Here is a 72,089-nt window from a genome sequence, read left to right on the forward strand (position 1 = left end):
CTGAGAGGACACTGTGCCTTCACCCGGGTCACCGATAGATAAGTTGCACAGGACTGGGCCCAGCACAGACCCCTGGGGAACACTGCTGGCCACAGACCTCCAGCTGGACCCTGTGCCGCTGATCATAAATGTGGCCTTTTCACATTTCTAGTAAATAAAACAAGACACTAAAGCTTCATCCCTGCTGAAGCCTCAAAGGACTTCTGCAATCCTGTCGTTTAATAACAGCATTGCTATTGAAGATCATTGCAGTCAGTGGGTGTATAAGAGGAGGTAATATCTGCTCCCAGAGCCAGCAGGAAAGAGCAGAACAGGCTAAAGTAAAAAAAAAAAAAAATTGAAAAAAAAAGGAAGTCTTCTAAACATCTATTATTGTTCTTAATCCAACAGGCACATATGCTTGCTAGAGGCCAGGACCAATTTCCTGGCTGGGAAGTCTGTGACTTCCCGAGAATGATACATGCTCCGGTCACGGCTATTGAGGCTGACATTCAGTGTATGAGGAAGTTGGAAAGCAGATGCCACAGTGACAATGATCACAGCTTTTCACCTGCATCTGCACTTTAGTTTCCCTACCAGCATCAGTTTTGCATGATACCGTGGTCCAGTAACAATAGCATGGCTGAAGGTGAATTAGCTCCGCTTGGCTCTAATTGAAGCGTAAGGGTTGGAAGGGTGAAAGGAGCCTGACAACCATGGTGCCACCACCAAACCAAATCTAATCCAAATCCCTCTGATTGCTAACCTCCACTCTGTCCCCCAAATCATCACATGCAACAAAGCACTTCAGCCTTCCAGATCCCCCAGAAGCACCATTAATGTTGTAAACATCAGTACGCTGAGCCATCAGACTGACAGCAGTTTCCCAGTAGAAAAGGAAACCTAATGTATGTTGACATATGACGGGCACAGGAGCTGTGGTGCAGCCCTTTGAGGATCACACGTGCCATTTTCTCCCTTTCAGAACCGTTGAAACAACGGATTGTCCTTGCCCAAAATGGACAAGCTTAAGCCAAATGCTGTCAGGCCCTCTTATTATTGATAACACTTGACAGGACTGAGCTTTGCTTGATCTTTTTTTAGCCTTTTTGTCAAAATGGAAATGGCTTTTTTTATTTCTCCAGTTGTCTTTTCCACTCCACATTGCACACAGCTAGTCTAAATGTGCAAGAGGTATCAGTCCCTGCACGAAATACTGGGAACAGGGACATATAGCAAAGACCTTGCAGAATTTCTGGGTGTTTAGTAGCAAACTCCAGAACAAAATAAAATTCTGTGTGGGCATCCTCAGACCAGACATGAAATATTCATGCTAATGTAGCAATCTGCTGCTGGGTTTTAGAGGGTTAGTTTATTTATTTATTTATTTGTTTGTTCTGATTTTTTGTACTCCAGTTAATTGGGTCTACCAAAGACAAAAGCTAATTTGTTTACCTGTAGAAGCCTTATCCTTTATTCTACAGGCATTTTCATTTTGTCCCTATTACTCTTTGTTAGAATTCAACCCGTTCCTCTGAGATGGTGAAACCAAGTTAGCCTGACAGGCAGTACAATGTTTGCAGACACCTAGCCAGTCATGTCCTGGAATAGTTGTCACCAAGAGCAATTTTAGAGGCAAGTGGATGCCTAAAAATAAACTTTTATATATATATTTAAAAAATACTCTTTTTTTTTTTTTTTACAGGAGTCAAAATTATCACAGTTGGAAACTATAAAATGCCTGAACTACAGCTCAAGTTTGAAGTTGAGCCAAAATGAAAGCCTGAATGCCAAAACGTTATTAAATACTAGGGTGGCATGGGACATACTTTACAAAATTTCTCATGGCAAATACTGTACTTCTCATGACATAGATTGCTACTTTTTCTTTGCTAAAAATACCAAAATAAAAACTATCAGAGGTGAAGAACCGGAAATAATTTCTTTCCACTAAACAAATTTGTTGCTGCTGTTATTTACCATAAAAACAAAGAAAGCACCAGGCAAAGACTTGGGAAACATGATTATTTTCTGTTGATAGTTCTCTGTATAGTCCTTAGACAACTTTGGTTTAGCTTTTAAGACAGTTGTGATTTCATGGGCTCCACTTAAGGCACATATATAACCATCATGAGAGGAGCCTTTGAAGAATCTACCTGCTCAGTTTTAGGTTTTTGGACCTAAACTCTTTGGATGATTTGGTAAAGCACTGAACATCTTTAAATACTGATTTTACTTTATGGTTCCTCTGTCAAATTAGAATTTATCTTCTACCTCTAGCATGTCTCATCTATGTAGATTGTAAGTGCTTTAGGATAGCAGTTGTCGTTCAGTGTGTGATCAGAGTCCAAGACAGCAGATCTGTGACGAAGCAGTGGGATCTTTCAACTGATACCACAGGAAAGTACTAATAGTAGCAGGGCCATGATAACAGCTGCAATTTCTGACAGCTACGGGAGAGAGCCAAGAAGGATGAGGATGAAGGCCACTCTTTTCAGGGTGACTCTTACAAGATTGGAAAACTCCTTGGCAGGGCAGCTGTTGGGGTAAGTTTGTCCAGGTGGATTTTGTAATGGAGGAAATAAAGAAGGAGAAAGAAATGTGGGTTTGGCATCTGAGGTTATAAAAGTGCAATGAAAACTAGAACTGTGCTTGGTGATATTGTCCTGTTGAAGGAGTCCAGCACAGGTGTCATCTCACTTTCTGGATTTAGATGGTAGCTCATACAGTCTTCAGGCTGCAGCCCCCCGGCTTTGTGCCATGCCTGGCCATGTACACAGGCTGCGGACAATCTGTAAGTCATTAGAGGTTGGAGAAAGATTAAAAAAAAAAAACCAAAAAACAACAGCCGGGAACAAGAAAATAAGCTAGCAAGTTTCACACTGTTATTTCTCCTACTTTAACCGGCACTAACTAAATGCAGCAAGTGCTCCTAGACACACCAAATCGACAGCCAGGTATTTCAGGTCTGGTTATGCTTCTCTCACATGGCACCTTACACAAGCATTGGCATTTCTGTCTCAGCTGTTTGGACACAGAGCAATAAGCGTCAGGGCTGAATGATTGGAGATGCCCTTTCCAGAGCCCTACTTGATGAATAGCGTACAAAAGCACATGATGGACCTTTTTGCTCTCCCACCTAGAGGGATAGCCAGCCCTGACCCAGGCAGTGTGCATTACAGTCAGCTGATACATCAAATTGTTTGGTTTGTGGTTGGTTTGTTTGTGGTATGGGGTTTTTTTAATTGAGGAGTGGAGTCTGGGGAGAAGTGACTTCAGGCTGAAGACATTTTGTCTGACAGCCTATTAATAGAACTGATGTCCAAGATGGGCTAAGTATCACTTGTGGAGAAGCTGACAATCTTTTTGAAAGAAGCACTCTGGAAGTGTCTTCAATATGAACTTCTATAAAAAAGATTCCAGAAAGAAAGTGTGATCTCAGCAAAGTCCTTCACACTTTTAACTCCCTTGCAAAAAAATAACAGAACAAAGAAGCAAGTTCCGGGTACAGAAAACCTACCTGGAGTTGGCATAAGGACTTTGCAGGACTGGAGCCAAAACCCTTGGATATTAACATCCTGCTGATTTAATGTTCAGTCAATTACTCTAATAAGCAGTGACCTTCAAATGGTTGCTTAGTTTCTCTCCATAGGTAAAGCATGTAGATCCCTGCTTCCCTTGCCTCTCTGTGAGGTGTTTCACTTGCAACACTGTTTAAGCTGGAAAAAAATGTTCAGGATTGGGACTGCCAGGTTTATTCTGACCTTGCATGACCCTAGTCCCTCCAGAAATAGCTACGTTCCTAAGGCCACTCTTATTTAAAGCCCATCTCTCCTCATTTATGGGAGGAAATACTACTCTTGCAAATTCAATGAATGTGTGCACTTTTTTTGTATTCCTCAATCTTACAATCACTCTAAGGATGCAATCCTGGAGGGAAGGACTCAAGTGATTTAAAAAAGCCTCCGAGGCATGGAGAAGAGACATATCTCTTTTGTCACATAACAACTTACAATCTTTCAAAATTACTAAATTGGGATCCTTAGAAGTGCAAAACACCTCACTGTGCTATTTACAAAATACCTGCATACTTTGGGGCATTTAGGTTTTAAACCCCTCAAGCTGTTTTTCACCTATAAAATGAAATAATAATATCTTCCCACTTCAGCAGAGTGATGTGGGCTTATATCGTCACACCAGTAGCCAGCAGCAGTTCATTACTGCCCTCAGGTGTGAAAACAGCTGCTGGCACAAAGCCACTGCCATAAAAGACTGCAGCTGGAGCAATGTGTGTGGTGTTAAATACAGACTGGGAGGCTGTGGGAGCTGTTAGGTGGGCTAGAATGGCAGCATGGGAAGGCTGGAGGAGCTGAAGCAGTTGGAAAGACTACTGAAGGTTCCTCTGCTTTCTATGAGTACCAGATTTCTAGATTAGGATTTAGAGCAAGGTCTACAAAAAGAGAAAAGGAGCAAGAAGTAGTAGGATTTTGAGTGGATGGAGAATCTGTGCTAAGCATGCAATTCTGGGATTTAGATTAAAACCTAAATGATTTTGCCATCTCTATGCTTTTTTTTTATTATTTGTCATGGTAGGTGTGTATATATGTACCTATATAAAAATACATGCTAGGCTGTGTTATGCTTTACCCATAAACAAGTGTCCTAGGTACAGGTGGAGCTCTTTGACAGACAGTTTGGGTTTCAAAACTATTTTCTTCTTATGCAGGGAAACTATTTCCTGGTCCTTCATAGAATTAACTCTGCCTTGATTTTTTTTTTTTTCCTATAGTAATATTGGAAAGATTTTTTTCTCTTTACATTTAAAAATCAAAATGAATGGTTAAGGCTCTTTTAAAGAGCCTTTATGGGACTTTAAGTGCTCACAGCCAGTGTGGAACATCTCTTGCCTTAAAAGCTGCTGTAAGTAACTTTATATTCACCCTGTTATGCTCCTAGACTGAGCTACTCGTCACTGCGTAGCTTGGAGTTGATGAAAACCAAAGGAATATCATGAAGTTAGTGAGCATGGAACTGTTCTGCAATAAAAGGAAATTCTTCTTATTTCTCTGAAGAATAAGGCACATGGATATCCTGGCTACCAGCAATCCCTGAAGCAAATGGTCTCCTTCCTTTGCCAACCATTGCCACAGCTCCCTTGTCTCAGTTACAGCCAATTGAAATGTTATCTGAAAGCCTCAGCTTTACTCTTATCCTCTGGAAAGAAGTGAAATGATATGATAACAACCAGAATGCTGTCACTGGAGCACCCAGTTTATAACTTCAGCATGGTAAGAACTGCAATTCAGCATGAAACTCTTGGTGGGGCAGTGGGGGAATGATCTCTGTTTCTTTAACAGTAAAATTGCCTGTTAATCAGTGTGTTCCTCTCTTAAAAAGCAAACTTGGCATTTTGCTGGTTAGTCAGTGGTGTTCACTGGAAAGGGCACAGCACCTGTTCAAAAGTATCATTTTAATGGAACTTTACCAATATAAAAAGCATTTCCATGTTGGGAATGTTTCCTTGGCTCAATAAGAGCACTAAGAATGAAAATTTGGGAACTGATCCCAGAATAAGTAGGAGGCTGCAGCCTTTTCCCTTCTACCCCCAAGCTGAATATGGAAGAGAAATGTTCTGCCTGATCAAGCTCAGGAACGCAAACCTGAGACCCCCATGTCTAACAGGAAGGGTTTTGGTTTGTGGGATTTCTGGTTTTTATTCAAATACTCTCTTCCTCCCTCTTCTGTCAAAACAACTGTGATGTGAAGCAGTTTTTCCTCTAGCATGCAACAAGAGAAACACAAATTGGTATGCTTTCATGTGAAGCATTTTTCCCCAGCAAGTCCCTAAAAAAAAAAAAAAAAAAAAAAAAAAAAAAAAAAAAAAAAAAAAAACCCAAAAAAAAACAGTATGTCTGCAGCTGTGCCATCTCCTATGGCAATGTAGTCTGCAGGTAAATGAGTGACCTCTCATGCCCATTACAATCTTAAGGGAAGTATGTGTGGATAGATGTTCCATCTTGTCTGTCTGATTCCAATTCAGCATTTATATTGCCTTAAAAGTATGCTGAGCTACAGGTCAAAATTCCCTTTTGATGAACTAGAAATAAATTATTAGGGTGATGATATACATGCAAAATGTAAAAAATCAGCCCTGGATATCTGTAGAAATTCCATATTATATTAAGGATCTGAGATATTATTCCAAATTTCAAAGTCATTTCTATTCAGATAACTACATTTTGTCTAGTTTGGTCAGCTTACAACCTGGTGCCCTTAGGTAAATCTCAATAATGACTTGTCAGAACTAGATCCTGCACCACAGTGTGCAGACACCCACTCTCTTCTTCTTGTTTTTCTGAAATCACTACAAACTATTTCAGATGTGCAATATGCCTTTGACTTCTGATATCATAAAAATCAAATGATCTATGAATTTTGTGCTTTTTTTAGTATGCTAGCTTCGGTTCCAGTAATCATGGGGCTGCTGCAGATACAAGACAGTTTCCACTCCTGTGAGTCTGCAAACCAGGATCTAGTTTTTTTTTTTAAAGTGCATTCAGTGGTTCAAAGTCATTACAGACATTAAAGCTCATCAGGCGGTATTGCACCTCTGGCAAAAAAAAAAAAAGACAATAGTGATATTCTCTTCTAACATTAATGTCTGTCTGGTTAGGTTTCTTTGAGGCAGGAGGGGTCTTGGTAATTTGAGAGCCTGAAGGTGTAAAAGTTGCTTTATCTGTGACCTTGAGTAACTTCCGTCTTTTTTCCAATTTTTGAATTAAGTGCAGTTCTAGACAGTTATCAATATATAGCTCTTGATACATAGCTTCAATAATGAATTGCTACCTAATTTTACTAAGCTTTAATAATTTTTATCAGTGGTGTCTCATTTGCAAAGCAAGAATACAACAAATATTTGATTTAGGTTAGGTGTAGTCATCAACTCCCAGAAGCAAGCAGAAAAAACAAGTATGTAAACGCAGAGATACTGAATGCTTTGCATAGAAAACATGTCAGTTACTTTGCAGTTTGCTTTGGCCTGGATAATCTGAGTTATTTTGCTATTAATCCATCCCCTTAGTTTTGTATCACGCCTTGCGACTGTGATACAACACCCACTGATCTTCATAGGATCATAGAATCATTCAGACTGGAAAAAAAACTTTAAGAACATGGAGTCCAACTGTTAACCTAGCTCTGCCAAGTCCACCACTGTGCCATGTCCCTAAGCACCACATCTACATGCCTTTTGAATACTGGTGACTCAACCATCTCCCTGGGTAGCCTGTTCCAATGCTTGACCACCCTTTCAGGCAAGACATTTTTCCTAATCTTCAATCTAAACCTCCCCAGCACAGCTTGAGGCCGTTGCCTCTTGTCCTGTTGATTGTTGCTTGGGAGAAGAGACCGACCCCCACCTGCCTACAACCCCCTTTCAGGCAGCTGTAGAGAGCAATAAGGTCCCCCCTGAGCCTCCTCTTCTCCAGGCTAAACCGCCCCAGTTCCCTCAGATGCTCCTCACAAGACTTGTGCTCCAGACCCTTCCCCAGCTCCGTTGCCCATCTCTGGACGCGCTCCAGCACCTCCATGTCTCTGTTGTAGCCAGGGGCCCAAAACTGAACCTGGGATTTAAGGCGCAGCCTCACCAGTGCTGAGCACAGGGGGACGATCACTGCCCTAATACAAGAATTTCATTTTTTCCTGTTACAAAAGGCTGCTCTAGTCAGTATTGGGATAAAACCAGGCTAATAATAATTTTTCAATTGTAAATATACAAATAAATTATTTGTATTGTTCAGAGACTTACAGTTTCTCAGCATAATGTAATGCAAGTCCAACGCTGGATGCAGCAGTCTTCTGCAGTAAGGCCTAGCAGAAAAACCTGAATGATTTCTCATCAACATGTGTAACACAAGGAAGGTGAATCAGTGAAAAATACTAGGCAAGATCAATTACTATTAATTCATTTAAGGAATAAATTTTAAAATTATGGTTAATTTATTCTTTTCACAGATAAAATCCGAGGCCCACTGGTAGTGCAGAGGATTTTGTCATTGACTTGAGAAGGTATGGAAGGCCAAGTGTTTTAAATATACATTCAAGCTAGTTTAAGCAAATAAAGCAATTATTTATCATTCATATTCACAGAATAAACTTGCCAGTTAGCTCCCTGAAATATTTGTTGCTATTACACTTATGCATAATTTATTGCTAAATTTGTTTACATGTGCTGTGTTTGAAAATGAAGCAGCATGAGAGCAAAGAACATTATAGTTTGCCCGTTATAGAAAAGAACAGAGTGTGAGGAGGCTTTTTTATTCCTGCTGTATTAAAAGTGGTAAGTTGAATACAGGGACTGAAGTGCCTTTACGGACTTACATAATAAATATAATGTTCATCAGTTCTCCTAGCTAAATATTGATCATTATTTCCCACATTAAGGATCAGTCTGTGCCCATTTACTCCACAGAAAGGAGTCTGTGGGTGGAAGGAGTAGTTTCTAAAAAGTTTGTGCCCTTTCTCTCCCACAACTGTCACCTTGTGCTGATGAACTGAAATACCAGAGGGACTGAAGCTGTCCTCAAATGTTTTCATCTTAAGGACTGCTGGGTTATAGATGTTCCCAAGCAGCTGGAGTAATACATAAGTATGTCCATGCTGTGAAGGCTTCAGGTGTCCCTGGGGCCAGCAGAGAGGATGGTTGCTGAACATGATGCTGGAGGGGCCCGGGGCAGTTGTGGGAGTCCCTGTGCTCTCCATCCCAGCCTAGCTCCATGCAGCTCCACCCTAGCACATGCCAAGTCCTCAGCTACAGTGCCATCAGCACAGCTCTAGCAGCATCAGCAAACAAAATTTGTGACAGCAGAGGCTCCCTTGCTGCAGCTCCCAGTTTTGCAGCATGATGTGGTTCTGTTAGCGCAGCCAGCCATCTCAGTGAGAGGGCCCAACAGGGAAACTGTACATTTGGCTCCAGAATTCCCCACTGAAAAGGAAATGTTTCCATTAAAAAATGTTTTCGTGTCTATCTGTAGGTACTGTAACTAAATAATATAAAACTCTACTGAGTTGTTTGGCACTGCAGTGGCAAAGAGGGATAAATGCTTAGAGAAGCATCTTAATTTTTTCTTTAAACTAAGCATGGATGAAAATCAGTGCCTCTCTTATGTGGTGATCACACACAAACCTGTGTATCGCAGAAGGCATGGACTGGGAGTATGGTCAGAGAATTCAGGGAAAGTTTTGTCTTTTACTGAGGTCAATAAATGTTTCTTGCAGGCAATGGAAATCAACTTGCAAAGAAATAAGTCCCTAGAAACAGAATTTCCCCTAGGCAATTACAGACTAGCACACATTGCCTTTTGCATAGATGAGCTTAAAGAAATAAGCAACAGGCAGGGAGCTGGGAGATCCTGGCAGAATCCTGATTCTGCTGCTGATGGCCAAAATAGACAATTTTTCCCATCTCTTTTTCCCATCAGTGAAGTGAAGGCTGTACTTTTCTCTGAAGAGTGCTGTACCATTTCAATATGTAATGTCAGGACAGTGCTTTGACCATATAAGCACCATATAAATGCTAAGTGCTTAATTCACCATGCCCTGTGCTGCAGTGGTGAGGCAATAGGGTATCCCTTCGATCTCATGCACAGGCATCCAACCCAACCTGCTGTAGTGACATTCCTGGATGAGTATTCAGGGCCAGTTACTCAATCCCTGAAATATATTCTCTTTCTCTGGTGTGCTGATACTCCTGCCCATCTGTCTGCATAGCCCTGTGCCCTCTTGAAGGGTCTTATTTCCATGTTAGGAGCTCACCGGGCCAGCAGGTGGGAGAGGTGTGTGCGCACAGCACACAGATCAAGGAGATCGCTGCCTAAGGTGACAAAGCCTTTCCGTGATATGTTGGCCATGGTAGGCAGCCTTTCTGTAGCATGTGAGTGGCAGTTTCCAGCAGAAATACGTTCACATGTTTGTGTCTTCTCTATGAATCAGCAGCAGTAATGGCTTGTATGCAAAGACTATTTTATTAGTCACAAAATCTGCACTGTTAGGGCCCACTTTACAATTTAGCTGGTCTAACTTCTATTTTAGCACAGAGCCAGGACAGCCTTTTCAGTTGTGTTATTGCAGTACTGCCCATGAACAGCAACTGCTGCCTAAGTAGGAGAAATTAGGATATCAGCTGAACTGCCTCAGAGCTCCTTTAGATGAATGAACCTCAAGGATTGTCAGACAAAAATCAAATGCACCAAGATTCAGATTAATTGTGCAATGTTTCAGCATAAGAAAACAATCCATGCAGGCACAATGTGAATTTCCATCTTCTTTCATCAGCTGAACATCACCGTGGTCTTAAGGTTGCTGCTGCCCTTGAGTTTTACAGGCAATCTGTGCCTCAAACACCAAATACTGTCCCTGGATCAATGCCCAGAGTGAAGGCAGCCAGGGGCTGTTGTTGTGGTAATGGTAGACTTGAAGAAAAACGTAGATGAAATAAACCCAGACATGGAGCCAAATAGCTGGTTTCTCTGCAGTCCTTAATCCAGAGCTGCCTCCAGCACACAGAGGTGCCAGCGTGCACATCAGTTGGGTGTTTCTGGCCTGGCTGTTGTTTGTTTTTATGTTCCTCCTTCCCCTGGCTCCAAGAAAGGCCAAACGAAGGATGCCCAGAAGTTGGGAGGGGAGCTGGCCAACCAGACCATCCAGGCTGGATGTAGGAAGCACTGGGGATCAGCAGATGCTTTGTGGGATTTGTTTCCCTGATCAAAACACTGGAATATTCAACCTGGGAAAATGTTCATTTCATCTACTGCTAACAAGAACAACCAGCACCACGAAAGCATGGCTGTCAGCATGATATGTCACTGCCAGCTTAGATAATTCCCTCATGCCACCCCCCACCTTCAGCAATTGTTTTATAAGTTTGGAGAACCCAGAATAGTGTGACTCATGCAAATATTATTTTTTTTTCCCAAAAAAGAGAGTGCTTCTACACTAGTATCTTTGCCAAGAAAAGCTGGAAAATGTGAAACAAAATATTTTAACAAGTTGTAGGAAACAAACAAGACAACTGTGATTTTAGGAACAGCTTCCAGGTGTTTGAGAGATGTGTACGGCTCCCGCAGTCAGAGTACTGAGCACCACAAGCCTGTGTCGGTGCAAAAGGGAAACACTGCAAAGATCTCGACCATTGCTGAGCCCTCATGAACATGCTGTTTTCCTGTGTCTGGGTCTAAACAAGAGCAAAATGAGGCCTAATAATCTTTCGGGAGACTAAAACTGTTTTACTCTAATCCTCTATTGAGAGAAACAATAAAATGTAGCACAGTGGTTTAAAATATATAAACCTACATTTCACTGGTACAAAATCATTAGAGTGTCTGTCCATAAATTCTTGCACCAGTCTAAGCTATTTAATTGGCAAAATACATACTATATAGCATGAACTTGAGCACTTAAATTTAATATCAGCTCAGCTTAATCTCAGGTGATATTAATCACTAATTAATACTTTTCAGGGGTTTTGTTCATGCAGAAAGAATCACTACTCTAATTACCACTTGTTTGATAATGTGCCTTTATCTTGATTTTAATGGGACTGCCGGTTTATTTAGATGCAAACATCTAAGGATTTTTACATCCCCAAGAGCAATTGCTCTCTTAAATACTTTCAGTGATACGGTTACTTTAAAGCAATAAGCAGTGCAAGAAGAGCCAGCATGAAATTACATTGTATCTCCAGAGCTTTGTAGTTATATAAGAACTCTTGGCATATTCTGTTAATTAATGGAATATGTTGACTGTGGGGTTTTGAAGTTATTACTTTTATTAGTTTAAAAATCTTTAACTGGGATGTCTGTGTACTATTTCTATTATTAATTCAATCCAGAGGTGTATGATATTTTCTGCATTCCTATCTTAGCCAAGGGATGAGCAAAATATAAGAGGACAGAGATTCAGTCAGTCATATGTCACCCCACATTCCAACACTGTGAGCGTATATACATATTTTATGTATATATTAGCAGTCCCCAAAAAGCATGAGAACAAATTAACATTTTATGCCACAGATTTGCTACACTAAATCTAGCAATTTTCCAGTGTAGGCTGATTTTTAAAGTACTAATATTTCTCACATTAATTTTTGTATCCCGTAATGTATAACACAGTACTAATTAGAAATTTTCAAATGTAAAAGAAAAACAAAAATCCTCTACTTTTACTTTCTGAAACTGGACTGAAAAAACTGTAATGCACAGTTAGATAAGGTTTCTTCTTGTGTTTAAAGGACTAGAAGCCAGTAATCTCTTTTACTTTCTCTTATTTCAATTTCCATGATTTCTGACGAAGACTTAATTGCTGAATCTTTTTACCTGCCTGCAAAATGAATAATAGATATATATATAAATGATTAATGTAAAAGACCTGTAGAATTTAGTCATTTTACCCCTCCTTTTCTCGGTGAGGGCAGGTCAGGTGCAAAAATACTTTGCTTCAGAAAGGTGTCTGAAAAATTAATTCATTAACATTCATTAGGCACTTGTAATGAAAAGTGAGACTGGAGTACAAAGAATTACTATTTTCTTTCTTTACATTCCTCAAACTAAATTGGATTAATCAGATTAGAAGCGGTAATAAAATATTAGAGCCTGTTCTTATCTCTTTGCTTCCTCCCATCAGTTATAAATGAGTACACTGAATGCTGCTTGCTGTTGCAAGGCAGCAACAATATTTGAGGCACTCTGAGATACCTTCTCATTTTGAGGCAGAAAATGGTTACGGAAAGATCTTATTTTCTCACTGAGCTCCACTGCTGGGGTAAAGGAGGGAGTGACTGCGAATCAGAGGCATTTCCTTTTTTCTTCTTTTTTCTTTTTTTTTTCTGTGAAAAACACAATAGCTGTGGAATTTCTTAATTCCCTCATAATTACCGAACTTTTTCTGCCCTTAGCCACATACCTGACAAGTAAAACTTAGATCCCAACTTGCCTTGCCTTTTGCTGCACAGAGGAGTGGGCAGCATCGTTTTCCCTGCTTTGGTGTGGCTGCTGGGCAGTGCTGCTCTGACACTGCCTGTGACCTGTTGACTTTCCTCTCATCTCAAGGGGTGACATCACCTTGTCTAATGTGCTGTGAAACTGTGGTGCAATCTTGCTTCTCATCTCTGCCTTCAGGTGCAGAGGAGAAGGATGCTGCAGCCAGAAATGAGCTTGATCTTTAATAGCAGCTGGAGAGGGCTGGGTCTTATGTGAGATCTGAATCTAATTTTTGTGATTTGACCCATCTCTTCTCAAAAGCCCACTCACAGCAGTGAGACCTTTCTCACTACTTTGGCATTTTGTCCTGTGTGTTTCTCTTTGTACAAACCCTATCTTTATCAGCTGTCTAAAGCAATTACCATCCAGCTTCTCAGTTTTGTGAAGAACCTTTTCTATAGATCTTTTTTTCATTAAAATACGATGAAACAGGTGAAACACTTTAGATGGGTTTTAATCATAGTTTTCTTCATTTCTGTCAAAGATGAGCACAGAAGAGCAGCTTTTTTTTCCTACCAGATGTTTTCAGCAAGCCCTGTGACTGTCAAAAGGACAGCTGCATGTGAAGGCACACAAAGGACACTTGAAGAGCTAAATGCACCTCTGGGATCTCAGAAGCTCGGTGGAGACAGACATGTAACAAGGGGGGGATAGATCTCTACTCCCAAGTAATAAGTGACAGAACAAGAGGAAATGGCTTCAAGTTGTGCCAGGGGAGGTTTAGATTGGATATTAGGAGAAAATCCTTCACTGAAAGGGTTGTCAAGCACTGGAACAGGCTGCCCAGGGAGGCGGTTGAGTCACCATCCCTGGAGGTATTTAAAAGGCATGTAGCTGTGGCACTCAGGGATATGGCTTAGTAGTGGACTTGGCAGTGCTGGGTTAATGGTTAGACTCAATGATCTTAAAGGTCTTTTCGAACCTCAACGACTCTATGATTCTAAGTGTCTTCAACATGGACCCACAGTACCACAGCCTATGGTGCAGTATCCAGAGGCAGCAAATAGGCTGTATTAATCCAGAGAACAAAAGAGTTGCACAACCAAGTGTATCTTAGATCACAGTACATTTAGAGCTAGGATTTTTTCCTCCAGGATCATATAAAAAAAATTTAAGTGTAGTTCTTCCTTGAGGCCTACATCTTTGTCAGCACTTCCCTAACAGCTTTTTCTGTCCATCTTATATACATAGGGAGGAAAAATCACTAAAATCTCCATCCTTGCATTCTCCCTCAATGAATATTTCCTCGATAGATTTTTCCTGAGTGTTCTTATCTCCAGTTAGGTAATTCAGGAGACAGCTGCCCACGCTGACCTTCAGGGCTCTCCAGATCTATGGTACTGCCTCCTCTTTGTCTTTCCATCACATCCCTCTCATGAAGAAGCTGTCAATCACAGGCCTTCACAGAGAGCTGGCTGGCTCCTTCCTCAGCACTGCTGACTTTCGCTAACTCCATGGCTCTTGCACTTGGAGCTACAAACCAACTCCCACAGCAGTCTATAATTTCTGTATTTTTAATATGCGTGGTCTCCCCCCACCTCTTCTTTTAACATCTCACAGCAGGCAAGAAGCTCTGTGAGACGGTCAGCAGGAGGACTGAGTTCATGTAAGTAAAAAGAAAAGAGTAACAACTCAAGTCTTCCTCTATCTGGGACTGAATCACTTTGAAGACGCACAAAAGCAATACTCAGTTTTACTGTGGGGTTTTTTTTCATCTTCACATACTCTTCATGCTTCCCAGGGCCCTGGTTTGTTCTAAGAATTATTGAAGTCAGATTTCTGCTTTCGTCTGTGCATAAATTGGGATCCAAAAGTCTTGAAGTAAGCATTCTGAGTAAGAGCTGTAACTTCAGTCAGCCAGGCTGAAGTGAGATGAACTGAGCAGATCTATTTCTTGGAAGGTAAATAAAATTTCTACCCACAACAAGCCATGAATTTCATTTATTTCCACAGCACCTTCCAAATACATTTGTGAAGTCAGAAGAGAAGGAATCATATTCCCTTAAAACACACACACAAGGGGAAAAAAAAAAAAAGGAAAAAAAAAAAGCAGGTTAATTAGGTTTTAACCTTAATTTGTATTCATCTTTTAGGAAGTGAGAATTTAATTTTTAAGAAACATTTTTCCTACACCTTTGAAACATAATCTTCAAAACTATTAGGAAAATATTTTATTTCAAAGATCTTTCAGTTAAGAACTCATTTGAATATTTAAAATTCTGGTGATAAAGATTCTTGCTGCTAAAACACCTCACTCTCGCTCACTTGGAACAAAGCAGATCAGCTATAGAAGACATCAGAGTCAATAGTTTGACCAATACATTTTCAAGGCCAATGTCACAGTCATTAGAATTCACAGTTCACAGTGAAAGTTGGAGAAATTCATGCCATGATTATTTTGTATTAAGCCCATATGTTCTGGCTGACATAGGACCATATTTTAAAACAAAACTCCCCAAGTGGATTTGAAGTTCTACCAAAGAATACAAGCTTTTTTAATCTAAAGAATTCCAGTAACAGAGTTCAAAATGCAAATTGTACTGTTGTCATACTTATGGTCCAAGAAACTCACAAGTTTCTAGCAAAGTCATCAAGCCTCAGTTTGTAGTTCCTACCTCTTGCTGCTAAATTGTAGCCAGCTGCTCTCAAAACTTCCTTCTCCCCCAGAAGTGAGAAAAGTTGTGGTCTAACAGGATCTCCCCCCCAGCATAACCCACATTCCCTCTGTGACGTGGTTCCTTGCAGTGAGTCTTACATGCTGAGAGAGCAGAAACTGAAGATGTTATTGATGCCATACACAGTAGCAATGCTGTTTCCCTACTCTGAGTCACATCCCTGTTCCAGCTAGCCAGCAGTCCCGGTTCCCTGGGGACTGTTGCACCAAGAGCTCACACTGTTATCTGCCTTGTCCCTTGAGCAAAAAAACATAATCTCACATGTTTTGAAACACTATCTATTCTTCTTCCTGATGTAGAAAAAGTCTGTTACTGAGTTCAAGTCATCCTTCCTTCAAGGAATGAGGTCTTTAGGAAAAAATGTCAGTATGAATGATAAAGTGGAATGAAATCAGTATTAATCCTTCCAAGTCTCCTATGTTTTCATCTATCTCCTCGTTTTTGTGTATGGGCTCTTCTGTATCATTGTTTTTTGAAACAGCATTTTCGAATTCTAAAGAAAACAGACTTGGGGTTAAGTGTTGGATCATTGTCCCCAATGAATTTTTTCATTTGTACCTTGTGCCCACTAGAAACTGAGCCTTGGAAGTCCCAGACATTGATTATTTTTGTGTGTGTGGGTCTGTGTAATGCATGTTGCATCCTCTTATAGAAACAAAGGACACATATTTGCTTTTATCTGCACTATGGAGTCAAAACACCACTGTTCATTGTGATGAGCATTGTCAGCAGCAGTCTCCTGCCAACTCTCCTCCTCCAGATTCATATTCATTTGTTAGGTCTAATTAAAGACCCATGGTACAAAGAAGCTTAGGGCTACTTTACATTCAAGCTCCTCTGCTTTTGACTGATAGTACACCTTCTGTGTGCAACATTTTCAGATTGTGTAGAAATGACTTACAGTGACAGATTGCTTTTGTACGTGCTGGCTACTGTCCATTTCATTTTCATTATACATTTCATTGTGTACTTCAGAGAGAGTCTGCTAAAGATTTGCAATATTCCAAATTTATAGTGGGATCTGAGTGCTCTAGGGATAGATGAGAAAAGCCTGGTACCTTCCATCAGATTATCCTACAGCAGCTTTAAAGGAGCTGTGAAGCCTGTATCAGATGAGAACACTGTGAAAGAGAATACAACACTTGCTTTTGTTGCAGTTCTCTCCTTTTCCTCTCTACTATTCCACAAGAGTATTCCTAAGAGGACTATATATCATGCAGGAACTTGGAAACCGGGCTTGGCAATCAATCCTGAAAATCAGCCTGGGTCCTTTCCAGGTCAGTAGTGTTCTTCAGATTCAGTTCACAGCCTTCTGGGGATACCTTTCTCCCCGTGACATTGAGAACCTGGCCCTGCCCAAGGCAGCCCAGAGACTGCCCGTCAGGCCGCGTGGGTGGCGCGCAGGGGGGGTGGCACAGACCAAGGGGCGGAAGTGTGATGGCTAGGACCTCTCCACAGAGGGGTTTGGTTTTCTTGGAACTATGTCTAAAAAAGTCAGGGCAGTGGAGAGGGGAATCCAAACCTATTGCCTAAGATTTTCCTTTTATTTAATCACTTACTAGGTGAGCCCCACCTTGATCAGATGGAATCTAACTCTGAGATATCAGGGGAGAAGGGAGTTTTGTCAAGTCTTCGAAAGAAAAATAATGCCTCTTTGCAAAATTGTGGTGCAGTTATCAAGTACTGCATTCGACTCCACTTCCTCAATAGCAGGAAGCCATTAAGAAATTGTGGTAATTGGCAAGGACTGATTAAATGTTTTGGCAGGTCTGAGAGTAGGAAGAAAGTGGATTTTCCAGAAGAGAGCATGTGTTTGCATTCAGCTCCTCCAGTTTTCAGCCTGGTATCTCGGTTTAACCTGCTGATGAATGTGTGAGTTTGTGTTAAGACACTAGACTGCAAACGGAACAGCTGAAGCACAGCTGTAAATTTCCTTCTGCTGGATCTGTTGCAATAGTAGCAACCTCCTACATGGAGTAGGGTAGGGCAATAAATTCTTACACCCTGATTTCAAGATTCACAAGAATGTTTGTTTTCATGTCAAACCCCTTGCAGAATACCCACATTATCTGCTCAGCTACAAGCTAAAGCCAAAGATTAGGTCCATAGACCTTTTGCTCACCACATTTGCAGTCTTGGAGAAAATTAAGAAAAAAATAATTTCTTTTTTCCTTCAAAAATACTGTGTTGCTTTATTGTGGTCATCATATTGATAAAGACAGACCTTTGCATATAAGGCAAATCAGAGATGAGATCTGATCACAAAACCATAGACATTACACCTCTTTCTAGGGACAGCCATTTACTATAGCTGCATGGCAACAGTGTCCCATCTTCCCAGTAAAACATTAATATAGTGGTAGGAATAGTATTAGTCCATGTGTTATATCAAGATACTGGCTGAGATCAAGAGCATGCAATACCATATCTATGTCAATAATACTTGTCTGGAAATTTGTACTCGGTATTTAAATAAAGGACATTGTCTTGGCATTGGAAAGCAGAGCAGATGTATGCACTACTAGGCACTGTGTGTTGCCTCCGCTTATTAAACAGTGTAAGTGCAGTTACTTCATATTGTACCTGGGGAACACACTCATCCTTCTTCTCTTTTTTTTTTTTTTTTTTCCCCTCAGCTAACGAAGGAATTGAAAGGAAATGTGTCTGTTCATGAAAATATGGACTTATTCCCCCTTCTGGTTTTGCACCAGACTAAGCCCAGTTTCTATTCTTCAGTTTTGATCGACCCTGACATTTCTCATTCAGAGAAGTGTATTTCATCCAAGCAGTCTTGTCTGTATGGGCCCAGACATCAATATGAAGGATTTTAAGGTTTTAAACGTTAAAGCTGAAACTATTTCAGTTTTCAAGGTTTCAGATCCTACTCTTATTTCAGTGAGGAAGGCATTAGCTATTGTTTTATGGGAATTCTTCCCTGAAAGAACTGCCACCAGTACTACCTGGTCCCTCAGAGGCCACCAGTGTCTGCTCGTTACTTTTGTTGATAAGTGTTAAGTGCATGGTTGACTTTGAAGCAAGAATCTTAAACTAACCAAGACAATCCATTCTTGCTCATGATAATGTCAGCTTGACTATAAAACCACTTGATTTATAAAGATCTCTCTTGTGCAGCTAAATGCCTGCTGTCCATACTGTAAATAAAACAGAGTATAATCAGTATGATAAGAAAACACTTTTCCTGCCCAAATGCCATGTTCTCCACTAATTTATTTTCTGTACCTCTTGTGACTTCTCTTACTAATCGTAAGTTACAGGGCAGACAAGTTATTCCACAAGGGTCAGAAAAATTTAATGAATTTTTCTTACAGGGCTAAATGTCTTCACAAAGACCCTTAATTGCTGACAGAAACCCACACTAATATGAGTCTATCTACAAGGTGACTACAAGATAAAGTTGACTGAACTTTGATGTGGCTACTAGTTTGTGGCCTCAGAAGGCCAGGCTCAGCTCCTGATTCTGCCATAGGTTTCCCAGTAGGGCAGGATTTAAAATTAAACTTGCTGCCTTGCAGGAGAGTGTTCAGCATTGGTATATTGATTCATTTTCTCCCTTTTTTGATCTGAGAGTTATTTAAGTATCTTACATCAAGTGGAATTTCTGATGATTTAATATCCACTAAGGGAAAGAGACACTACAGGCTAATAGCTGGCTTGCTCTGCAGGCTGGAAGGAAGACTTCACTAGAAAATCTCTACTATGTAAACCTTTAATTATTTTAGATAAAGCAGAAGAATTTTGACTAGATGAGACTAGGTGCTCATCCAGGATAATTCTCCCACCCAAGTATTACACTAGGAAATGCCTGCCTGGCCTTCATACAAACTGGCAAAGTGAGTATCTTTCTCCCTTAGCACTGTGAATGAGAAAAGAAGAGGCACAGTTCTTGCCAGATTTGTGAATGCAGTATTTGCCCAGAAGAAAATTGTTCAGTCAAGAATAGCAGAAGTGTCTTTATGGCTGAATGAAAAGTTTGTTCTTATCTATTTTGCAAATCCCTAGAGCTAAAAACTGTAAACAGACATATGGAGATGGTGGGAGATGACACCATAGCCTTGGATCCTGCTGTGCAGGAAGCTGACTTTGGAAAACTTAAGACAGTGGCAGAGATGTTCAGAATGCACCACACTCCTTCAGCTGGCCAGTGATCTTCTTGAAGGTTTCCAGTGTACTGTAATCAAACTAAATGTATTCCCAGCCTGACTGAATATTAAATGAAGACAAGTTACAAAAGCAAAGCTTGCTGTTGAAAGCAAGAAAATGCAACCCAGGAAATGCAGTACAGTTTAAACTTGCTTTTATCAATGAAGTGGGAAAAGCTTCTGGGTTCATTTAGCTCATGGTGATGCTGGTAGCAGCACCTCATCTACAGTAATAGAGATATATGTGAATAAGGTGTTGTTAGAGAGAAGAATCAGTCCCTACAATTTAGGCACAGAAGTAACAAAAAAGTATGAGGAGACGAACCCCAGAAATAAAAGCTCTCTACCCTCAAAAGACACATCTTTCAAACAATTGGCCAATTGTTCTATAACCCCTTGTGAAGGAATGAGTGTTGTCTGCTAAGATTTCAGGAAATAAATACAACACAAACCACATTTTCTTTGTCAAGATGAAAATTACAGGCATCAAGGGTCCTGCCTCTGAGCTGTGTTTGTGCAAAGCTTGACAATTTTTAAGGTTCAAACAAGCATTGACAGACGGACAACTGAAGTGGAAGCCATGAAATCTCGGGTGAATGTGAATGGCCAACTAGCTAGATTTCAATCAGCTCTATCAACCATCTCTTCAGCTCCCCAGTAAACAAGGAATCTGAGAAGATAAGCATTTCACTAGCAGTGTTTTTGTTCTCAGAATGATGACTCAGTTTTATCAGTGCTAAGGTGGTAAGGAAGTCTTAGGAATGCATATGTGTAAGGCTGTCCACAAACTGGTTTTTTCCTGTGATTTTCACTCTCATCAAAACAAAACCAAAGTATTCCTTTGAGCTTGAAATATATACACTTAAAATAAAAAGAATTTGATTTAGAAATGTCATATTAATATGCTGTAGTGTGAAGCTTTTACTGTCTCTTAAGTCTTCTTCCATAATGCATCATGCCTGAGCTGTATCAATAGCGGACGATTTCTGAGCAAAAAAAATGCCAGTAGAAAGCAGACAATTTAATATTAGAATCTTCTTCAGATGCTTTATCTTAAAACATTGGGAAAAAAAGTCATATCCCAAAATGTTTTCTACAGAAAATTCTAAAACTCTGTCTCCATGCTCCTGGAAGACAAAGCTCAGAGTTCATACTCTTGTTTTGCTTTATCAACTAGATTCTGATTCTTCATTCAAGTATTTGAAAGTAAGGCCTTTCTATTCATTTGGAAAAGATTTTCTTGGTACGTGATTTTTTTGTTTTTACAGTATTTCTTCTGCCACAGTACCTTATAAAAGCTTTGCAATGTTCTCCATACAGTAAGCCCAACCAAAATAGCATGATAAGTAGGATACTATATTGGGTTGCAGAGGATCTCAGTTCAAATTCCTTCTCTGCATGATCTAGACATGGGGCTTGAACCTTGGATTTTTATCTCTTAAACAGGTTAGCTTGCAGGCCAACAGGTTAGTTTGCAGGCTACTTCAAATGTCATGCTTTTTCTGTGTGGAACAAAAGTACCATTTATTGAGGAAAATCTCAGGTAACTGTACTGACATGATTGTGGTTACGGTTCCTTTCAGTTTGACTCTGCAAGTCTGTTGTTGCACTGAATGACAGACAAATAATATTCCCAGACTGGACTGGATCCTGTCTTCACATAGTTATCAGACAAGATCAATGTAGAAACTTTAATGCCTGTTCTCCTTCAGCTCTCCCTTTACTGCAGCACAGAGTAACTTCCAATCCAGATAATGAAAATTAATGTCAAAGGGGATAAGTATCTAAATCATTTTCTTGGTCTAGTTTTTAACACCAGCCTGTATCACCTTCAAGTTTTGGCATGTCTGTGTTCCCCTTATTTTCCCGTGATTTCAGCCAGTAGCAGAGAAGACAAAGTCTTTTGTCCCTCTTCCTCCTGCCTGATCACTTGCTTTCTGCAAGTGGGCAGGAAAAAAAGTCACAGGTGTGTTTCTTTCCAAAGTCAGGCTGTCTGTATAGACTCTATGAGAGCAGAAAGCCCTAGGGCAGAGTCCACATCATTCCTACAGTTTAATTGCTTTTGCATTCTTCAGCTGATGCTTGTTTTCCTGAATCATTCACCCTTTCCTTACAGGAGAAGGAGTTGAAAGAAAGAAAGTTTTTTTTTAATCTGCTTGCAGTAAACCCCTTCAGTGAATTACAGCATTTGCAACAACCTGTGGGGCACATCAAAAAAACATAGAATCATAGAATCATTTACATTGGCAAAGACCTGTAAGATCAAGTCAAACCTTTAACCCAGCACTTCCAAGTCAACCACTAAACCATATCCCTAAGCATAACAACAACATGTATTTTAAACACTTCCAGGGATGGTGATTCCACCATGCCCTTGGGCAGCCTGTTCCAACACTTGATCATCCCTTCAGTGAAGAAATTTTTCCTAATATCCAATCTAAACTTTCTCTGGAGTAACAGAGAAGAACATGCAACCAAGATAAAAAAGGGACCAGGAGATGACCTTGTCTTCAGTTTTGTCACTCATGTGCTTTGATTTGCCATTCTTCTCAGGCATGTTTTCTAGGAAGCTGTGCTCACATATTCTGACAGTCCTGTTAATTCTACCAGCTCAGTGACATTTGAAAATTTGGTTACTAAGTTGAGCATATCTGAGCTCCCACAACTTCTTTTAAAAAGATCCAGGGTTAGTTGTTAGTTTTAACGTGTAAAAGATTTACACATGCAATCATATTTATTTATTAATGTAGCCCATATACTTAAACATGCACAAATCCATTAATGTGTGTGCACACACACACACAGAAATAGATATGTTTAATCTCCTCAAAGACAATGAATCTACAAATGCAAGGATGGTCCTTGCATAGAGTACAGAGAAAAAGACACACTTTATCTTAGGAAAAAGGAAGATTCTCATGACGTTGAAATAGAAAATTCAGCCATTTGTTTGTAAGTCTGTACCTCGTACCATGAGCACAATGCTTATTTACTCTGATATTCTCCTGGATAAATGCTTCTAGATGAAAGAGAATTGAAATCTATTTGGCAAGAGGGGAGGAAAGATTATTTGTGGTTTTGCTGGCTGGAATGCAGTGATCTCTTCCTCTGCTGCAGAGAAAGAAAAATTAAATATGGCTTGTCCTGTAAATTTTGTTTCAGACTTGTACTAGAATTCAAATCCTTCTTGCAAAAAATGTGAACCAAACCAATGGAATGAGAGGTTTAATAAATACAGTGGTCTAAAGGAAATAGTATAGCAATGTTTAATTAATATCTGTTGTGCTTCAGAGTCAACACAATTCCTTTTTTTTCACTTTGCTGTGAGAAGATAGCACTTTTTTACCATAACTTACTCCAGACTCTTATATCAGTAAATAACAGCAAAGAAATGTATCTCCTGAAAGAAAGCTCAGCATTATGCAAAGAGTGATAAACTTCTCAGAAGGTGTTTACAAATGCATTCAGTGAAACAGAATTTTAATGAATTGTGCCACATAATCTTGCAGTTAATGAGCTGTAAATGCCTTTGTCAATTACAGTGACTGGAAACTAACTCTTTTGGATTCCAGATCAATAATGGGATTCTTCTGCACATTTTTATTTTTTAAGGGAAAATTAGGATCTAAGAAAAAAAAAAGGTATCTTTGTCATATTAGGCATCTCAGAAAAGTCCCTCATTGCTATAACAGAGCTATCTATATTCTTATTATTTGTAAAATCATCTCTCAGCTGCATTAAAAGAAACAAACCTTCTGAGACCAAATGGCAGCAGTGTTGTAAAATGCCAGTGGCAAAACCAGAAGAGACTGACAACTTCAGTAATAACTAGGAACATTTTCCAGGAGTTATATTAGATTCAACTACTATACACAACCTCCTAGAAAACAAAAATTATCCTGCTCTACCTTTGCTATCCACCCTAATTACTCTGCTGTTAGAAACTGGGCACTTTAAAGCTCTCTGAAAGACTGGTTCATCTGTTTGTATCTTATTTTAAGGAAAAGGTGTGCACACATTGCTTTTTTTCCAGGTGAGGTCACTATTCTTGCCTAGGAACATAACATTATAACACATCAGAACTGCCATAGTTCCCAGGAAAATTAAATATTGTGACCAAGCAGTTCTGTGATTCTATCCAGCAAGTAAAATATTCTTTTAAAAAACAAAGATTGGGCTCGATATTTTAATGTCTTCAAAATCTAAAGGAGATGGGACCAGCATTTATCAAAGAAAAATATGGAAGACAGGTTTATTGCTTGTAATCTCCAATTTATTATGTGACTTTTTCACAGTATGATTCTTCTTTTTCCTTCTCTAAAGATTTTTTTCCTCTTACTCATGCCTCAGTGTGGAGGATCCATTAACAGAGGAACCACATAAAAAGTAATTTCAAGGAAAAGCCTTATAAAATGTGAAAAATTAAAGCTGTGCTCAGATCCCATTAAGAAAAGAAATTGCCTTGGGGCACCCACTAAATATGTGAAATCCATTTCTGCTGAAGGGCTTCAGAGTTTATTCCTCTCTTACAAATGCAATTTCACAGCACAAGTTGAACGTTTAAACAAAGCGAAGCAGGATCTTTTCCCAGTTAGCGTTTTGATTGTTGCCAGGTCACCAAGTGCAAATTTACGTAAGAATCTGAGATTATATAAATCTCAACCAAGAGGCTTTGAGGGCATTTCTGCTTGGGAAGACTAAACCAGGAAATGCTCTCAGTATGGAGGGTTTACTGTTATTATTAGTATTTGTTTTGCTCCGGTTTATACAGGAAGATGGAGAAAGCTGTAGCGTTAACATCTCCTTTCCTTAAGTGGTTCATTTAAGCTCCCCTGATGACCTAGCTCCCTCTGGCCTTCTGTTCCTGCTGCTGGCATGCTGACACCTCACACATTTCTGGTGCAGTGCCCTCACTCATCTTCAGTTCCGCAACCCCACATACAAGACTAAGGGAGCAAAAGAAAATGAGCCACCAAAGAGGATGTCTTGTCCCTGCTAAAACCCACCACTGCCACCTGCTTATTCCCCCATGTCCCATGGGGAGGTGTGCCTGCCGTGCACTTCTGGGGACCCTAGCCCAGCTCAGAGGGGCTGTGAGAAGGCAGCCGTCTTTCAGCCTTGCTGCTGGAGAGAAGCTCTTCATCCAGATGGCAATGAACTATCTGTTTAGGCTGCTTGATTGAAATACCCTCAGGACGAGCCCTGCTTTCTCCAGTAGCTATGGAACCACATGCTGCTGGTGGTGTCTGAATGTAAATCTTTCCTGACAAAAGCCAATGAACCAGGCTTTTTTAAGCAGACACACAACAATATGGTAACAACCCCATGTTGGCTTTAGGTCATCTGTATTTACTCTTTTTTACCATTACTCCATAAAACTCAGTGTATCTTGGGACAGGAGATCAGATTGGAAATCACAGTTTTGTCCTCTTCCTGAAATCACATCCTGCTGTGTCTTGAGAAAATGGGCTTTGTCCCCTCTCAGTTGCAGACAGCTTACTATCTGATAGCTGAGGCTTCATCTCCTTGCCCAAAGCCATCTTGCATGCCCATCCATCCCTGCTCCCTTGAGACAACAGACCCAGTCTAGTGGCAACTGTCAGAGTTGTTTTCATCATTTTGCTCCACTCTACAGAATGAAAGATACCTCCAGTGCTGCAAGACTTCTGTGGTGAGAACTAACAACTTGCCTGCAAGTGCTCCAGAAGTCGTAAGTGAGAATTTGACTGTACAAAATATCCAGAGAGGAAGAAGTGTTTCTTCCCCATGTAGTTTTCTTAGTCACGATTTCAAGGTAATGCCTGGAAAGGAGAAGGTTATTGGGTCGACTCTTCTAAAGAATGTAACAAGCAAAAATGACTGTAAGCCTAATGAAAAGTCAAAATGTTTCTAATCCAGCTAAGATGTATGAAAGAGGTCCCTATGGCATATATATTACTGGTTGCAATTTCTCAGATGGAAATATATGGTAATAATTAAGCCTATTGGCACAAAGCCTGTCCTTCAAGAACTGTATGCCAGCCCCCATGAGCTTATGGTAAACTGCTGAATTGTTCCAGGGTCTAGATCACAGGTGTTGTCTCTTACCATCCTATTCCCAATGCAAACATGCAAAAGGGATGTTTCATTTCACACTTAAAAATTAGAAATTAGAGGGGGGGGGGGAAGCTTTTCTTGAGGTAATTGTGCTGTTTTTAAAAAATGAATAGGTCAGTTCTGAAAATAGGTCAGAGTGAAAACTGCTAATGCAGTACCACCAAAGCAAAGCGCTGAGCATCAACAAATTATCTGTTCTCCTGCTAACTCCTTTGCAATATATTGCTTGGCTAATATTGTCCCTGTTTGCAGACTCTGAATGGGTAATTATAATGTTGTTCTTCCTATATAATTTTTCAATTTCTTTCTTACTGAAACTACTGGACCTTGTCTGACAGTTCCTTAGTTTCTGAATTTTGCATGTGTTTCTTGGGCCTGGGTATTTTTTAGTGTACATGAAAATGAACAAATACCTATATGCTTTAACTGCCTGCTGAGCATTTACTTTTCTCTCAAGCTGTTTCTCAGTTCATTCACTCTTCTATTTAACAGAAAATGCCAGTAATTTTTATGTATATTTTTTACCATAAGAAAAATTTTGACGTCTCAATAACACATCTCAAAATAGGGCATAGCTCTGTAAAATTACTACAGATTTATATCACCATTACTGACAGCTTGATCCATTTTTTGGTAAGGTAAGTAAATATACTCATTGGGTTTTATGTATAAAATTACTTCTGTGCCATTAATGGAAGGTACATTTTAATTAAGCCGAAGTAAAATATATCTGAGACAGACACACTTTTTGACATCAGTTACAGATGAGCAATCCTATCAAAGGATATTGAATTCCACTGATGCTACAAAGCAGAGGTTCATCCCCTGTAATTACACTTTAGAAATTATGTTTGTTAAAAAAAGTAAAACAAGAGCAGGCACAGCACTTGAAACTTTAGTTCAGCTTCAGTAGAAGAGTTGAATGCTCTGTGTTTAAGGTAACCTAGAACTGGTAATTTCCAGCTTCAAGCCTTTATTTCCTCATGTTTTCTGCTGTGTGATCCTCAGTTAATCATTTAACACCAATCTCTTTGAGGTGTTGCAGAATTTAACACCTGATATTTTCAGGGGAAGTTAAGATCTGCAAGACGTAAGACACTGTCTCTCTGTGCCTTGGTTGCCCTGCTGTGAAAGAGAAGAGTTGCAGGGGTAAAAGCTTTACCTTCCTGGGTATTACAGTCGTAAAAGCTGATAGACATTGCACTGAAGTGCATACAAAACTCATTTTACTGAAGTGCATACAAACATGAGGTATTTAACACTTGGCAGAATTTCTTAGGACTTTGATGATTTAATGAAATATGATTTCTTTATTGTTTTCTATCCTGCCTTTCAATGAAGAATTAACAATGAATCAGCAAAATACCTTACTTTTTGACCAAATGGATTAATTTCTCTTTTCTGCTGCAAAATTTAATATGGTTGAGATGGACTGTTACTTGTAGCCCTTTACCTGGAAAGATTACCTGTCAACGTTCAGTGGTAATGGTCACTCTTCTTCATGGCCTTAAGTATTCTTTTTCCAACATGCTTCTCCCTTCACTCACTTACCATCCTTTTCTCTCTCATGCTTTTTATATCTCTAGCATCATCTCTCTTTTGCATCTTTGCCTCTCCTCCTTCTCCCGCTGCCCAACTCTGCCAGGTCCTGCGTTAGATACGGTAACAAGGAATTTGGACTCGAAACTGCTGCAAACATGAAGCTGGCTAAGACTTTTGCTGGTAGCCTGAAGAAAATCCCACATAAGGAGGTTTCAGTAATTTTTAACACAGAATAGAATAAAAAAAGTGCTGGAGTAGTCTCTCTTGCATACTCAGAACAGTCTCTTTCAGAACTACCCTTGCTGTGCTGCCATTCCCACCCTCATCCCTACTCCCTGCCCTTCACCTCCTTGTTGATCTCCTCTCTATTTCCACTGCAAATCCTGTCTGCTAGGGGAGCATCTCTCTCTCACGGCCTTTCTCAGCCAACATTATGCACAGTCAACTCCCTCTGTTATCCCCACCTACTCAATAAAATCACACCACTCTCCTCTTGACAGCCTTCACTGTCAGGTTTAGTTGCCTTGCCAATAAAGCAAGCCATCTCCAAAGTGAATCCTTCCTGGCAACATTCCCTTTAAGGATAACAATTAGGAACCTGCATTTCAGAGGCAAAATCAGGGAAATTAAAGGAACAAATCTTTGGCCAGTCTGCTGTATAAGCAAATGTTAGTGGGTTTTTATCACATGGAAAACAGACTTGGAATAGCTGCTCTTCTCTCAGTAACCGTATCTTTAATAATAACAATGGTAGTGGTAGTCATAGTAATAAAGTAACTGTGTATATTAGATTGAATCAACGACATAAAACTACTGTTGTAACTATAGGCTGGGTAACTTTCCCTGGCCCACAACACAGACAAAAGGCCAGAAAAAATATGAGTTGTGAAGTAACTACCCCTCAATTCATTACTTCAGTTCTTCCCTGTTCTCTTGGGACATGTAGTTCTTAACCCTGATGAGAAAGTGCCTTGGACACTTTTTCCACTCTTTTCTTTTTGTGGAAAATATCCCCTAAATATGTCTTTTGGATGCTACCATGCAACAAGTATGTGGCTGCACAGGGTCAGTATTGTTAGTGGCACCTGATAGAAAATGTGTTTAGTTTCATTTGTAGGATATTAGGAACCCGCTACTTTAGAAGTCAACTTACACCAAAAAAAAAAAAAAATAGACTAACATGAGCAGCATATTATATGGAGAGTCATCTTCTGGACAGAATTTGAGCATTTAAAAGGAAACAAAACCAGAATGGTAATCCTTCAAAACTGGTGCAGCACAAAATGAAAGATCATTTGAATCCCTCTGGGCTAGAAAGCCCATGTACCCATGGGGACCTATTACAGCTAGAGCATTAATTGGGGAAAGTCTGCGAGAAACATTTGCAATTGCAGAAGCTGTTTGCTGAGAAGATGGCTGATTTGCATAGGCACATTGCTTAAGCACTTTGTAAATGACAGTAATTAGTTATTTTACTATTTAAATTACCTTGAATTATTCTTACATGTAACAACTTCGCACAGGGTGCATCATCATGTTTGTTTATACCAGTAAGCATCCATCAGTTGGACAGGGACAAAGCAGAAGAAAGAAAGGCAGGACATTTCTCTTCCACTTCCATCTTGTCTTTTTTAGCCTGTTAGCTGAAAAAAACTTTTCCCCATTTTCTTTCATAACTCCTAATATTACTTTTCTCAATGTTACCAAGTTGATTATGATTATTACTCTTTATGAGATGGAAATTCTCTCAGCCTGGGTGTTCATTCTGCTGTCTTTAAATATACCCTCTAATTTTCAGTTTTACTGTTTTATAGATATCTCAGCAGTTGTCAAAATTCAGTTGTGTAGCATTGCACCCACAACTACTAAGGCACTACAGAGTATATCAGCAAAACTGGGAAAAGGGAAAGATGGAATGAACATTATTCCCCAGTTCAGAGATGAAAAAATAAAAGACAGCATCATCCAGTAATTTCACTGCAACATTCACCCAAAAAATAATGCCAGGTCTCTGAAATCCCAAGACTAACTAAATATACTGTGCCTATTGCAGTGAGGCTGGGTACACTAAGGATATCTAGATGCTGCTGTGCTTCAGTAACAATAGAATTCCAAATACATAACACAAATACAAAATTCAGTCAGATTTTTATTGTGCTTTGGTATCAAAGATTTAAATGTAGCCAGAAACTAAGAGCAAAGAAATTACTCTCTGGCTATGTTGCTGCCATATTAAGGGCAGTGTAAGCTGTCTACAACTAATTTTTTTTTTTTTTTATCATCATCATTCTTTACTTAAAACTCATCTTTGACACTGTGTCACTTTGAAACTCACGGTCATGCACACAACTTAATCAACCGTATTCCTTCCTTCTCTTGTACGCCTAACTCATGCTTTAAAAGTTCTTTGTCTTCCAGTTCTCCCTTCCTTGGGAGGAGATTATGATCTCCGTACCTTCTTTCTGTAAATCCTGTGCCTCACTGTCTTCTTGCCCTGCACCATATTTCAGGATGATCATATTTTCTAAAACAAATTAAACTACCTTTGTCGCCCAAAATTATCAGACATTACAAAAATCTAGATCTCATTCATGTAGGTCTTTATCCAATGTCTCCATCTACATGTGACCTGAATGCAAAATATCTAGAGACTGATCAACACAGACAGCAGCAAACAAAAATTGCCCTTATGCCCCCAAATCCCAGAGGGCTCCCAGTATCCCCTTCTCACAAGAAGAACTTGTGCGTGTCCTCATGGATCTTTGACCTGTGAGAATCAAGGCTGGATATCCAGAAACACTTCAAGAAAGGGTGGCAACTTTACTTCACACAGCTGTTTTGTTTTTCCCTCTCCTCTGTCACAGGAAGCTGCTTCTCTCTATGTTCAAAGTCTTTCCTCACTTAGCCCTTTCCTATCGAGTCTCTCATTCCCTCCTCAAATGTCATTTCCAGCTTCCAACGCCCTTAATGCTAGTGCTCAATAGTTACTTGTTCAATGATTAGACCAGCATTTTCATGCTTTCTCTCACACGGTATCTCAAGCTTTGAGGGAGTACAGTGAAAATATCCCCAAATTTGTGCATTAGTTCTCCTTCAGTTCTTGCCTTTTGCACAAAGCACAAAAATGTTTTGCAAGTAAATGCATGTATACAGCTTCCTGTAGTCCTGGCCCATCGTTCCTTGCTGCTGTAATGATATCTATAGCACACAATAATTAAACTTCATAAACAGTCTTTCAATTAAAAAGAGAGGGGTGGGGCCTGACTTAGCTCCCATGAAAGTCATTAGGTAGACATTTGCCTCGTTCTTTAGATGAGTAACTGTAATTCTTCATGGGATTTTCAGAGAGAAAATTCCTCCTTCTTTAACTTTCAGGAACAGATTGCTTCTACAAATTATATGTATTATACTAGCATTCTCATACATGCAAGAACTCTGTTGTACCATGGGGCATATATTGCCATATGCTAAAAGACAATTTCAGTGCCAAATGGTTTCAGTTCATAATAAGCAAAAACAGAACCAGCAACAGAAACAAGCGCCAAGAATGAAAGTGAATTTTGCTCAAGGCCCTGCAGTATACTCCTGACCACTCTCCACCAACTTTTCTCAAGCCATGACACAACTTGTCAGCAGCATGTTGACATTTTGAAGAAATCACACTTTCACTGTCCACCTTGCTCTCCTGCCAGCACCAAAGTCCTCCCTGGGTCCTGTCTCCCATATCTCCTTCACCCAGTACTACACAAATGTCTCTGGGGTTTGTAAAAAGTTCATAAGGGGTTGCTTTGAAAACTGCACACATTTATAAATCAAAATCTCACTTTCTCTGTCCCACAATGGGTTTGCCTGAAGGTCCTCAGCAGCTCCAGCTGTGAGCCTCCACACAATCCTCTAAACTCTCACTGGGGCTACCTGAAGGAGCAGGGTTTGTTAGGACCCTGGTTTTACAGCCTCAGACCTATAGTTTGTTGTGTTTTCCTCACTGCTGAATGGAAATAGTACAGCATTTGAGAAGTGCCAGGGGTTTTAAAACTAATTGAAGGCCCTTAATTGAAATGCAGAGAGACAACGTATTCATTCATCCATATTTTACCAGAAAAATTAACTGCACATGGAATTAATTTATGGCACTTTGTTTACATCTAAGTATAAATGAATGTGAAAAATGAGTGACATGTTGGAGAAACATGGAGAAATAAAGATCTGTATGGGAAAATATAACCCTGCCAAGAATCGATTAGTGTAATTTCAGCATCAGGTAATAATCTGATTATTTTCAGATCACAGGAAGAGTGATACATTACCCATTTCATTCTGTTTTGTGTAAAGCAATTGTAAATGTTTTCCAATTTGTGTGTGTGTGTGTCTGTGTGCATGTGTTCTTCAACATGCTTGTGTTTTCCACTAAGTTTAAAAGTGGCCTAATTTGGAACTGTCTTCTAACGGCTACAGTTGTGGTCCAGTTTCCACCACCTCCACATAGTTGGAGGGTTAATAACGTGCAACGTGCTGAAGGACTGGCTATAAACTAGTAAGAAAGGCAATGGCTGCTCCTTCAAATCCCAATTTTACAGCTGCAGAAGGGAGAAACAGAGACACTGAAAGCTTCTGGATCAGAGGGGAAGTCAATGGAAAAAGTAATCCCCCTCTGTCTAGACACTCTGAATCCCAATTCATTGCCTCATAATTCTTGTTATTTAGTATGAGGTTGAAGAGAACTGCTTTCATGCTGGAAATGCCTCCGAGCACCATCATGAGCTGTACTGATTCCCGCCCTCTCTTTGCCCTGTCCTGCGTTTTGCTGTCGGTAGCTAAGGGATACATTTTGCCCATGGCTCAAAGGCAACATCTCACATGTTTCCTCATTTTGCCTAATTCCACTTTTTGTCAAGGTGGATTTCCTTAAGATTCTGGTGGGTATTAGCTGGTATTAGTTACACTGCTGACTGGGGGATAAAAAACATAAGAAAAAGAAAGAAAGAGAGAAAGAAACCATGCATGCATCTAGCAAAACTGAATTGATTTCAGAGGAAAATCTCCTGATGCCATAATCTCTTGTTACGTTACCTTATAAATCAGCACCTCTTACAATTACAGAAGTGGGGTTTTTTGGGGTTGTTTTATTTTGTTTTGTTTTGTTTTTTTGTCCACACTCTGGTATTACAGAAACTGCTAAGTTTTACAGAACTCTTACAATTACTGAATTTTGTTCTTGGTTAGCAGTACAGACTCTAAAAAAAGGAGCTGGAGTCCTGTTCTTCCTCACCATCCCCGAGACCATTCACACTTTGAGGGCATTTATAGGATGTGTTTGCCAGAGTCAGCCACCTGCAAATGTTCTTAGCAGATTTTAACAGAGAATACTGAATACCAAATGCAAGCTTGATCCTTCATGTATTGAAAAACAGATGAGCAAATTAAAATCTTCTGGAAAAGAATTTGGGTTAAACACAATCAGCATCTGGGGAGGTGGTATGGTTTGTTGATTGGTTTGGTTTGGTCAGGGAAAATGGCTTAACTGAGGTGAGTTTTATTGGCTTTTCAAACATAAAGTCTATGGTACTTGAATATATTTATCATCATCTAATTTATGGTGGATTATTCTAATAGTTACACATTCGCAATGTGGCACTTTCAGGAGTATGAAGCTTAAAAATTGGAGCAGAGGATTATGAACTTGTTCTGAAAATGGATAAAAGCCTGAATAGTGATGTACTTCATAAATAGATGCAAGTTCGGAAAGCCAAAGGTGGCAAAAAGCAAATCAATGTGAAATGTGTTCACCAAAGTCCTAATCCCAAATACCATAGGGAAAGGTTTCAGGGCACTCAGTGTGCTTGGCAGTAGGCACAAATGCTGAAGACATCCACCTGTAATGAGGAGAAGCCACCCTGCTGCACCCCCAGAGCTACCTACCCTAACACCAGTGGAGTTTCAGCTCTTTCCTTATCACCTTGCAGCTTTCTTGATCAAGAAGAGGGACTGACTTTCTGCCGGGGATGTGCTCATCAACACAAAACTTATAGATGTCTTCATTCCAGTTTTGCTGCTAAACAGCTGCTGATTTTAGAAGTTGATGCTTTGCCTCCTGCCTCAGTTTCTCTGATTCCAATATGGCAGTAATAAAGTTAATTTTCCTAATTGTTAATTTCCTGCTTATTTGGCTTGAAATCTTCAGGCAGTAAGCACCGTTAGAGTTCAGTGTTATTATTTCTGCACTGAGTACATGAGGGCAGCCCTTTGCTATACATCATGTTACTGTTTCACCATCTATAACAGGTATACAGCCAACCAACATAATTTTCATGTTTGTAATATAAAGAACCCAGAGTTAACCCTGAGTATTTATTATTTGATGTTGTTAACAACAATAACATCTCAATTTGGGAGAGGTGAAAAATACATTTTTTTGCAATAAATTTCAAACATATTTGAAGTTTGGCTGCTTGAATAGCATTTATTTTCATCTTCATTTTATTTGTTTTGTTTAACTTCTGAAAGATAAAAAGCTATATAATCTAAATTATCTACTTAAGCACTTTGCCCAATAAAAGCCTAAGCATGTATTTAAATGCTTTCCTGAAACGTAGTCTCCAATTTTGCCATAAGATCTACATGTGACTTCATTCTTTTTACAAGATTGAGGATTTTTTTTAATGTCATGTATCCCAAACTCCATTTTAAACTGTATCCCTCAACAAGGAATTCAAATATTTCTCTTTCTTTCTTGCAAAGTGAGTTTGTTGCAGCCTCTGCCACAAAGCAAATGACAAGCTTGACTCTAAGCTACAGAGCAGCTAATTCAGTTCAATAGTAAAAATTAGCCAGAGGTATCTTGGACAGTACGGCCAAATAAAAGCTGTGCTCAAAGAAATCCCAGTCCTCCTAATTTCAGGACTTTGATAGGGTCTTTGCTCTCAAAGGCTCAAATAAATAAATAAACGAGGCCAAGGAATTCATTTGAAATATTAATTAAAATGCAAATTAAATCCAGATTGCATGGGCTTTAAGAAGTGCTTTCTGAAGTTTCCATGAATATAAAGCATGTGACAAGCTACTGTTTTAAATGATCTGCATAAACATACATTGTTGAAAAACTGCTTGACTTGAAAATAACCTTACCAACACCATGAACTGCAAATAATGAGAGGAAAATCTTTAGCAATGACAGCCTTCATAACTGACAACGCTGTCTGTCAGGCTTTGCACCATGGCGGAAGGGAAGGCGATGTGACGTGCCCTGGCCCACCACTGCTCCTGCCCATCTGTGGCGGTGGCCCACTGCCGGCTCACGAGGACACAGGCCAGCTCCTGCGGGATGCAGCGTGCCAAGGTGAAATGGCTCTGTGAGAGCTGGCAGCACATAACTGCTGCTGGCCAGGGAGGCAGGACAATCCACCTCCCTGGCATCACTGCCACAGCATTTGCAATGAGGCCAGCCACACTCCAGTGTTACAGATTTCTTCCAATCTGGAGTAATTGGATGTAGAAAATACCTAATTCTTCGCTTTCTCGGTGCAAAGATGTTCTGTGTAAAGTACTCTCCTTTTAAGTCAGCCAGCCTTGCTTAAATTTCATCCTGGCATTAACAAGTGTCTTTTTCTGCTAAGGTTCTCTTTGCACCACAATTCAGTGCTGCAGATGTCAGCCTGACCTCGGTGCCAGGGAAGATTATGGAGCAGATCATCCTGAGCGCCATCATGCAGCATGTGCAGGACAACTGGGGGATCAGGCCCAGCCAGCATGGGTTTATGAAAGGCAGGTCCTGCTTGATGAACCTGATCTCCACCTATGACAAGGTGACCTGCCTAGTGGATGAGGGAAAGGCTGTGGATGTTGCCTACCTGGACCTTAGTAAAGCCTGTGACACCATCTCCCACAGCATTCACCTGGGGAAACTGGCTGCTCCTGGCTTGGGCGGGTGTGCTCTGTGCTGGGTTAAAGCTGGCTGGGCGGCCGAGCCCAGGGTGGTGGGGAATGGAGTCACATCCCGCTGGTGGCCGGGCACACGTGGTGCTGCCCAGGGCTCAGTGGTGGGGCCGGTCCTGGTTAATGTCTTCGTCGATGATCTGGGCAAGGGGATTGAGTGCTCCTTCGGTCAGTTTGCAGGTGACACCAGGCTGGGGGGGTGTTGATGTGCAGAGGGCAGGAGGCTCTGCAGAGGATCGGGACAGGCTGGACCGATGGGCCCAGGTCAGTTGTATGAGGTTCAACAGGGCTCAGTGCCGGGTCCTGCCCGTGGGTCACAGCAACCCCCCGCAGCGCTACGGGCTGGGGGCAGGGGGCTGGGAGTGCCTGGAGGAAAAGGGCCTGGGGGTGCTGGTCGACAGCCGGCTGGATGTGAGCCAGCAGTGTGCCCAGGTGGCCAAGGCGGCCAACAGCATCCTGGCTTGTGTCCGAAACAGTGTGGCCAGCAGGACCAGGGCAGTGACTGTCCCCCTGTACTGGGCACTGCTGTGGTCAGGTTTGGGCCCCTCACTACAGCAGGGACATGGAGGTGCTGGAGCGTGTCCAGAGATGGGCAACGGAGCTGGGGAAGGGTCTGGAGCACAAGTCTTGTGAGGAGCAGCTGAGGGAACTGAGGTTATTCAGCCTGCAGAGGGGGACACTTAGGAGGGACCTTACTGCTCTCTCCAACTACCTGAAAGGAGGCTGTAGGCAGGTGGGGGTTGGTCTCTTCTCTCAGATGACAAGCAACTGAAGTGCAAGCAGCCTCAAGTTACACCAGGGGAGGTTTAAATTGGATATTAGGACAAATTTCTTCCCTGAAAGGATGGTCAAGCATTGGAACAGGCTGCCCAGGGAGGTGGTAAAATCACCATCCCTGGAAGCATTTAAAAATCATGTAGATGATGTGCTTAGTGACATGGTTTAGTGACGGACTTGGCAGTTCTGAGTTAACAGTTGGACTTGATGTTCTTAATGGTCTTTTCCAACATAAATAAAAAAAAAAAAAATGAACTACTGAAAAGAAGAGAAAGACAAATGAAATAAGAGCACCACCTTAAACAAAGACTAACCCAGGCACCTGGAAATCCTTTCTCCTAGCATTAACTTAATGTTAAATGATGCTGTCAATAGATTACAACCTCTGTTTAATTTACTTTTAATTTCTCCTCACTCCCAAAGGCAAGCCTTGTGTCTACTGATTTTACTTCTGACCAATAGGCTTTTCACAGTTTGACTGGACAGCTACTTCTGACCTTCTGCCAAGCGATACAACCCTGTTAACTGGCCCTGGGAATGGGCCGTGGGTTGGCCAGGACTCTGCTGGAATAGGCTACGGCCAAGTGACACCACTGAGCAACACAATCTCAAAGCACTTTATGAAGAAGATAAATTATGTTTGGGATACATTATAAAGAAATAATCTAAGTACTTCACCACACTCTTGGGAACACCCAGCTGTCTGGAAGGAAGTTTGGGCAGCAAAAGCATCATGAAAAAGTCTATAAGGGAGGGGAAGATTCTGCCTTAAGAACTTCAGTAAAGCCATAGTAAATAATGCATAAGACCACATGCTGAATGGCAAAGCTAATAAGAAATATCAAACCTCTGCACGTTCTCTAACCTCATCCATCCTGCTTGCCCATCAGGCAGGTGCTCAGAGAAATAAGACAACATGACTATGGACAAGAGGAGCCTATCAAAGTGCAAAAGCACCAGGGGCTGAGTTAAGGGTACAAGGCTGCCCTGCTCTGACATTTCCCAAATTCTAAATGCAGGAGTTTGTAATGAAAAAAAAATTTAATGTGAGAGTGATGTGTGCCAATTAATATATGAAGTTTATACTGCCCTGCTAGGGAGAGCTTCTAGGAACACAAGTGTAATACAATTTAGTTTCTGTACCTGGAAAAGTCCATCTCCCTGCATTTGTCAGTCATTAAAACCATCAATGTCTTTGACCGTAACTTCATGGCACTACCAAGGACTGAGGGATTTCCAAATTCTCAGTGAGTAATCCAGAGCATCTTCATGCTACGGTGCAGTGACATGCAGAAACACTACCAGATGTCTAAAAAATACAATCTAGATGTAAGCTGCACCAAGACTAATCAATGCCTTGAAAGATCTGGCTCAGTGGGTAACACCATCTAGATGTGATGCTCTTGCCTTTGATTTCTGAGCAGACATGGTTAAAACAAAGTCAGGTATCTTGTCGCAGAAGTGCCCTTTGTTTTCAGAGCTATCAGTCTTTAAAGTTTTTTTTTACTTAATTGAAAATAAAATTTCCCCAGAGTGATGGAGTCTGTTCTTAATGCATGTGTGTAGCTCTAATTAATGTTAATTATTTGCATTCACCAAGGGGAGAAGTGTATTACTTCAGTTGCCTACTTGGAATGTGTTACTTTAGCCTTTCATGTGACTGCAAGTGGTATACTCAATGGGAAAGATGCAGCTGTCTCAGAAACCAAGTGTCTGGGATGCCTGAGGATAATCCAGATCAGGTGTAGGACAGGATGTACTACACCACAGATAGCACAGCCAGGCTTCCTGCACCACACAAATCTGATTCGCAGAGCTTGCAAAACACAGCAGCATAGAGATCACTGCTCATTCATTTTCCCTCTGCACATTTGGGCTGGGGAGTCATTTCATCAGATACTTATACAGTGCCTAGCCAAATGGGTCCTGAGCCTCAGTACCACACCGCCTCAGCACAAACACTAAACAAGCCCTGGCCAATCTGGGACCACACAACAGGGCAGTGCTAGATCCAGAAAAAAAAATGCCACATCTCTGAAGACCTAAGCTTAATTTTTATCTACTGAGCTACACTTCATTTTGTGGCAGGGCTGAAGTCTCTGAGGGATGTCTCTTCCAGAGCACCGCTGAAATAATAAAGCAGGACAGATTTATCCCAGTTGAGGAATCTGGGCCATACTTTTTCATTGTAAATAAACTGCAAAACCTGGACATCTTCCATGCTCTTCCCCACACATGCAAGTTCATCCAAATTCATCAACCTTGCCAGCATCTTTCTAGATGGTTACCCTTTAACTAGGGCTTTATTGGATAACTGTAACTCAATTTGCTGCAGCTGTGTGACCCTGATTTGCTTTTGGAGCGGAGCGAGCTTAGGGAGGAACAGCCAAGTGGGAGCCCACCTGCCAGGCAGCCAGTACAGTTAGAAAGGACCAGTCTGAATGTGCAAAATCTGGCAGGTGGCAAAGATGCACTGTTTATTTTTCCTAATGACAAAATTAGCACATTGATAATAATCAAACAGAGATGTGTGCAGTGGGGGTTTATTTAATTAACAAATGTCCTTTTGCAGGTGCTCATCCATGCAAGCTCATGTTGCTCATGTCCCTGGAAAGCTCATACGCAAACTGCCTTTGGCTTCTTTTGTCTAGGTTTGTTCTGGGAAGGAGGTGGTTCCTTTTTTAGTCTTGCCTTTTTTAATCATGTATTCTCTTTCTTCAGAATGTCATATTCTTGTTCACATCCAAGAACACAGATCACATCTAATAGAATAGATTGCTTTGAAAGGTGCAACGGAAAAGGCTTTCTTCCAATATGTGCCCACAAAGTCGTGTCAGGAATGCCCCCTCCTGATACTTCTAACTATAGTACATCTTCATATCTCACAACTACCTGATTGGAACTGGCTTTTCCTTATTAACAGTTATCTGTGGTTTTAATATTTAGTAGTTAGAAACATCTGACTCCTTGCCTACCTTTACGTAGTACAGCAGCTTCACAGACATGACCATGCTTTTTGCTAGCATCCAGCTCGAGGGATTTATTAGCATCTGCTCACAAGTAGCAGAAGCTAATAGACTCCTCCTAGCTTGGCTACAGACAGTCAGGATAATCTTCTGGATGTCACTGCTTCAACCCATACTGCTAACTGAATTATCCATCCATGCATGATTCTGATTTATCAAGCAATCCTATCACAAGTCATCCAACGCTTTCCATTCATTGAGGGCCAAGTCCTGAAAACAACTAGATTTTTGCAGCATTACTCCCACTGTTAGAATATTACCCCTTCCTTTCTGTGAGTTTTCTAAAGATTCAGAGTGGAGAGTCCCCAGACTAAAGCAGCTTTTCTGGTGTAGATTACATCAGCATACATTGTACAGTTACCAAAACACCATGTCTAATGTCAGTGGTGGCGATACAACTGTTCTTTTGTGGGTTTATATTATGCATTGAAGGACTTGGTGCAGCTGCTTGAAGAACTGCATCCACCTGCCTGTACCATATTTCCAAGAGGGAAGTTGGCCAGCGTACGTAACAGAAAAGATTTTTCTGTTGTACACTCTTTCAGAAAGAAGGTAGGTGAAGGAGAACAGTAGTAGACACTTTGTACAAAAGTCAATTCAAACAGTAGCAGATTTTTTCAATTTTCCCCTGCTCAAGGGACATCCAAGCATCACACTGACCTTTCTTAGAATAGAACTATAAATCTCTAACTCCAACGTCTTCTTTTTAAAAGGACTAGGTGGAGAAGGCTCAAGATATGAAATTCAGATTTATCTTTTACTTATTCGTGATCTTTTCTAGAGATAGGTCCTGACCCAGAACACGACAAATTTGCTACCAACTTCTATGACAGTCAAGGATATTCAAGTGCTGGTTTTGCCCATTCTTTTATGGAGATAAGGTCCAGATGTGAAGTAAAAACTCTTATTTCTTCAAACATTATGGCTGGATTTGAAATCAAGTTTTATATTTCCTTTGTTTCAGCTTTGAATTTTACTCATTCTGGTTTGTTCTGCTTTTTTATTATTTTTATCAATACTCAAATCTATTCTAGCCATGTCCAGATAGCCATAATCAGCCCTCAAGAGTTTGCAAGGTAAGCACTGCCTTGAAATCAGTGACTAACAGCACAGTAGTAAGGTTGCATTGTAATAGTCCCTCATTAAGGGCAGTTGTGTAATCTAGGCTTGAATTTCTCTATCTTGGCTAATTTTGGGCAGGTAAAAGATGGAGCCAGATCCAAGAGAAGAAATTAAATGGATGCTAGTCATATATCAGCTCAGGAAGAGGGTTGTTCATCTCGGGGATTCTAGGGGTGTTTGAAGAGTCTTGCGGGATTGCCTAGCATGGTAGTCATGATTGCGACTGGAGCACATTGTCAGATAGATACAGGCACAAACTTGTGAATCAGTAGTGCAGCCATAAAACACCTTCATGTCATTGGGACAGGGACATAGTCAATGAAATGAGTTAGTAAGAGTGGGACAGGAAGGCAGAGAAGGATGTGAATAGATTAACATTGCAACCAAGAAGTGCATATTCTTCAGTGTAACAATAAAGGGATCAAAGACCAGCAGGTGAAAGGCCAGAAAAGAAGGCATTATAGTTATCCAGGTCATGTCACATGGTTGCACCAGAGAACTGCAGAGTGGGATTTTGAAAAGTCTAGATAGGAGATAAAAAGGTAGGACTGAAGCTGAAGACCTTTCTCATGTAGAGCCAGAGAAACTTAGAAGCCAGTGCTTGTGATAACAAAAAAAGAACAAAGTACTGAAGTACAAAAAGAGATTGCATTTGGCCAAGAGAAGACAAGAACACAGGGCAGACATGGGACCGAATGGAGAACAGGGCGTCAGGAGTAGGTGGCATGGCTGAAGACAATAGAAACATAAAGTGAGTTAATTCTCAAAATAAGTATAGAAGTGCCTTTTTAAAGGAGCTAAAGACAAAGAAGGGGGACTTTAAGGATGTATTCAGTAATAGAGAACAGGAGAAGGACATGGAGGCAAAAACTTCTAAAAATGATCATGTAATTAGTAATGCTGGCACAGTACATACTGAAGTAATAAAACCATTCTCTGCTGCCTTTGGAGGTGAAAGAAACATCACTGAGGATGGAGAGAGCTGCTTTTTCTTTCATGTGGGATTTTAAAAAACACCTGCAGTGTGTAATATGTCCATTATCAGCAATCAAGCGTAGAGCAAAAGAATAGGGAAAAAGGAAAGAAGAGAGGTCCAGAAGTGTGTATTTAACTGATTTTGTTGTTCCATTTGTTGTGGAAGAATCTCTGTAAAAAAAGCCTGAAATTACACGTGCACACATACACACATATAACTTCTAATGCAAAGCACTGAAAATAGTAAATACTGCTAGAGATGGATATCATGGGCTTTGTTTAAGACGTAATCTGTATTGCTTTTGAGTTTATGGAGCAAAAAGAGCTGTTGAAATTGAGTGAAAGCTGCAGCCAGAGTCTTTAATCAATCTCCAAAGCTGTTTATTGTGAGTATAGTATAAAGCAATAGAGATTAATGTCAGTTTCTATAAATCACAGCAAAAAGCATCGTCTCTTTCATTGCCAGAGGTGTAAATATCTTCCTTCTTTTCTCTCAGACTTCGCTGTAACATGTTGGCTGTGGAGGTCCTTCAGGAGGAAAGAACACAAGCACAGTGTCATATACTTCTAAAACATGTACATTTAAAAATAACTTGTATATTTATTTACAGAACTGGAAACTGCTGGAAGTTTTAGGCACCTAATTCCTACTGAGAAGCTTTGAAAATCTCAACCCATCTAGAGAAGAGAACTACCAATTAACTGCAGCTACCACTGGTGGGAGGAACCAGGCATACAGCAGGCAGCAAATCATCTTTCCAGTGCACATCCCACAAGTTCCAGATAATTAATCCAATAGACATATCACCATTTCTTTTCCTTGTGAAAGTAGTTGGTTGGGCACCTCTTATGACTACTTTTTGGTGGGTTTTTTTCTGTAGAAAGGGAAACAATAAAGTGAGTGACAAAAGAAATTGTAAAAAAATCCATGGGCATATTGAAAAAAGTTCTCTATTTATATGACTCCAATCTTATTTTACATTCATTTATGGCCTTATACTGTAAGAAATGGATTTAAAGCAGAAAGAAGAGAAAGCTATGGGACAGCTCATTTGCAAATCTAAAATGCCAAAGAGGAAATACTAAGCAAAGTGGAAAATAATTGCCATCTAAAAGTGTCAACATAGCATTTCTGCTTTTCCACCACTCCCACCAGTCCTGTTCTCTCATCATTAGCTGTTGGTTGAACACCTCTATCAGTGCCTCACAAGAAAACTGCAATAGTTGCCCTTTTATTCCTGTCCTGATCCTTAAGAGTCGCAATGCATCTGATGCAGTTCCACAAACCACCTACATGGAGAGAGATCCTGCTTTTGAAATTAGGTGGCCAAGCCTTCACGTACCAAAAATGGGGAGATGCTCCCTCCTCTGGGAGGAAAGTCACAGTGTCTAAGCCAGGCTGCTCCAGTGAATAACTCTATGAAGGAATCTCATATATACGATGGTTGTACAGGGAGTTAATGGAAACTAGCTTCTGGAGCCAGGCACTTAAATTGTCTGGAGCACTTATGGGCAAATGTTGTGAATGCACAGCAGTGGGCACAGAGTTCAATCTTAAAGGGTCCTTAAGGAAGATCAAAGTAGAAGCTCATTGACCTAAAAAGTAGGGGCCAGCATCAGTCAAATTAATGTATTGTAACGGGCAGAAGTGAGCCTTCAAAGTAACCGTGTCTCACCTGAAGTCTAGACATACCAGCTTGACCTTTGCAAAAGACTATGGGAGCTTGATGGAGCACACAAATCCTAGGACCTTCAGAAAAGCATCATCACACTGAAATCTGTCTCTCAAGATACTTCCAGAAAAATTTACAAACTTCCCTTTGCTGAACATAAAGTTATGGGTAGACTGAGCGTAAGAAATACATATTTGGCTGTTCATCTTGTTTCCTAAACTCACAGGCAGAATAGTGAAGTAGGATTCAGTCACTGCATTTGGAGGAGATTCCTACAAATCCCCCACTGATTTATCTGAATCATATTTTCTGTTACCATTCCTGTTAAATCACTAAGATCTTTGAAGGGAATTCTCCTTGGAATTCAACACCAAGGGAAATACTGTATGGATTAAAATCCAGTTTCAGGACAATTGAAAACTATGGCATAATGCTTTTCTGGGTCCTACACTAAAGGAAAGCATTGATAAAGTACTAGAATATTCAGACTGGACTGATTTTTGCTTGCTGACTTTTGATAAAAACTTTCAAGGAAAGAATATTTTCATTCCAAAAGCATTTAATAAATGTTAAGCTACTAGCCCTGTTATAGTTAATTAAACTTAAGGAACATGGAAGTGGATAAAAGTTCATTAAATAGGTACAGGCTGACAGTGAATTGGAATACTAATTGAGCTTTTATGTGCAACAAAAGAGATACAAATGGAAATGCACTGTTATTCTAGTGAATGCCTCACATAAAAGGCCCCAGTGGAGCAGAGAATGCATGAAGGAAATTGGATTGTAAAATCTCTGAGATAAAGATCAGTTCTATGAAACACGATGCCCCATTGCTTGCTTTTCTATTTTGAGAAGATTCTTTTAATAATGCCAACAAATGATGCAGTGACTGCTGTAGGTGCGTTTGAAAGGTTCCCAGTCAGACTGGAAATGAGGCAGTTGGATTCAGGGCTTACAAAATAGAAGGGGATGTGATGGGACCTTCATTTATTTAATGGTATGTTTGAGTATCGCTGACTTAAACAGCATAAAAACCTTAGATTAGAAAGAGCTACATATTCTGATGCTGTTCTTAAACTTTTTAAACGTAATGGTTATTTGGTTTGAAAAACCTTTCCCCAATTTAGTTTGTAGCATAACCCTGAAATGCATGTGAACTGTTCTGTCTTAGAGGAGAAGAAATGGGGCTGGGCTGAAATGACTATACAAAGTGTTTTTTCTGAAGGCTGGAGGACACAACCAAACCATGCGCTTCTCCCTGGGTTTCCCTCTCCAGTCACAGGAGCTGACCAGGTGTTGGAGGACACGCCTTGTACCTCCAAGCCAGGTTCTGCAATGCTCCTTAGGACTACAGCTGACTTTTCACCCGCAGTAACATTGGTACTAACACACTTTCTTGAAGAAAAAAGAAAGTATGCATACAACATTTCTCACACCATTTGGAAATCAGCTTACTTGGGAGCATTGACAGGCAGTGGAGAAAATTATGGAATGGCAAGGGGAAATGCTAAGAATCTAAAGAGAAAGGCTGAATTTTGGGGCATTTTTTTCTACCTGGAGCAAATGTTCATTGTAGGGCAAATGATCACTTTAAAATGTACTTATTTTAAGTATGTGTTGAGCCAGAGATGTTAATATATTAACCTCCATATAGAATTCTCCAAATGTTGTTATGTGGCAATATCAGTTGTAATTTGAACTGCTCCCAGAGTTCACAATAACATATTGAACCTGGACTTATGTCCTCTGTCTCCAGCCAGTACAGTCTCTATGCATGTAAATTACCATTAAAAAGTCCATTGATCTATTTGATTTTTTCAGCTATCTTATAAGATAATTTTGGATGTACAGAGCCATCTCCAGACAGCCTAATTTCATCTACGTCCCTGTGTCTTCAGTGGTGTCTAGCCAGGAGGAACCTCCCACAGAGCTTCTGGTGGGATTTCAGATGTTAGGGAAACGTTTACAAATGTCAGGAGTGCACTGCTGTGGAGTGGATTCCCTGGGGAAGGGCAGGGAGTGCTCATTATTGAAGGTTTTAAGAGACAGATGGTAGGAACACCATAGCTATTGGTTCTGGTGGGGAGAGGGAGGAACTAGATGATCTTTGAGGTGCCTTCCAGCCATATGAGTTTATCATTACACAGTCATGGTGTTTTCTGCCAAAATAGCTTCAGGGTACCTCACTGTATAGACAAAATTAAATTCAGATGTAAACATTAATCCTGTCAAGTCCAGTTTAAAGTACATGTATATTTGGCATTCCAGTCATACAAAGAGAATAGATCTAAAAATGTTATGCCTAATAATATTTTGGGGGTTTTGTAGATTATTCTTAGACTTTCTCATCACATAGAAAGAGCCATTCAAAATTCAACTGGTGTTGATACAAAGATTTAAAAATTAAAAAATACTTCTTTTGGAGAGCATGTTTCAACTGTGCACTAACACGGGAGAAATGTGGGGAGACTGCCATGATCCTAGGCAGGCCAAGACACGTGAGATCTCACCTGCCACGTGTGAACTGAAAATCTGGTCCAGATTGTGCGTTGACCCATGAGCTTCTCATGGAAACCAAGATTGCCCCCAGTCTTCAGCATGTGCCAGTCACAGACAATGGTCTCAAGAGCGATCCAAAATAATGCAGACATTTTCAGGTTCACTAATGTGTATTGTTTACCTACAAAGATAAACTCGTGTGTTTGGGTTTTGATTGGTCTTCTCCAGTAATTCCAGTTTAGTGCAGTGCCCTCATCTTTCCATCTACTTTAGGTAGTGATGCTCTCCTGAGTGAAATTAATTTATCTGTAATAACAACCTACATAAAAGGAGAAAGGGGAGAAAGAAAATATATACCAGTACACTCCGGCACTGTTAATTTCCACTACTTGGTAAAAGCCATTACAGACACGGCCTCATTTGAGCTGTGAAAGGTATTTGATTTCTGCATGTTCTGCTGATGGTTTACCATCTGTTGCCCTGATACCAATTCTAAAGGGAATATTTGCACTACTAAAATGCCCCCTGGTAGCATATCTCTCCCAGTGTATTTCTCCAGTATTGCCCCTTCCTCTTACCTCCTCTCCCTCACACTATCTCTAAGTTAAAGTTCTTCCATTTACCTTGATAATCCTAATGTCTTTTTAATTGTATTGATTTTCACCTCACCAGCAGCCATAAAACCTCTGGCTGTGATCTTATCAGCTTCCTGGGGAAAGTATTCTTATAACTGCCTGTGGAAAAGTTTCTCCCCTTTTCTCCAAAGCCAGTCACCATTAGAGACAGGACACAGGATTAGGTGGACCACTGCTTTGATCCAGCAGGCAATTCCCTCTTGAAGCAATTGAAGTTGGCTTTGGGCAGTGATTAAATGAGGCACCGCTAGAGAAAATCCAAGGTGTTGCAGGAAGCCTTATTTGATACAGAATGGTTTTCTTTCTGAATCAGCAATGCCCAAGCAAATTCACACTACTTTGCTGCTTCAAAAGCTATGCAACTATAAGAGGAAAAGAAAGATTCTTATATCCCTGCCAAAACCAGACATGCTACTTCACTGTATTGCTGTGCCCAAGACAAAGCTTATAGTGTGTTTGGGGCTTAATGCACCAAATGTTGCTGCATAGCATGACGCTCTTTGCTGCTATCACCCTTTCTTCTCAGGTTATACGCTGTTTTCCCCAGCTGCTTTTTAACGGAAAATTTTTCATCACCTCAGATCATTTGAGAACTAAAAAAGACACACCTAGAGCTCTGGAGTAGAAAGTGTCTCTACGTTTCCAAGTCTTTCATGTAACACTGGTTGCAGGGTGAGTTATTTCCCCTTGCATTTGCAGAGTAGTTTGTGCAGCTCCGTTCTGTTCCTTGCCTGCGGACGCTGCTTCTCCAGTAACTCAGGTTTATCTGAGCTTTGTGTATGTCTCTCTGTTCAACTAGTCCAAAGGAATTTGAGTGAGATCCCGAAAAACACAGCTTTTTCTGTGGCGAGGACATGTAAAAACAAAAGCGCCCCAAAAAAGGACAGAATAAATGATTAAAAATTACAGCTATCAGTCCAAGAATTTTAGCTTATAAATAAAGTCTTTTACTGGCTTCAATGAAAGCAGGATCAAGCTATTGAAGTGCATAAATGGATACATGCTAAAAGCAAGTAAAATGCTCTTTTATTTTTGTTGAGGTAAAAATAAGGCAAAAAGAAGAACAAAAATCCAGGATTTCAGGAGTTATTTTTTTATAGAAACTGATTGTAGAGAATGAGAGGGGTGATATCAGGAATTAGCTCACATTTGACCCAGATCGGGAAAACGATGGACTGTTTCTCTTCATTTACACATCCTCTGCCCTGAGTTTCCAGGGCAGCTTTGCAAACAACCTTCTGTAGTCCCATCCTGAGACAGGGTCTGAACAGGGAGCTGCCCACATCACAGTTTTTAAGAGGTGCAGGGGCTTCCTGAACTGCTGCAGACAGCAATGCCTAGATTCAGTTCTAAAAGGCCAGAGAGGTTTGTGGTTAATTATTATTTTTCAGGATTTTTTTTCCAGTCAGAGAAATGCAACTGTCAAAGCGAGCCACACTGTTCTCCCACCTTACCCTTTTGCCCTTCTTTTGACCGTGTGGTGACACTGTCTCTGTTGAGGATTCTGGAAAGAAGTCAAGTAACTAATGAATGCACGAGGCTGCTCCTTTAGAGGACTCTGCATCTGAGCTGGGAGGTATAGTTATTAACTCTTCTGGCAGCCCATCATTTAATTTACCTGCTATTGACCCCTTCTGTGCATCCAGAGGATAAACCAGTCCACAAGAGCTCTGCTATAGCTGGTGTGCAGGAGATCATTGTCTTATTCCCAATTTATCTAATGTAATCACTTCACTGCCTGCCTGTAAGAGCTCTATCCCATCAAGAAGCTTTGGAATAATGTAGAGACATTAGAGATTAGAATTTATTGGTCCTGAAGTTCATAAATTTAATGAAAATCTTGATTCTCCAAAGGAACTTAATCTTCATTTGTTCTGTCAGCGGAGGTGTCAAGAATGAGTTTATGATTCATTAACCCATTGACTACTGCTACTTTTTCCATATTCAGGTTTTCAGTAGAGGAAAGATGCCTTGTGTGCATTTACATACATTGCCTTCTCTTAGCTGCTTCAGTATTGGAGACAACTAACAACCTCTGGTTGTAAAGGGAGAATGGAATGTGGTTTCCCTATGATCTTTCAGACTGTATCTCGTGTGTTTAATTAAATTCATCAGACAGGCACCAGCACAGTCAAAACAAAAAATCTTACAACTTCAGTGGGATGTGGCCCAGGACCTTCCATGGGCACAGCAGTGCTGCTCACATAGAGACACTTCTATCCAAGAATGGTAATAATGGAAAATACGTATCTGAAAATTATTTGTTCAGTGTTACTCCTAGGTAATAGGTTAAACGCGCACACACACACACATATACATAAGCAATTCCAAGACATCAAGAAATGATTTCTCCATCTCCACAGAATTGCTGACTATTGTTTCATTTTTACTGCAGAGTGGCCTAAAGGCTTCCAGCCTGCAACTGGGGAGGTATGAGTTATAATCTCAGACCCACTGAGTCAGATCGCTCATTGGACTCAGGCCCAGTCATATCAACACCCTCTGCACTGGCTTTCCAGTGGATAAATTGGATTTCTTTTATAAATATTTCAAAATTTCATTATAAAATCATAGAATGTTTTAGGTTGTAAAAGATCTTTAAGATCATTGAGTCCAGCCGTTAACCCAACACTACCAAGTCCAGCACTAAACCATGTCCCTAAGTGCCACATTTTCATGTCTTCTAAATACCTCCAGGAATGGTGACTCAACCGCTTCTCTGGGCAGCCTGTTCCAATGCTTGATTGGAACCCTTTCAGGGAAGAAATTTCTCCTGATATCCAATTGTAACCTCCCCTGGTGCAGCTTGAGGCCATTTCCTCTTGTCCTGTCGCTTGTTATCTGGAAGAAGAGACCAACCCCCACCTCACTACAGCCTCCTTTCAGTAGTTGTAGAGAGCAATAAGGTCTCCCCTGAGCCTCCCCCTTTTCAGGCTGAACAACCCCAGTTCCCTCAGCCACCTCTTGTAAGACTTGTGCTCTAGACCCTTCACCAGCTTCGTTGTCATTGTCTGGAAACGCTCCAACACTTCCATGTCTTTCTTGTAGTGAGGGCCAAAAACTTATGAAAATCTCTGTCTAACAGCAAGGGATTGATCTTGTTGTTATTTGTTTCTGCTACCCCATGTGTAGAAAGCAAATTTGATTTAGTTTATTGTCAAAAGTTCAGCAACTTCAGCAAGCACATTTCTTATTTTTAGCCTAGTGTCGTACTCATTCCTAATTCTGGTATGAACCCTTCCAAATAAGAAGAGAGGTCTTGCAGCTAAGCAGCACTGGCACCAGACAGTGCACACTTAAGCTGTAGGCAACCTATAGGGAAGTGAAGATGCCTATGCTCAAGTCTTCTGTACCAGTAATGTTATGTTCCCAAGATAACTCTGTCTATTTCTGTTCCACCACGCACTTAATTAGAAGGCTGTATTTCACAAAACAAATCTTTCCCCTTTTGGATGCCTGTTATTTTTCCAAATGATAAAACCTTGTAATGAGATCTGTATTCTTTTCGACACATTGTGAAAAATCCATAAGCAAGAGGAGAAAGGGGGAAAAAAACCCTATACAGGAAGTGTGGAGAGTAATTGTAAGTTCTTTGATATTTCTTCCAGAAGTGCTGCCTTTGACACTGTGGGTTGGTGTTTTTTGTGTTTGATTTTTTTTAAAAAAAAAAAAAAGAATCCACACAAGCATCTGTGATGATTGTTCAGATCCGATCTGGAGCTCACAGGTGTCAATGGAATCCTACTCATTGATTTCAAGAAGCTTTAATTGCACACCTTTGATCTCCACTTACTCCTTCTCAGCTCACAAGGCTTTTTTCCCAGCACTGATGTGAGTAATGCAATGCAAAGCTTGTCTTTGACCTTCCTTTGTCCTGTACTTATTTTGCCACCCAACAATGCTCCTTCATCTGGTGTCATGAAAGGAACTGCATTTAGACTCCACTATCAGGACAACCTACAGTTTTGGAGAGGAAAGAGAATTATCTGTGGGAATAGCGCAGCCAGAGTCATCTGAGTTTTTTTCAACTCATCCCACTGACCCATTGCCAGCTGTGACAGTGCTACTGCTGCAATCCCCTGCACACACGCAGCTCGCAGTGTGATGCACTGCTCAGGCTCAGGCATGACTTCAAGCAGCAGCAAGGGGTTGTTCTGCTTCTCCACGATGTCAAACAGGCCTGTTGTTTGCAGCATGAGCAAAGCTGCAACAGCATGAAAGAAGGGCAGCCTGTCTCCTCCCTAGGAAAACACATCAAGGGAAGCAGCAACCATGCAACAAAAGATGTGACAAATGGCCTCTTTCATTATCTCACTACTATTTGCAATTAAGCATCCTCTCACAGGACTGATCTTTCAGATTAAAACCACAAGCAGAAAATAAGAAAACATAAAGATGAAAATGGCTGAAATTGTTAAAATAAAAAAAAGAGTATCTTGAGTTAGCAGTCAGTAAAGAAACTCCTTTCTGTATATATTTGGACTGAATTAGCAAAGATAGATGCCTCTGGGAGGGCCACTCACTGTTCTGTGTCACTTAAGAATAAATAGAGTACTGTTAGAATTTAGCTTTTGCTTCAGAAATAGACCTCAAAAATTCTCCTGTTGGGGAAGGGTACATGGTTGACTACACTTTTTCTCGCTTTCTTGCTTTCTCTCTCTCTACATACTTATATAGCCAATAGCCCTTAGCAATTTCCTCTAAAATTCTGCCTATAACAAAGCTAAAATGCAGGCACAAAGCCCCAGGCTCTTTACACTCAAGGTTTTCAGCTTAAGTATTCTTTTTCTAAATGGCTATGTCCTAGAAGCAAGGAGTGAAAAGAGCCAATAATTTCAGCCACTTCATATGCAGACTAACCATGTGCTTCTGCCTGTACCTTTCCTATAATCTCCGCTCAATGAGTGGTTAAACGGAACTGTATAATCCATGCCAACAGCAGGCCCTCAGTACTTCTCCATATCAAATTCACTAAAAAAATGCCTATGAACTTATTTTTCAGGTCCTTGCAAGGACACAAGAAATGGCTGGTAAGGCCATGTATCCAGTGAACCCAACAGCAGGAGACAGTGGAACAGGTGGCCAAAGGAGTTCTCAACCCATTTGGGACTGGGAAGGTCCAAAGAGCATCCCAAAGACTTGCGCACTTTCTGAGCCTGTTGCATTCAGCCCTGCCAGTGCTTGGGAAGGGATGTTACCTCTAAGGATGGTATAGACATGAATAAACATCCAACAAAAAAACTTTTCACCATGGCAAATATCTTGAGAGTACTATGCAGGTCACCAGAAGTGTCAGAGGTGTCCTAGTCAATGCTGCACCATGGGGTATAACTGGACATGTGATAATAGATAGTGACAGCACGTATGCTCAAGAAGCTATAGCATTACCATTTTTGATATCTTTTTTTTCAGACAAGCAGTATTTGTTTGGCACCATGAGGGGCTTCCTGTGGCGGCTTGCCACACCAATTCTTAGTATACTTTGGGACTGGTTGTTTTCTGCAATAACAACTCTTCACATGGCTCTGTCAGTGCAAAGCCGTTTAGTGCTGAGGATTCGCTGGCTAGGGAGTAGAAAATTGTCTTGCTGCAAAGACAGGTTAGTCTTTGCCTATAGTCTGGAGGAAGGGTTGCAGAGCTGCGTTGCTTGAAGTTTTTCCTTAGCAATGAGTGAGACTGAGAGCATCAAAGATATCCAGCTTCAGAACTACAACTGCACTGATTACTCTGACCATGGCTTTGTGCAAAAATGTAGATCTAAGGGGCAAAAAGAGAAGGGCTGTTTGACTGCAGCCCCTGATCAAGGCTCAAGTGATGAACTCGGTGTGACCTCAAAACTGTAGTTCATTTTACCTGTCTGAAAGTAGTTACCTGGGATTGGGAATGGAGATGGCAGTCTATGTCCAGCCTTCAAAGCATTTCTTATATCCAAACACAATCATGTCAGTATTTCCATGAGATAATTATTCTTCCCTGAGGATTTTTCCAAACTTCAGAAAACACCTGGGGAAAATCACAACTGTACTAGAAGTTAGTCCAGTTTTTACCAAAAGCTCAGATCCTGGAAGGCTGCATTAATAGCATTTGAAAAGGCTGTCATCAGCACCTCAGTTCACATCTCCTTTCAATGTTCTCCAAAAGCTCTCACAGATATTGCGCTGAATCTCATAGTGCTCACTTGCCAAAGATCTTGAGAGATGAGCAGCAACATAGCATGGGCAAAATGAAAAATAAAACAGAGTTGATCTTAAACTGGAGATGTGAAATGGACCAGAGATAACTTATGTTGGGGGAAAAACTGAGTTTTAAAATTTGCACAGCATGCCTAGGCCCCCTACTTTCCACACCAGCAACAACTGAGAGTCTTGGTGGCAAATTTGTGGGTTCATCTTTTCTAGTAGACAGGCAGCCAAATTATGCTTATCTATGAGAAACAATGTATGGATAATGTAATCATCCTGCCGTTGTGATTTACTACAGATCCCATTGACCCAAAGGTCACCACAGTTCCTCAAGCACAGATAACCTGATGTTATTCCATGGCTGGAAATTCACGCAGAGATTTATATATAAAAGCCCTTTACTTACTGTAACGGTAAACTATAGTGATCGGATCAGGCATCGCTGCCTCAGCATAGGCATCCTGACTTCATAAAAGCACATTAAATCACTGCTACTAAGGCTCTGAATAACAGTTTGTGGGAGTCCTCAAAGAAAGTCCTATGACCATTTAAAATGTGTCAAGAACTGTATGTATACTATTCTCTTTCCTGCAAGATAAACTTTTAATTCATAAAAGCAGTTCATTGTTCAATATCCATTGTGTTTTCTTCATTAACTCCAAAGTGTGCCTCATTTCATTTTTCCACCAAAGGGGAAAAATATATTGAGCTGTCAGTGATGTTATCTATGAAGAAAGGCTGCGGATTTCATATATTGAATCTAAGCTTTACAAATAGTCAAGTAATGGGAAAAGCGTTTGTAAATAAAACACAGGTAAAAATAAGCTTGCAAAAATCAAAGGGAATAGAAAAATCTAAATTCTTTATGTAATCAGTTATACTCCCCTGAGTTCTTGATCTGTGTCTTCCTTTTGAATTTTTCTCTTGTACTTTCCAGAGTTGGTAAATCAGTACTGAAAACAACTGCAGAAATAGAGTATTTCTGTTGCTTCATAGGTATTGCTACCTAGTTCTCACCCGTGTGAGAGAAAGCTCAAGTGTGCACACACATGCACATGTACATACCCTTTGATCTAAAACTTGGCCATGGGAAAACTGAAGCAGGAACTGGCCAACAACATTAATTCTTTCAGGCCACAGAGTGTGAAAGGAGGTTTGCAGGAGAGACTGGGGCTTGGTCATTTCATTTGATACTGAGACATTTGACAGTGGCCAACAAGCAATGTGAAAGAAAGGAGGTATGTTTGCAGACAGGCTAGGAGTAAAAAGGGATTGGAATAATTTCCATGAAAGTGGCAATATGAATTGAACAAATTTAAGTGTGTGGGAGAACTCTGACACAATGGGGGGCACCCCGAGAGATTGGAAGGATCTCAAAAGACTTGAAAATGTATCTTTATGGAGGCACTGTCAAAAACAGTTGAGAAGATAAAGAGGATTAAAATGACCAGAAGGCCTGAGTTGTGGTAAAAAACACAGCTGAGACTTTGGGAATAGCCATTTCAACACAGTAAAAAAGGAAAGATTGAATTTATGAAAATAAAGCACTTAGATGGAAATAACTGAGGCAGAAATAAGGCAACTACAGAAACTGGAGACAGTGTGGTGGTGGTAGGGAGATTGATGAGGGGCTTTGCAGAGAATGGCCATTGAGTAAAATGATTCCTATAGTGAGATGACAAAGAGTCATAAGAGGGATTGAAGAATACATGAGTGGAGGTGCTGAACACAGTGGGAATGGGAAGCACTCGGGAACACAGTCCATCTTAAGTCAATGCAGTGTATGTTCCTGTGTCAGGCAGGTGCTTTCCAAATTCCCTCTTGGAAGAACTGTTGGGGCACACCACAAAAAGAGTGCAAACTGATACAATTATATTACAGATCTGTCTACCAAACTGTATGGAGAAGCAATGCAAAAATAAATGAAATCGCATTTATTTATATGCCCCATGCAATTGTTTCAGCCCCACTAGCAGTCTTGTCTTCTCTTTAATTCTCTCTTTCCTTTCTCTTCAATTTAATTCTGTCTGCAACAGTTCAGGTCTACGTGCTACAGATTTTTGTTTGCTTGTTTGTTTAGTGAATAATCATCCAAAACCTCTAGAGCATATCCCGTTCTAATCTAATGTGAAATGTTAAAAGCTGCTCACCAGCAAATTAGCTCTTGCCAAATTATGTGCACACCAGATCCTACATGTCAAATAAATTTAAACTGAAGTTTGGTTTCCACTTTGGTAGAGATAGCTTAGAAACTGGCCCTGGGGCACACAGTCAACTGGCTGTCTGGCTTAATAGCGCACAGCACCATACTGTAATTATGCCAGTCATTGCCTCTTAACCACTCATTGGTGCAAAATGTGCACTTCAAAGATGTTTACCTGCTTTTTCAGGGAGAAGGTACACCACGGAATTCTTCCAGTCCAGACATAACAGCAAGTCATATCTTATCCTTATAGCACGCTGCTTTTCAGGAATATACTTGAAGTGCTGGCAGCTAAACATCTTTGCAGTGGAGTTCCAACATGAATGACAATACCCCAGAGCTCTCCTGCCTCACCGGGCTTAGTTTTTCAGCCCTTTGTAACCTTTGTTTGGAGTATCCAGTTTGTTTGCACATCCTCAGGTTGAGAACAAGACCTTGTAAAGAAATTGAGCGTTCAGACAGTGCCTGGTAAAGGAGATTTATTTGCTGCTTTGATCAGAAACAACTTTTTGTTCCTATATTTTGGCAACACCGAAGTCTCATGTTTCTCAGTCTCACAAACAGCCTTTTGCATGGGAACAGCATCAGGAGAAAGAACTATTTCAGCATTGAAGGGTAAAAATCCACCTCTGCTGAATCCAAGGGCTGTTTTGCCATTGACCATATGCACCCTGTACAGATTAAAGGTCTGAAGAAATGTAGCTGAACAGGTTACAAGAGGAAGCATCCTCAAGTTGAGAAGCAGCCTGCCTGTTTATCACCATTTGCTCCAGACCAGAAACCTTCCACAGTGGGAAGAGAAATGAACGCAAAGGAGATAAAACATGACAGAAAGCTGAAGAGCAAGATACTGCAGCATTTTATTATTAGTGGTGCCAAGCATCCCACACACTCACGTGTCTCCATACCACTACACAAGTGCGAGCAATTATGAGCCTGACCTGAAACTCACCAAGCCTGGTGGAAGCTTTTGGTTCTGATGGGCTTCTGGTTGAGTCCATAGTACATGTCACCACCAGCATGTGTAGTAACACTTGCATTTCTTTAATTTATGCAGGTTTTGTAGAACAAGTGAGTGCCAGTAATCAGCCAAGGTGATTTCACGAGGACAGAGCTAATCTATATGATGTACCTTTTCAAAGAACCAGCATGTTATCTATAAGAAATTTATAAATTATTTCTAATAGCTTGAGTTGCTTCAGATGACATTGTCAAAATATGCCTCAAATGCACCCGTGAGGCTGAAGCTACTCATAAATCATGACAATTTTTTTTCAGCTGGAAAAAAAAGCTAAAAATTTGTAATTTTTAAAGGGTTTTTTCCCCAAGATTTTTAGATAAATCATTTTTATTTGTAAAATTACAAAAGAGAGTTTCAGAATAGAAGCAGCTCCATTTACAGTACACCTGAATTAATTTTTTTAAAAGAATTAATTTATTAGAAAAAAATCAGTTCAGATTAAGTACACTTTAAGTGTTTTTTTTGATGTGGGATCTTTTTTTGCTGTATTCTTTTACTTTGTCCAGGGTTCCATGAGTTTGACTGCTTGGATCCTAGGAAAAAAACCATTTTTAAAAGCAATGTGTTACCAGAATATGTGCCTAATAAACCGGTGTGGCTTCAGGATATACCTTTAAGACTGCAAGTCTTGTCAGTGATTAATTCAGCCTCTCTGAAGTGGAATGCAAAGCAGAATAGCAAGAAAGATAGATAGTAATCAATCAATATTGTAAATCACCACTAAAATCCACAGACAGCATAAACGTGGAGTAACAGAAACACTTTTATATGGAATTCATGTCAAAGGCAGTACTGCTCTGGCACCCTGGGGTTCAATTATATCTACGGCAGCTCTATATAGGATTAGTCTCTCATCTTTGGGAGGGTGGAGAGAAGGGGAGAGGAGAAGGAGAATGTCACCCAGAATTGCAAAACCTTGGATGAAAAATGTGGGTGTGAGCACTCTTTCTGGAACTTTAAAGTGAGTTTAATTCAAACGAAACAACCCAATAAATAATACCTTGCAGCTGACTTTGAAATGTTCACACTGGTGCTACTGAATTCTACAGCTGCAAACTTTCAATCCCATCATAAATGACATGCTATAATTATATTTTTACAAGGTTCCCTATATATGTTGATTTATTTTTTTTTAAAATTTCTCTTTCATTAATAGCCTTTTTCTTCCTTGGGAAGATAAGGTGATCTGAAAAATGCCCACTGGCTTTTTCAGTGACCCTTTTTTTGGCGTGACAATGCCAATAATAAAAAACTAATTTCCTCCTCTGATTTCCTCATCTGTACAAAGCAAAGATATCTCCTACCTGTGCTTGCAAGCTATTGGGAATATAAAGGCCAGCAAATAACCGGTCTAAAACACATACATATTTTTTCATCTTCTCTTTAAGAGCTCACTTTTTAATCCATTAGCAATCACCAATAGTAAACCAAGTCACGGGTGGTTTGGGTTCCCCCTGTTGCAGTATGTCACTGCTGTAATTGATTGCCAGTTAACTTGTGTTAGCCAGCCAGTTCAGTAAGCCACAAACATTCGTCTCCTGGAATAAATGTTTGCAGACTATCTATACTAGCATTTACAAATGCATTATCTAACAGGAGTTAATTCCAGCCATCCTTTAACAAAATTAAATCTAGTCTAGAGAAGAGCTCTGTTATTACTTTGCCTTGTACATTTGCTTCTTGGATTGTTTAGATGGGTTATTTGTTACTGACAGTATTGCATTACTGACTCTCACTTTAGGGCTTCCCTGGCCTTGTCTGTCCTTCCTCCTTTTCTTTGGCTGTCACGACTGCTTTTTCCTCTGTGACACCTCTTGAGAGCCCTTCCTGAGCCCATGTGTGGGTTGAGAGCATCTAGCACAAGCCTCTGTTTGGCCAGTAGGGTAGTCTGCTCCTCTTCACAGTGTCCACACATTGATGTACATCAGAACCAGACAGATGGCTGTGGAAATTTGTGATGTCCTGTTCTTATACCCCAAATGTACCTCCCTAAAGTGATGGTTAAAGAGGGGCATGCAGACACAAGAAATGGTTCTTTCCCCAAAAAAATTATGTGGCTAAAAGGCCAAGAAGGTCAAGGACAAAAGACACTAGACACACTTTTTGCTCCTCATTTTTTGTTTTTGAAGGCAGATAGGAAAATGGGAGGGATAAGGTAAGTAGTAGAATAAGGGCAGGAAACCATCAGGAAAAAAATGAAGAAAACACAAGTAAATCAAGATGGTGGCCAAGTTGCAGTCCCCAGTAAATCCAGGAAGTGGTATTCATGCTTTTGGTGCCATGTTCCAAGGCTGTAGAGGGTTGAGGGATGTAGTAATATCAGGCAGCTCTTATGTGAGCCAAGAAGAGGCTTTCAGTCCCAAGCTCATTGTTAGTATAACAAAAAAGCTGTGGAGAACTGTGCTTCAAAGCCAAGACATGTTTACCACTGGGCCTCTGTTGGAAAGGCAAAGTTATGAAAAGCAGCACCGTAAAAGAAAACTTCATTAGGAATGAGTTAAGATAATCCGGTGAGTCAGGTGGGAGGTGGTAAACCAGGCTTGTACCTTGCATGAATGTGTTTACAGCTCCTTAAAGCAGAATTTAGCCTCCCTTTGCTAAAATGTCTCCAGATGGGCCCAGGACTGCTTAGGTAAGGGCGTAAATGGTTTGTGATGCTGAGGGTCCTACTGACAAATTGCCAGGAGGCTGAGTCACACTTAATTTGCATATAAATTGCAAGCATTTTTATCAACTATAAATGCACACAATTGTAATAGAGCATTTGCTTATCCTTCCTTCTCCTTTGAGAGATGAATACAAATAGTTTGCTTTTAAGTTTAATGTTAAATAGCTGCACCACCTCAATATTGCAAAAAGTGGAGAAGGGGGAGAAGAAGTTGGCAGTGGAACCTAATTAAGGACATTGGCAAATCATGTCTGGCCAAGCAAGGGCTTAGTAGGTACCTTCATGAACCATTTGATACCTCCAGGCAAACCAAAGGTGGAAAAATTCAAGCTGAGGGACCTGTCAGGTTAGTGCCACAACTGACAAAAATTCAGTGTACCTGATATTTATATTTAACTCAAGTCTGATTACTCCAGTAAATAGGGCTCCTGCCATTCTGGATTCAAAGGTTCAAGCTCTTTTCCAGAGAAAACTCTGGTAGCAAAGATGTTGGTTCTGATAATATCATGAGACTTGTTGTCAGTTTTAGGTAATGGGTCAAACACATTGCTTAAGACAGTAAATTAGACTGTCCTGCATTCCCAAAAAGGCCACTTGCCCTGACATCCTCCTGTCCTTCCTGTGCTTGCTGACTAGGGTTTGCATGGTGTTACAGCATTAATGCCTAAGAGTTTTGCCACTGTCCAGAATTTATTTCATTCACAATGTAAACATTGCGTCTACTATTAGCCAGACAGTATAGTCTTTAGGTTTTAGTCTTTATCTTTAATGATGACATGGGTTAAGAATATTGCTATTTGCTCCTAATAATGCATAGTGCTAATAAACCCTTCCTATAAAGTGCAGACGGCTGTGAAGAGCCAGAAGGAGAGCCAGCTGCTGTGAGGCCAGCAGCAAGAAATCACCATTATAAGGCCTGAAGGAAGGATGCTAATGGGTAGCACTTGGCGCCTGTGCAAAGGGAGCCAGGGAGAAGGCAGTACAGCTAGGAGGTAAGGTGAGAGATGCTTGTATTTGTGAGCCTAGAACAGAGAAAGTTTTCATTTGTGCTTGGGGAACTGGGAATTAACTGAATGTGCATTACAAGCAACAAAGTTTTTCTGTGCATGGTGGAGAAACTTGCAGACCTCATCTTTGCCTCTTCTGTTACAGTGCAGCCAGCAGACAAGGTTTCCCTTTTGCTGGTCTGTTTTCTTTCATTGTTTGCAAGAAGCTTTTTGCCTCTTTTTTAGCTTACAGCTAATGTTTTCTTCTCCCCTGTTGTCTATACATGTGGTTTCTTATTCTTTACAGCCAGTGCTGTGAACATACAAAGGACTGAACTTGGCTCTCAGCAGTGTGTCCTAGCGCTCTCTTCCAAACTGCCCTAATATCCTTCCCAAGTCTGTGGAAAGCCTGTTGGGCTTTTCTGCTGGCAACAATGGATGAAACCACAGCCAAATCGCTACCAGTGCAGTATACAAAGGATGAATCCTTGTATCCAGAGCTCTGGGGAGACCATCATCTACTGAAGTGCCTTTCCCCACCCTCCTCACCCAAAAGAGTGATCAAAAGGAAAAGAAGAAGAAATTCAGGTTCCACAGTCTAAACATGATCCCCCTCAGTGTCACCTCCAACCCTGGCAATGTGGTGAAATCAAACGTTCACAGTCATATAGCCTGAGGGGTGGATGATGCCAAAGTGGAGCGCCATGTGCAAATCTCTTTGCCAACTTCTAAATAGCTAAGGATACTAATAGCATAGAAGCTATCTGCCTTCTTTCCCAGACTGCCGTACCAGTTGTCACAGCTGGGGATTTGGTAAAAGGGACATGTGTGTTCTGGATAACGTAAAATTGAAAAGGTCTCTTGGAGAAGGTTCTTTAAGGCTGCTTTGTAGCTTTTAGTTCATTCCTTGCTTATTGTGCAGCAATTTACCTCAAAACTAGTCTCAAAACACAGGTCTTGCTGTGATTGCACGCTTCTGGCATTGCAACAGAGCTTTCATATATAAATGAGAATAAAGTTAGGTTATTCAAGCACCTGCCAGAGAATCAGTATTGCAGTAGAGTCTGTCTAGCCATAGCTTAGTCTTACCAGGGAGAAATAAAAGCCACAGGCAAAAGGAGGTGAGACAAAAATACCAGGAAGGGAGAAAGTTTGCTGCTCCTCTCCCTCCAGGATTGTGGGATTTAATATCCCCTGAACACCACACAGTGCTGCTTGTAACACATTTACATATTGAATAGTCTTGGCCTTTGGTATCACCATAACTGGCACGATTAAATGAGTGTACTCTACATACACCTTAAGGAATAGCAACCAATACATATAACAATGGTCAACAGTCTGACTTTTCATCATTTCAGAGCTGCTCCCTGAGAAGTTTAGACATTTATGTTTTATAACTGCAACTTGTTGCTACGTGAACTATAAATTAGTGCTAAGGAAGGAAAGAAAACATTTTTATTTAATGCAGAAAGGTCATTCCTCCAAAAGAGGTCTTCTGTCATACATCTGTCCTAGGACAATTTGTTACATATAATTTGTACATTGCTAAACTACATCAACAGTTGCAGAGCTTATTAAAAAAAAATAATAATATCTTCAAATCCAGCAGCAAAAACATTCATTATACAAAATGTCTAAATGAAGATTTAAACTGGGAGTCTTATCAAGAAAAGAAATTAATCTGTAACTACAAATAAGTTAAACTATGTGTTTTAAGAAGTTGAATGTACCCAACAGGCAAAAGGCAGTGCTTCGAACTGCAGAAATCCCCGAGAAGGACCCTTCGGTGGGCCTTGCTTTATCTTCTTGCCTGGCCTCTGTGGCAGGGCTGACCTGTCCACCCTGAGGTGGTTGCTGACACATGTGAGGGAAAGGGAGGTGATCCTGTGTTGACCCCAAACATCATCAGCTACAGTGATACATCTCAAGCAGAGCTGCTGAGGTTGATTTTACTCACAGCTGTAAAGCCTCTGGGCAAGGACAAGCCTGAAGCCCCATCAGCTGTGCTGGCAATGAGAGACCTCTTGTAACCCTATGCTCTCTACTCTGGGGGTGACCTCGTTGCCATGTCTCTTCCTCATCAGACCTTTGGGAACCTCTTGGCTCAAATTATCTTCACAGAGAGGTTATGACCTCTGCTGTGGCTGACAGTTTTCTTGGGTAGCTTTTCTCCATGGATGGAGCCCTTTCATTGTGAGATTCCAGGATAGGCAGGTAGATGGAGGTGAGTTCCCCCTTTTAAAGTTGATAAAACCTGTAAGTTCTTTCCATCTCAGCTTCCCACCCTTTGGTACAACAGTATGAGGTGAGACCTCACTGAGTTTCCTACCCAGGAGCAAAATCCAGAGTCCAGTGGAAGGGATAGGCACCAGCTGGCTGTGAGCAGCACACACATACACACACGTGCCCTTTTCCTTTCTGGGGAATAAGAAATGCTACTCGATCTTGTGGTTCAAACTAAACAACATCCCAAGCGTTAATCCCTTTTCTTAATGACACCAATGTAACTTTGTATTACTTTACCATTTGGAGATTTGCCACTCTAACATTTTTATATTATTCTTAGCTAAGTCTAGAAAAATATTAAGCCTTTCTTTCTTATTGTCCTTTTGTGAAAAATTTCTTAATCCTAAAAGAATGAGAACCTCTTTTTCTCCATATTCTGTAATGCATTAATATTTTAAGTAAGTAGACTGGAAGATATCTTTCAAGCTTCAGTTAAAAAGTTCACTTCAATCACAAATATTTTTTAATGGCATTGTTGGCATTAACAATTAAACTAAGGGGTTTTTTTAATAATTTTAGAGATGAGAACAATGCAAATTAATGACTAATGTTAAATCAATAAGAACTTGCTGTACTTGTAATCCTTGTTTTCTTTCTGATAGCTATAAATTTTGACTTTTGTTCTAAAAGTTTACAGAGCCTGATTCTTTTATGTAAATATTCTCCATGTGATACTCTATTTCAGATGGAGATCTTTGGTAGCCTTGTTTTTTTACTATTAAAACACATCACTAGTAAATAATTAAACATGAGAGATTGAACTTAGTAAATGCTCTAGTGAGAAGATGGCACATTTTCCCCCACAGGCATGTAATAATAAATGCTGTTTGACCAGCTAAGCAAGCAGCATGCAGAAATAAAATCTTCACAGCCTAATCCAAAGCTTGCTGCAGTCAATAGAAACAGACCCATTAACATCAAAGGATGTTAGATCATCTCTTTACTTAATAAGCGTTTGTATTACTAGAACGGCTAGGGACAAAGGGAATTGGTTGTCACCATTATGACAGCAATTCAGCCATCTCCTTTGTTATTCTTGCAGGATGCATTGCCTTTGTGTGCATGGATGTTGTGGGACACAAAGGCTTCTCAAAGACTCAGGATATGTAATGTTGGTCGTCTTCTCTTCTCCCTTCCATGAAAACAAATGAAGGTATTCTTATGTGACATAACAAGGCCACTTGTTTTCTTACCCACTATTTAGAAAAAGGCACAAATGGCAGTTTTGTCTCCAGAAATTAACATACTAAACTTTCTTTGGATGGAAGAAAAGAGAAAACAATGTTTCTCCACCATGTACACAGTGTATTAGACAGCAGGCCACAGTCACACCATCTAACTTCCATGTACAAGTGACAGATCATGGCTCTTTCTGTTGCTGATGGAGAGAAGCAGAAAGCTAACTTGGGTGTGCTGACTGATACAACGGAAGGCACCACTGACTACATAGCAAGTATACCTGAAGTCAGAGGGTGTGAATATCCATTTACATGTCCATCCATCCAGGTCACTATAAGCTTGCTTCAGCACACCATAAAAAGTTTCTCAAAAGCCCTGCACAGCAGAAAGGCACTACATTTAGAGAATAAAACCAAACACCTTTTAGGTTTGGTGCAGATATTTTTAGATACGAGTCCATAAATTATCTTCTTTGGTTACTCTACTTTTTGTTGCTTCCTAATCTAAAATGTTTGACCATGTCTGTGGGTTGCTTACTACTTTATAGACCTTCAGTCACAGCTATGTGTAGCAAAAGTCTTATCTTTGCCAAGCTTTTTTCTCACCAAAGTCACCAAGTTTGCTTTGACTTATTGTAGTAGGAGTCTACGGACTTCCTAAGCAAGTTGCTTTCTACCTTGTGCTTGACTCAGTGCATTAAGCTGTGTAACTGGAAAAAAGTGAACTGCGTTTCCCTTGAAAAAGAAAATTGAAAGACCTATTTAAAAAAAAAAAAACACCACAGATGAAAGTTCCCTTAATGGACTTAGAGTGCATTAAACCTGCTATAAAATACTATACTGGTAATTGTAATACCTCTGCCATTCTTATTGAATAAGCAAAAATATACCCCAAACAAAAGGCCTTTAAAACTTCTTAAAATCTGTTTTTAATATTGAGTTAACAGTTTAAGCTCTTTGTGGGGTTTCTATCTATTTTCTTTCCTTTTTTGTTAATTTATTTTTCTATTACTATTTTTTATGTCAGGAGCAACAGTTTCTGTATGAGATGATGGCCAGATTAGTTAGAGATTTTTCACTCAACTGCCCTAGGACACATCAAAGCAGCAAAATGTTACACATCAGTTCACTGCTATTCGTGTTAGTAGCAGCAGATACTTAAACAGCATGATTCTGTCATTACACTAGCTGAAAAATCACACCTTGGATATATCACCTACCACAGCAATAACAAGAGCCATTAAGTAATTAAGAAAATATGATCAGGTGACAGGTTTTGGGGTCTTTTTAACAATGAGTTGGCAGGAGTTGGTGACCAGGTGAAAGTTTATGATTGGGAGAGGCCATTGTTGCTGTGAGACCAACACACATACACTCCCACCCAGCACAAAATAAAGGGAACGGTTTCCTTTTTGCTTGAAGCCAGGCTGATTTAGTAGATAGATTTGAAGGGTTGGTTGCTTGCATTGTCTCTCAATGCTCCATTCGACTTTTAATAGCAGGTATAAAAATTTTATTCGATTTTCTACTTTAGTCTTTTGAAATATTAACCATTGATGAATTATTAAACTAAATATAAAGTGTTACAAATGTACATACATTTCATAAAGAGGTCTGCTCAGGTGGGCTACGTAATGGGACTGCTTCTGCCACAGAAACAGGCCAGAAACCAGCTCCTTTTCTCTTTTCTATTTTTTTTCCATGTCTGTTGGCCCAGGTATTTCCAAGGTAGTTACATGCCTGTGTGGTGAGATAAAATGCAACAAATCCTTACTTGAACTCTTATTTCTGCCTTCTCTCAACTCATTGCTCTCCTCATATCCTCTTCTCCTTTCTCCCCCATTTGCAAAGCCTGTCTGGTCCCATATGGACTTTCTATGAAACTAAATGTTCTTACGGAAATGGGTTGATAAAACCGCTGATCTTGCAGCTGGATCAGAGCAAAAACATGCTGTTTGATCTCTTTCACTTCAGAGGCTCTCAAACTCCATAAGACACTGTTCCTTCTTGGACTGGAAGTAGAGGGTTTGGAAAGATATTTACGCTTAATATATACTGAAGAAGCAATACTTCTTCCTGATCCAGAGAATTCAAAATGTTGCTTTTGTCTGAAAATGGTTTAAAATGGAAAACTACAGCTTTCCTATAAACTAGTGTTAGTATTTTTCCCTTTAAAATTTACACTTTTTCAGGACGGGTGCAGTAACCATAGTCAAGTTAGGCTTAAATTCACCAAAGGCTGATGCTGTACACCTCAGAGCATCTCTTGGTGGTAATACATCTTTAACAATAATATTACAGCAAAGTCACCATGAGAGGTAATTTCTTAAGTACATTAAGAATTAAGGTCTGTGCTGAATTAGTCTAAGGTACTTTGAAAAGAATCCTTTGTAGAACTAATTTTGTCCTCAAATTGACTATGAAAAAAACTCAAAAAGTCCAAAATGAACAGTTAGTCTTATTGGAAAATTTCAGCTTTTTCTGAAGGTTTCAGTTTTTCATTAAGTGACAAAAAGGAAGGAACAGGGAAGATAGGAAGTGTTAAACTATCCATTCTTCTCAAAAGACTTACAGTAAGGGACCCCAAGAAGTCTGTTCTCCCATCCTAAAGTGTTTTCAGTATATTTTTGCTGTAAATCAGCCTATATTCAGTCAAGCTGTTCTTAAGAGACCCCAGTGATAAAGACTATGAAACCTCCCCTGCTTGTTTCTACCATAATAAATTTTTGTCCCTTGAGGTCTAACTGAAATACATCCCTGATGGCCATGCCAGCCTGATACTTCTTGCTTTACACACATGTAGAGGAAAGATTGAAATAAAATACAGTGACTGTTCTTGTGCCTTCATCATCACTCTCTTTTCCTTCTGAGTACCCAAGCCAGGTTATGTCCCCCATGGCTCATATCTTTAAAAACTCTGGTCATTCTCTGTCCTCTTTCCTGGGCTCACTTTAACCGATCCATATCTTTGTGGAGGGAGGTGACACTGTGTTACCACAGCCGTGTGGCTCCCACAGTGAGCTGCTTCCCACAGTAGGTCCAGTCAGCCCAGAAAATGAAATCCTCCTTGTGCTCCTGGCCATGAGAGAAGAGGAAGAACGTGATGGGTGTAAATTGCTACTCCTGAGCACTATTCTGGCAAAGCAAGATGTTGACATTTCATGATTTGGGAGCTGTTGCTTCATCGTTCCTTGAAATGCCAAGAATCCTGCCATAAAAAGGAGGAAAAATCATGTTTTTTAATCATCACAATTGCAAAAAATCAGGAAAAACCATAAAGAGTGAATACTGTGCTAGCTCTCAGGGAGAGCTGTGTGCAACAGGGAGCAAAACTTGCAGCTCACTCAGATACTGTTTGTATTACGGACTTCAAAGAGACACTGTGCAAGTCAGTGTCTCTTTGAAGTCCATAATACAAACAGTATCCGAGTCTAAACGCTACAGTGGGTATTGTTTGGCCTTATATAATACCAGTAGCTTTAGCACTATAAAGCAAAATGTCAAATCTGGCACTAAGTATTTGAAACATGGCAAATTACCTGGGATATTAGCTGTATTAAGTTACCATGAAAATATAAGCCTTAACAAAAGTAATTAGCACTCACACCTTGTTTTACACTGGCATTGCATTTTGTGAATAAGAGCCTAACAGTGGTGTTCAAGTTGTGCTTTATCAGACTAATGGATTGTAGCCCTTCAGGTTAAAGGGTTGAGAATAATGGAAGAAAAATCAGGTGCAATTTGCTGCTCCAGTTTTGCTTTAGTAGCAAATCCTTGCAGGGTTAGCTGCTTACTCTAGTTGCTATATTACCTACGTGTTTGTGACCATTTCCATGAGATCATTTCCTGTACCCATGCATTTGTTTGCTAGGTTTCAAGAATTATGGGAAATGTTCATTATGAAAAAAAGTGGAAGACAGATAAAGAAACTGGCAGCTGGAATCTAGCTAGATACTTTTTCTTTTTTCATTCTTAAAATGGCATTTCTTACTCTGAGCCCATAGGCAGAAGGATCACCAGATGTTAATGGGGATGTTTGTACCTCTACCTATCTTTTGTGGTTTGTTTTTTTTTTTATTTTCTACTTTTCCTACTAAGATACATAAGAGGCAGAGCTGCTGCCCTTCCTCACAGCTTGCCATAGACCATCCCTTTTTTTATGGCAGGACATCTAGTCTGAAAGCTTGTTTATAATGACAGAAACATTCCTATGTAACTCTGATTGCTGAGGTAATTAAACCGAGATTCAATTGGGCTGTGAACAGGCTGATGAGTATCCAAAGCCAAATCTGAGTTATCTGAGTACAACCTTTGGAAATATGATTTACCCTTTCTGCTGTACAACACTGCAAAATTACTTCTTGAGTCAATCTTTACTGCTGCAGCTCAGCTGAATTCCCTACAAGAAAAACAAAAATTCAAGGTTGCTCAGAGCTGAAGACTTTCCCTGAAGAGGATATCAGATAATAACAGCGTCAGCCAAAATAATCTAGGACCTCTTACCATCAAAAAAATGATTTCATTGATCAGCCATATAATATATCACATTTTCTGAAGCATCTAAAATTAAACGAAAGCTAGTTATCTTTAACATTCTGGGAACTTAAAAATAAACCTTTCATTGAGTTCTCTATATATACACCATATATATATTCATGTTTTGTTTCTCTGGAAGCAAGACAATTTTATTAACTGTTTAACACAAAGGAAGGAATTTTCTTTTTGATGCATAGGTATCATGGGAAGCTCCTTCCAAAAGTTAATGATGTCCCTGTAGTGGGTGAAGAATGGACATTTGTTGGTTAGGAAAATCTCTGGTCTCCAGAAAATCCTCTGAGAAGGATTTTATAAAACATGGAAGTTTTGAAAGGGATATAAATCCACATGCCTCAGGCTTTAATGCAGCCTCTAACTACCAGAGGTTAAAGCAACTTTTGTGGGCAATCTCCTCCATAATTAACTGTTGTGGGTTTCCTGCACTGTGTTTGTAGGTTCTATCAGGCATTTCTAGAGACAGAATTTATGAATGATCTGGCATTACCATCTGCTCTGACACTGCTACTTTTACAGTAGAAATTGGCAGCCTTTACAAAAGGAAGAGGTAAATTTTAATTGGGATGTCAAAATTGGTTCTAATATGCTTAAAATAATCATGATGGTTTGATTACTTTTTTAACACGGTGTGCTAAGGTTTCTTGCTAAGGTGCAATACCTGAGGCAATCCAGTTACTTCTGTAACAGGACAGAAGGTCGACCCATATCTGTGTCAGTATTAGCATTCAAAATACACCCGTTCTCATATAAATGAGTGTGGAGAGAGGACCACAGCAGGGTGCACATTAGGTAGGAGGTCATGTGTATTTTCTTTTTTACTGCATTACATCCCTAGTCTGACATCCGTGAATATGCTCTTTTCCGTCACCATGACATGCTGTGTTAAAGTAATGCATTGTAAGTGAAGAAAGTACATTACCATAAGGAAATCTTTCATAAAATCATATCAATGGGAAGTAACACATTCCATTCAGACCAATCTCCCTGATGGAAAAAGGTGCTTGGAATTAGCAGAGATTGTCTAGCTCCATGGATAATTTATCAGTGCCACCAGCTGATCTCTAGAAAAGGCTTAAAAATAACAAAAGACAACTAATCCATTTTCAAAAAAAAAAAAAAAACAACCAAGATTGAAAATATGTTTCAAAAGCTCATTGGTGCTTCTCATATTAAAAAGCTTACCCTGGTGTATTCCATCTATGGCTTTAGACTATTCTTCACATGCATGAAGAAGCTTACAGCTCTCCCCAGACAGAAAGCGGATTACAAATGTTCGTAAGTCAATAGCCTTCGCATTTTAAAGTATTTCCTTATCAAAGGCTACTTTAGAAAGTTCAGAATCAAAACCTTGCTATTCCTGTTTGATAAGAAAACCTTGGCAGTTTCCTAATGCTCAGTGTAAAAATGATGCTTTACATTTCTTCAACAGTTTCCCTCCTAGGATCTCCAGGTGCTTTGGATAATTAACATGATTTTAATATGTATCCCTAGAAACCTCCTTCTGCAATACAGAACTGTTTACACCACGCTCCTGCAAGAAATGGCCCCAACGCTGGCATTCAAAGGCAATCCACTCAGTGGTTAGAGTCCTACTCATGTGAAGGGAGTTTTGATAGATTTTTGATAGATTTGATAAATTATTTGCTATTGTTAGGGCTGAAGGACCTTCCATGGACACATTGGCCGACCTTCACAACAGTGAAGGATTGTGCCCAGTGAATCTCTAAGCTCATAATCCCATGGATATGGCCCCAAGACTCAGCCTTTCTGTATCTATTTGCATGCAGATGTTCTGCCTTTGCTCAGATCTCAAAGGAGGAAAAGGCAATGTGATCGTGCTGCCTATACATCCTATAGTGTGTCCTTCCCCCCTGCAGCTGAATCTATGAGGAATTTTAAGCAATTTTGACATAGCAAAAAAGACCTCACAAATGGTCCAACGAATTTTATGAAAAAAAAAGAAAAAAAGAAAAAAAAATTATGGGTCTCAGCATTCAATCTATTACTGTGGTGGAGCTCTAGGGATATAAGACACAAATTCACATCAAACTCTCTTCATTAGCCAGGATGCTCATGGACCAGGTTCTTATACTGGGATGGAAAAAGCAATCCAAATTCCAGCACAGACAGAGAAAAATACGTAGGACTGATAGCAAAATAACACTGAAGTGATTGTGCCTTTCTCTTAATTCTCACTAGAGGCTGTAGCACAATGATTATTCTATATAAAAGATACCAAAATTGTTTAACAAATATAGTAAAAATCCTAGGTGCAAATAGTCTGTTGAAGAGCCAGAGGCAACACTTAGTTTTACTGACTTGCAAGCTATAGCTGTAACCAGAGGTTCATCCTCTTGTTTAACAGGGACTGACAGGCAGGTGTGGAAAATAGGAAAAAAAAAACTTACCAAAAAAAAAAAATCAAAAAAAACCCAAAACCAAGATTTAAAAAAACTCTTGGGCCTGATCCAAACAGCAAATATCAGATAAAAAGAATTATACAATCTGGTGGGGCAGGGGGAGAAGTTGCAGCTGTTTTATAGTTGATGACTTCTCCTTTAATCAGCTCTGGGCTAACCTGAAGCACACTGGTTTTGTGGGATTCCTAAACTGATTAATAACAGGGAAAGAAAATAATGATATTCTGGTAAGCAACCTCTGCAAGTTTTGCAAGAAAAGAGATGTCTAGTTGTCTTTGGATCATACAGATGAGTTAAAAGAATGTACATTACTTTTAACAACCCTTATTGTTTCCCAAATGAACTCACTGGTGTGTTGATTTTTCTGCATATTCCTTCCTAAATATTGAGATCTAGGAAAGAAAGGAGGAAATGGAAGAGCCAAATTGCCACTTTCTCGCATCTATGGAAGAGCTAAATGTAGCTTCAAGCTCTCCTACAGACCACTCTTTGGTCTACCTAGAATATTTTTACCAGTTCATTGTTTCACTTGCAGGGGATGTGATTTTCCACTGCAAGAGTTAAATCAATACCATTTTATAAATCGTATCAGTGTAAAAGTTCTTTGTAGCTGGGTGGTATATTGCCCTTTCTGGACAGACATAAGATCTATTACTACAGGTACCCTAATACAGATGTACATGACTCTACCCTTATGGTGCTGTGCCATTTTTATTATACTAGAATTTTGAAAGCAAATTCATTTTTGTGCTATAAAAAACTTTTCTAATGTTACTTAATATTTGTGCTTCAGATCTTTCCCTCTTTTCTCCAGCTTAGAGTGAAGATATCTCTAATTTGGTTCCACCCACTGCATGTCTTGCCTAAATATATAATTTCTTTAGTTCAGGGTCTTTTATTTAAAGTGAGCAGATGTGTATATACAAATACTCTGTGCTGTGCATCCTGGGTGCAGTGATAACTGCTCAGGAAAAGCTGGTAACGGGATGTACTGACTTCTGTTCCACTGAACATCTTTAAAGCAATTTGGAAGTAAACTGAAAAGATACGCCCTGGATTAATCAGTGGTCATGGGCTTAATGTAAAATTTACTGAGTGAAACACAAATGTCTGAGAAATACCCAAACAAACTGTACATAAACGTAATGGAAACTAACGTATGATTTGGATCTTCTTTAATTAGGGCTGCTTAGCAATATTATGGTGATAGAAGAATTAATACTAGGAAAAACCTTAACCATACTCTAGCTATATCCGGATAGACATATGGGCAAAGAGATATGGATATAGATATAGAATAGATAAAGATGGTCTAGATAGAAGAGGGGACAAATTTCTAAGTATTGCAAGTCCAAATGCTGGGATAGAAATCTGAGTCCCAGAGTCCCCATCTGTGGTACAGGGAGCCACCACAGTGGAGCCCAGTAGGGCAGCCTCCAGACGATAATCAAGTCAATTCAAACTGCCTCAAGAGATGTCAGCTAAAACACATCAGCTGCTGTTCTACCTCAGCTTTCTAATAGTGGCATAAGTGACTCTATAGCAGTTGCATAGCTGAGGATACAAAAGGGGAAATGAGACTCTTGACTGGATCAGTGACTGAGTTTTTCTGCTTTGGAGGATTGTTAATTATTATCCTCTTAACTGAGTCACCCTCATGTGCAGCTTATCAGCCCAGGTAAGTAGACAGGCTGTTGAGAAAAGAAACTGTCTTTACTTCTCATTTTGACCTTTATTTGGCAATTTGTCCTTTAAAAACTTAGACCTACCTTTACAGTACTTACCCTATTTAATAGTGGATGGCACACCACCTAATCTCTTGGTGTTGATCTAATCCATTCATGCCATGGGTTTTTTTCACTGTTGCCACTACTGGACTGTCCTTATTTATCACAGCCATCCTCACTATATCTTCTGAAGAAGCCACATCAATCAAGTAACTATCCTGATTCGCTTCATCCCAGGATAACAAGAAATGCCACGTTCTGACTGTGCATTTTTTACCTGTTTTGAGTCCTCCCACAAATTAAAGTCAGAGGAGCATTACCAGTAATGCTTAGCTGTCTCACAGGGGAGCAGCATAAGCTGCTGCATTAGGATGGGCTTTCAGTGGTGACAGGCAACTTCCACCTACCCTGAACGTTCTTCTCTGGACTTTTCTTACCCATCCAAGCTCTGTTCCCCACAGAGGTGGGGAGCAGGTTGACTACGCACATGAGCTGCTTCCCTGACGGGCCTGAAGGAACCATCCTCCCAGAGGCAATAACATGCAGGGGCTCTGTGGTCACCGGAGAACGGGTCTCTGTGGTCTTCAGTTGTCCACAGTCAGTTCCCAACTGGTCTTCAGCTCACTTTGGTATTTTCAATTTTCTCCCGAATTTTTCCCTGTAACTCAGAAAGGCACCGAGGAACATCCCAGTGAATCACTGGAGTCCTTATGCCAATTTACTCGCCCTGGTCCTG

General features: G+C 40.2%; 1 long non-coding RNA gene across 1 annotated transcript; it reads left to right on the plus strand.

The window, feature by feature from the left end:
- Nucleotides 1-4,807: 4,807 nt before the first annotated feature.
- Nucleotides 4,808-25,827, plus strand: LOC130154453 (uncharacterized). The gene is made up of 3 exons (XR_008823744.1): nucleotides 4,808-5,267; nucleotides 7,993-8,046; nucleotides 25,484-25,827. It is a non-coding gene; the product is annotated as an uncharacterized LOC130154453 (long non-coding RNA).
- The last annotated feature ends 46,262 nt before the right edge of the window (nucleotides 25,828-72,089 follow it).

The sequence above is a fragment of the Falco biarmicus genome, chromosome 8 (assembly GCF_023638135.1).
Source record: "Falco biarmicus isolate bFalBia1 chromosome 8, bFalBia1.pri, whole genome shotgun sequence".
Classification (NCBI taxonomy): Eukaryota; Metazoa; Chordata; class Aves; order Falconiformes; family Falconidae; genus Falco; species Falco biarmicus.